This window comes from Budorcas taxicolor, chromosome 10 (assembly GCF_023091745.1).
Source record: "Budorcas taxicolor isolate Tak-1 chromosome 10, Takin1.1, whole genome shotgun sequence".
NCBI classification, from domain to species: Eukaryota; Metazoa; Chordata; class Mammalia; order Artiodactyla; family Bovidae; genus Budorcas; species Budorcas taxicolor.
This window is the reverse complement of record NC_068919.1, coordinates 45,351,165-45,422,663: the sequence shown is the minus strand read 5'-3', so window position 1 is coordinate 45,422,663 and position 71,499 is coordinate 45,351,165. Positions and strand designations below refer to the sequence as shown.

The window sequence follows — 71,499 nt, the reverse complement described above, 5'->3', positions numbered from 1 at the left end:
GATGAATCAGAGGTTACAAATGTTTGTCAAGTGACTGCTCCACTGACGGTATAACACACGGGCTGCAGACCCTGCCTCCCAAGGCCTAAAATAGCAGATATTGTGGTCAATAGGGCAGTGGAAAGCAGGGTGCCTCTCAGGGCCCATGCCAGTAATTGAGAGTCAGCTGACAGGTAGGAACACCCCAGCCCACTACAGCCCCATGTGTTTCTCCAGGCTGTGAGCAGGACCTGTCCTGGAGGCCACCCCAGAGACGGAGGCAAGCCTGGCAATCTGTTGGTCTGCAGGCTGGGGCTGCTTCCCCTGAGATTCCAGGCCTTCTGGAGCGAGGTTTCAAGTTACACCTCCCTCCCCAATTCCCCAGCCTTTGACGGGAGCTGCTTCAGGACAGGGCCGTCACCACCACCCCATTAGTGCAGGAAATATTTGCCAGAGAGCGTCACCCTCCAGGAGGAGAATGACAACTGAAGATCTACGCTTTATGTGTCCCAGGACTCTTTTAGCTTTGATGGGTTCCTTAATCCTTCCTCTCTCCCAGTCAGCTCAGACACCTGCAGGCCTTCCACACACTGCATCCTGTTTAAGTTTAGAAAGTGACCTAATAATTATACCTCCTGGCAATAGCCTTGCAAGTCCCCTGGTGTACACAGCCTGGTGTGTCTACATGGCAACGCTGAGGCAAGACAAGGAGACGGTTCCGTATAGGTAAATAATAGAATAACCACAACACTGAAAGCGAAAGTGAAAGTGAAGTCACTCAGTCGTGTCCGACTGTTTGTGACCCTGTGGACTATAGCCTACCAAGCTCCTCTGTCCATGGGATTCTCCAGGCAAGAATACTGGAGTGGGTTGCCAGAACACTGTGCTAAATATTTCATACATACCACCATAAGTAAGCCTCAGGACAACCAGGGAAGGTGGGAATGTCACTATCCCCATTTTCAGATGCATACATGGAGGCTTAGGGGTGTTGAGACACTTCCAGAGTCACCCAGCTGGGAAGTGGTGCCCCCAGGATTCAAATTCAGGAGCATCTGGCTCCAAAGCACAAGCTCTCACTACTCACGGGCCTCTCCTGCCTGCCTGCCTGTGCTCCAGCTATCACTCTGCTACAGGCAGGGACACAAGACACCTACTTGACTCCCAAGTTTTCAACCCAGCCAGGATTAACTTATTTTTAAAATTATAGGGAGTTCCCTGGTGACCCAGTGGTTAAGACTTCACCTTCCAATGCAGAGAGTACAGGTTCGATCACTGGTTGGGGAGCTCAGATCCCACATGCCTTGCAGTCAAAACACCAAAACATAAAATGGAAGCAAATACTGTAGCAAATTCAATAAATACTTTTAAATGGTTCATATTAAAAAAGAATCTTTTAAAATATTTCAATAAAATTATATAAGATGTTATTTGTAATAATTATAAATATGTATACAGTCGTCAAACAATGGTGATTCATTCTGTATTTAAAGGAGGAAGAGAGTTTCGGGAAAAACTGCACAAAGGAACCTAAAAAAATAGAACCTTCTTTCCCTATGGTTCAGTTTCTTTTCTGTCTTGAACGTGTAATCTTTAGCCATCATCCATCCCCATTGGCATCTCTTGGCTAAGACATCCATCAACTTGGCAAGACCCAGGCTAAAGGGGCTCCCTCTCTGAGTCCTTGCTTTACCAGGTCTCATTTGCAAAGTAAGTGGGTGTATTAAAGAACACGAATGTGCTTCTGTCACTAGGGATCCAGAGTTCAGCATTGGCACCACACAGCCATTAATCCTAAACATACATTCTCATGAGTAACACCACTCAGGCCCAGGAAAACACTTCACACCTCTTGTCCTGTGTTTGTCAATCAAAAAGAAACTGTGTCCACAAGTCAGGAAGCTTTGTGGCTGTGCGGCCACAAATCTTGGAGATGAACTCCCTTTGGAGCATAGGCGGGATGTGAGCAGCGGATACACTTAGGTAAGAGTCAAGGCTGCTGCTGCTGCTAAGTCACTTCAGTCGTCTCCAACTCTGTGTGACCCATAGACGGCAGCCCACCAGGCTCCCCCGTCCCTGGGATTCTCCAGGCAAGAACACTGGAGTGGGTTGCCATTTCCTTCTCCAATGCATGAAAATGAAAAGTGAAAGTGAAGTCACTCAGTTGTGTCCGACTCTGTGCGACCCCATAGATGGCAGCCCACCAGGCTCCTCCATCCATGGGATTTTCCAGACAAGAGTACTGGAGTGGGTTGCCATTGCCTTCTCCTAGAGTCAAGGCTAAGACATTATATTCTTGCTCTTAGATGTGAATGTAACAGATTCACACAGAGTGAAGTTGCCTCTCCTTGTCTCGCTGATCGTCTGTTTCTTCTTTCTCTTCATGTTCCAGTGGGTGGTCCCAGAGGCACTCAAGAATTAACACATACACAAATTTTGAATCACTATGTTATACACTTGAAACTATTATAATATAATATGTCAATTGTACCTCAGTTTTAAAAATCAATGCTGTATTCACAACAGTTACACAGGGGCTATTTTGTGATAATAAATAAATAAATAATGATAATACTTTTGTTTATTGGCAGGCCCAGCCATAACATACCAGAGGCATCAGACTAATTCTTTATATTGACCACAGACAGACATTGAAAGCTAGAATCATGTTACCTACTTATGTTTCCACCTGCACATTTTATTTCAGGCATTATAGTTTTATTTTTATATTCATAAAAACATTTTTAAACATTCAATTGCATTTTCAAGAGATTAAGTAGCAACTCCACCTTAGTTTTAAGGTAAAATTTTACCTTAATGTTGATTTTCAAAGTTGATATGAATTATCATTTATATTTTATATTTCAACAGATTATTTTGCCCATTTATTTGCATAAATATTCAGTCACATAAAACATTGGATGGGTTCACATCCCACTCCAGTCACAGTCATTTTTCTCCCCATGACTTGAGCTGGAAAACAGTGGGTTTCCAAGTGTGGAGCCCTTACCATCAGCACCTGATTCAGCAGGAAGCATGTAAAAGGCTCTCTGAATGGGGCAGGAGGGGCCTCTCTTACAAACTGTTTCAGCTGCCACTATGTATGCTGTTCACTTCCTCAGTTTGTCTTGCTTTAACCTTGGCCTTCTGACTGTCCCTTGGTACCTAACTATTCACCCAGCTTGCAGATTGCCTTGATCGTCACTGTGAGCACTGTCCTCCTGAACCAAGTCTTTGTCAACTTGGCTTTGATCATCATCATCGCCCCCTCCTTCCCAGCAAGTATCCCTCACATCCATTGGCCTAGTGTGATACAGTTCACTAGTACAAATATTGGGTTGGCCAAAAAGTAAGATGTTATGCAAAAAGCTAAATGAACTTTTTGGCCAACTCAGTATATGCAGTAAAACTGCTCTTGTGCCCTCAAGAATGCATAGAGAATGGTCTCCTTCATCACTCATTTCATATATAAACCATTTGGACAGACCACCCTGACCCTGGCCTCACTAGGCCCCCTCTCAAGTAACTCATGAATCATTAAGACTAGAAAGGAGATTGAGCAGTTCATCACACTTTTGACAACTGGGGAAACTAAGGCACATGGGGAGGAAATGACTTGCTTGTGATCACACAACAAGAACACTGGAATGACAGCCAGCTCTCCAGACTCCCAGCCCAGCATCCCTTCCCTTGCTCCACACCACCTAGTTAAGTAATTGTGCATTCCTGCAGCACCCCACCCTGTCATCTCTCCATGACATCCTAAAGAACAGTTATTGTGAACTGTGGGCCAGAAATTTGACACTGAGTGTGCCAAGGCAAAGCAAGAGAGGCTATTTCATCAGTGACAAAATGGCACTCTTCAAAATTGAGTTGCAGGGCTTCTGCTGCCCTGAGAGTCTGCATGCCTTTCTGGAGACTAAACATTTTCACAGTTCCTTTGGCCCAAGGGTTATTTTCTTGTTGGAAAAAATTGGAAAATCCTCCTTACAGATGGTGAGAAAAATAACTTCAGCTGGACTAGTCCAGAGACAAAGGTTCTTCTGAAACTGAAGGAGGATAGAGTAGCCAGGGGATGCAAATATTTACTTTATACAAATACTGAATGTTTCTTCTGGGTTTCTTTTTATCTGGTGATGTCTAAGAACTCCTAACTGGCTTATTAGAGAGACACTGGGTCGCATGGGTCATAGGAGGAGCTGGACAGTCATGAGCCTGCAGAAGAAGGACAAGGTCACTGGGGTCCCCTGTCTGGCTATGGTTTTTAGGAACACAGCCCACACACCCTGGATGGAGAATGGAATATTTCTTCGTGGGGGAACATCCGCCCACCCAGAAGAGCCCCTCCCTAGAGACAGAATTATCGAAACTCTGAGGCCCTATTTTTATGACTTTATCTTCAAAAATGTATTTCTTCCTAATGAATTAATACTTTGGGCACTGAAATTTCTCTTGTTACAATTCATTTCTTGATATCAGGCTAATTTATGTGCATTTCATTGATTTCAGAGTGGATTCTTTTTTTTTTTTTGGTTGCACTGGGTCTTTGTTACTACATGTGGGCCTTTCCTAGTTATGGCCAGTAGGGGCTTGTCTTGTTGCAGAGCACGCGCTTTAGGCACACAGACTTCAGTAGCTGTGAAGTACGGCACCCATCCCTGGGGTCGCACAGAGTTGGACACGACTGAAGCGACTTAGCAGCCGCAGCAGCAGCAGTTGTCCGTACCAGCTGTAGCACGTGAGCTTTGTTGTCCTGCGGCACGTGGAATCTTCCCAGACCAGGGACTGAACATGTGACTCCTGCATTGGCAGGCAGATTCGTATCCACTGTACCATCAGGGAAGTCCATAGTCGATTCATTTTTATCCGAATATTCTCAATTATTTAGCTAAAGAAAAATGAGTTTCTTTAAGGAAAAATCCTAAGTTAGTATCTGTGTTTAAAATATTCCACCCAGGAGACAAACCTGAAAAAAAAAATGTAACTGTTGGAAACACTGAAACTGTCAGCAACTTCAGGTGTCACGGAAGAGAGATTTCTCCTGTGAGATTAAAGAAATCAGCTGGCCATAACATCTATTCTGAGAACCCACTGAAGTTTTCACAAATGCTTACAGCTGCATTATCCTAAGTGACTGTAAATATTGCCTAACAGCAGGTTACCATCTTCTGGAATGGTTACAGTTTGTTACATGAAGTCACTGATAAATGGTTCTTACTTGCCAAAGTGTTTGGAATTGCCCTGGAAAGGCCTGTACAAGTAACGAGCCTTAAGTGTCACTAGCTTCACAATGAATCTGCCCTGTAAACCATAAAAGGCAGTTGGCTCAGATTCCCAAGGGTCATTTCACCTATACTTCAAAAAACCTACCTTAGAGGCAATGAGATGGAAATAGCCTGGTGAACTGGGGTTACAGCATGATCCTGGGGTATGACTAGACCAGAGGAGAAAGAGCATCAGATTCAAACTGTGTGACTTTGGGTGATGTCTTACATACCAGAAATAAAACGGTATTAGTAACACTGCATATTAATATCAATACTTCTATAAACATGGTTAATAATGCTAGTCTGATTCACTGCACAGAGGTGATAATCAGATTGTAAAAGATTTAGAAAAGTACTCTATAAACCACAAAGTACTTTGTGAAAGTTATATATATATATAAATACTTCACTCAATCATGCATTCCTTCAATGTTTATTGAGTACTTACTATGTGCTAGGCACTGTTCCAATATTAGAGATAAAACATTAAACAAATATTATCTTCATAATAGATAAAACTGATTTTCTTCCTGACCTCTAAGCTGAAGTGTTCTTTGGCATGGTGGTCAGTCTCCAAGATGGTCCCCAGTGACCCTCAACTCTATTATCTGTGGCCTTATGTTGCCCCCACCATATTGAAGCTGACCTATGTGACCAATTGAATATGGTAGAAGTGACATCTGCAGCTCCCAAGGTTAAGTCATAAAAGACATTGCTGCTCCATCCTTGGTCTTTTGGATTACTTGCTCTGAAGAAAGCCAGCCACCATGTGATGGGAACACTTACAAAGCTACATAGAGGTCTATGGGGAGAAATATGGTGTTCTCAGCACTCAGCACCAAATTGTATGCATTATACTGGAAATAAACCCTTCAGCACCAGATGAACCTTTAGATAATTGCAATCCGTCCGACATCTTAACTACAACCTCATGAGAAGTCCCGAGTCATAGTTGCCAACTAAACCACTTCTTAATACTTGACCCACAGAACCTGTGAGAGACATTCAGTTCAGTTCAGTCACTCAGTTGTGTCTGACTCTTTGTGACCCCATGAATTGCAGCACACCAGGCCTCCCTATCCATCACCAACTCCCAGAGTTTACCCAAACTCATGTTCATTGAGTCAGTGATGCCATCTAACCATTTCATCCTCTGTCGTTCCCTTCTCCTCCTGCCCTCAATCTTTCCCAGCATCAGGGTCTTTTCAAATGAGTCAGTTCTTCGCATCAGGTGGCCAAAGTATTGGTTTCAGCTTCAACATCAGTCCTTCCAATGAACACCCATCTCCTTTAGGATGGACTGGTTGGATCTCCTTGCAGTCCAAGGGACTCTCAAGAGTCTTCTCCAACACCACACTCCAAAAGCATCAGTTCTTCTGCACTCAGCTTTCTTTATAGTCCAACTCTCACATCCATACATGACTACTGGAAAAACCATAGCCTTGACTAGACAGACCTTTGTGGACAAAGTAATGTCTCTGCTTTTTAATATGCTGTCTAGGTTGGTTATAACTTTCCTTCCAATGAGTAAGTGTCTTTTAATTTCATGGCTGCAGTCACCATCTGCAGTGATTTTGGAGCCCCAAAAATGAAGTCAGGCACTGTTTCCCCATCTATTTGCCATGAAGCAATGGGACCACATGCCATGATCTTAGTTTTCTGAATGTTGAGCTTTAAGCCAACTTTTTCACTCTCCTCTTTCACTTTCATCAAGAGGCTCTTCTTCACTTTCTGCCGTAAGGGTGGTGTCATCTGCATATCTGAGGTTATTGCTATTTTTTCCGGCAATCTTGATTCCAGCTTGTGCTTCCTCCAGCCCAGCGTTTCTCATGATGTACTCTGCATATAAGTTAAATAAGCAGGGTGAAAATAGGTGAAACAGCCTTGACGTACTCCTTTTCCTATTTGAAACCAGTCTGGTATTCTCATCTCTTTCAGAATTTTCCACAGTTTATTGTGATCCACAAAGTCTAAGGCTTTGGCATAGTCAATAAAGCAGAAATAGATGTTTTTCTGGAACTCTCTTGCTTTTTCGATGATCCAACAGATGTTGACAATTTGATCTCTGGTTCCTCTGCCTTTTCTAAAACCAGCTTGAACATCTGGAAGTTCACGGTTCACGTATTGCTGAAGCCTGGCTTGGAGAATTTTGAGCATTACTTTACTAGCGTGTGAGATGAGTGCAATTGTGTGGTAGTTTGAGCATTCTTTGGCATTACCTTTCTTTAGGATTGGGATGGAAACTGACCTTTTCCAGTCCTGTGCCCGCTGATGAGTTTTCCAAATTTGCTGACATATTGACTGCAGCACTTTCACAGCATCATCTTTTACGATTTGAAATAGCTCAACTGGAATTCCATCACCTCCACTAGTTTTGTTCGTAGTGATACTTTCTAAGGCCCACTTGACTTCACATTCCAGGATGTCTGGCTCTAGGTGAGTGATCACACCATCGTGATTATCTGGGTCATGAAGATCCTTTTCGTATAGTTCTTCTGTGTATTCTTGCTGCCTCTTCTTTATATCTTCTGCTTCTGTTAGGTCCATACTATTTCTGTCCTTTATTGAGCCCATCTTTGCATGAAATGTTCCCTTGGTACATTTTTATACTAATGTACCATTTATGCTAATAATGAGAGACACTATTTTTCTCTTATTTTAAGCCACTAGATGTTGAGGTAATTTATTATATAGCAACAGATAACCAACAGTCTTGGCCAAATAATTGTCCCATAAGGGTAAATGAACAAGGCCACATTTGGCTTCATATCACTACAAGCTGATGTTTATTGCCTCTCATTTGTCATTTGGCTGGGCAACATTGCTCCCATAGCACCAACCATGTAAAACAGTTCAGTCAGTTCAGTTGCTCAGTCATGTCCGACTCTTTGCGACCCCATGGACTGCAGCATGCCAGGCCTCCCTGTCCATCACCAGCTCTTGAAGTTGACTCAAACTCATGTCCATTGAATTGGTGATGCCATCCTTCCATCTCACCCTCTGTCGTCCCCTTCTCCTCCTGCCTTCAATCTTTCCCAACATCAGGGTTTTACCATGTAGATGGTGCTTCATAAATAAGTGCTTGCTGGCTATTGGGTTAATGGTTTTAAAATCACTGAGCACTATAGTGACTTAGAGGGCAGGAAACAAGTCACACAAGGTTGGCCAAGACATGAGAGACCCACCAAAGCAAGTCAGGTGGTGGAGAATGTTCTCAGCAATAGGTGATCTAGAAGTCCAGAGGGATGGGCTGGCCTACAGGAGGTTTGGAGATAACCAGTGAATATTCTCCTGGCTAGCCAGGCAGATCCAGGCTAGGTCTGTATGGGAGGGAGGGAAGTATTAGGTATAATTTGGAGAGAAGGTAGGTACTGGGTCTCAAAGGCAAGACTTCAGACTAAGAGAAGGCTGTAATGTGAAGCATGAGGGGCAAGATAAAGAAACTCAGTCTCAGAAGCTTAGGGAATCAGTGGTGAATGAGTCAGAAGCCCAGATATCAAGCTCAAGCCAGCTTGAGCAAAGCTGTAGACCAGCTGCCAGACTGATTCAGCACACGCCTATAGGTCTGCAGCTCTAGGTCCTGCCATTCCCCCATCTGAGATATTGCTTGACCCAGGAGCCCAAAACAGTACAGCGTGCAGCAGAGACAGTTAAAGAGGCGCCCTGTCTGGTGAAGTAGAAAGAGGAATGGGCAGAAATCAGGTCCATCTGTGAGCTGGGAGAGGGATCCAGCTGGTATAAAGTGTTAAATCTCTTTCCTCAAAGTAGAGAGACATAAACCAAACCATGAGCTGAAATGTTGGCTGATTTCAACTTTTGAGCCTCCATAGGAACTAGTTTTTCATTATTGTTGCTGGTCGGTGGCCAAGTAGACTCGTGGTTTCTTTGTGCCTCCTTCTCCCTGGCCACTTGGGGATCAAGGGTCAACTAGATAGATGGATTCAAGCAATCTAGAGAATAGAGTCTAGGCAGCAGGATGGTTAAGAAAAGCAGACAAGCATGCAGAAGACTTCCACAGATTCTCAAGGGACTCAGGGGTGAGTGTTTAAGATCAACACTCTCCTCTGCAGAGTGAACCAGCCACCAGGTGTCAAGGGTACTCTACCCCATGACTGCCTTCACAGAATGTCCTGACTCTTCAGCCCAATCTCTCCTCCTAATCACACCCTCACCTCTCTGCTCTCTCTCCTCTGTCACCTCAACTACCTTTTGGATTTGGCACCCATTACAGCCCCCTTCAGGAAGCAACAGTTAGAACTGGACATGGAACAACAGACTGGTTCCAAATAGGAAAAGGAGTATGTCAAGGCTGTATACTGTCACCCTGCTTATTTAACTTTTATGCAGAGTACATCATGAGAAACGCTAGACTGGAAGAATCACAAGCTGGAATCAAGATTGCCGGGAGAAATATCAATAACCTCAGATATGCAGATGACAGCACCCTATGGCAGAAAGCGAAGAGCAACTAAAAAGCCTCTTGATGAAAGTGAAAGAGGAGAGTGAAAAAGCTGGCCTAAAGCTCAACATCCAGAAAACGAAGATCATGGCATCTGGTCCCATCACTTCATGGGAAATAGATGGGGAAACAGTGGAAACAGTGACAGACTTTGTTTTTTGGGGCTCCAAAATCACTACAGATGGTGATTGCAGCCATGAAATTAAAAGACACTTACTCCTTGGAAGAAAAGTTATGACTAACCTAGACAGAGTATTAAAAAGCAGAGACATTACTTTGCTAACAAAGGTCCGTCTAGTCAAGGCTGTTGTTTTACCTGTGGTCATGTATGGATATGAGAGTTAGATTGTGAAGAAAGCTGAGCGCCGAAGAATTGATGCTTTTGAACTGTGGTGTTGGAGAAGACTCTTGAGAGTCCCTTGGACTGCAAAGAGGTCCAACCAGTCCATCCTAAAGGAGATCAGTCCTGTGTGTTCATTGGAAGGACTGATGCTAAAGCTGAAACTCAGTACTTTGGCCACCTCATGCGAAGAGTTGACCCACTGGAAAAGACCCTGATGCTGGGAGGGATTGGGGGCAAGAGAAGGGGACAACAGAGGATGAGATGGCTGGATGGCATCACCAACTTGATGGACATGAGTCTGAGTGAACTCTGGGAGTTGGTGATGCGACTGAGTGACTGAACTGAACTGAACTGAATGGCCCCCTTGATTTGTTTGTTTGTTTTAATTGGGGTATAGTTGCTTTACAATGTTGTGTTAGTTTCTGCTGTACAGTGAGGTAAATCAGCTATGTGTATTCATATATTCCCTCCCTCTTGGACCCCCTCCCTGCATCCCATCCATCTAGGTCCTCACAGAGCACTGAGCTAAGCCCCCCATGCTATGCTGTAGGTTCCCACTAACTATCTGTTTTACATGTGGCAGTGCACGTACATTAATCCCAATTCTCCCAATTCATCCCACTGCCTCTTGTTTTTTTTTTTTTATCTTCCCGCCAACTATGATTCTTCATCCTCAACCTAGCAAAGCATCCTTGAGCTGCTGCCATAAGTAATGCCCTTCCCTGCTCATCCAGCAGTTGGACCTTCTTAGCCAGGCACCCATCCCACAGTTAGAGTGTTCACTGTTCTAACCTCAATGTTTTCTAGTTCCTAAGTCTGAGTTTACCTAGATTTGCCATGAGGGGGGCCTTTTATACATCCTTCCATGCCAAAATCTCAAGGGATGCTGTCTCTGCTTAACCATACCATCACAGTTTTTTTTCCCCCTCTTGTGGCCTGTTGACAATGGACAATGTCTCCCAAACAGATAACAATGGAACATCACACCATATTGTGAGTCTCCAATGAGAGGTCAAGAAACTTCACTGGCAAGAGGACTTAGCCCAACAGCTCTGGGGATAATCAAATAGAAACAAAATACAGAGTAACCAAAATAAAGTCCTCATTTCCCAAAATATCTTTGCCTTCTATAGCTTGATCCTCTAACCACAAAAAGGATAATACAATGTGAAATGACACACTCCCATCCAAATTCCTTTTTCCGCACTCTAGAGACTGCTTGCGGTTTTGTAACATCTCTTACTTTTTCAAATTTATAAAATTTTCTGGGTATTCTTTCCAAAACTAAATTCCTCCCCCCACCCAAATCACCCAGATGCTATGTAGATTTGTCCTGAGTTCTTCATGTAAACCTCTGCCCTTTCTACTCTTCATGGGAGTTTTTCTACAGCAGTTTCTCTAACAACATTCACCAGTGTCAACTGAACCAGCACAAGTCATTGTGCCTTCCTTGAGCTGTAAGAACTGTTATTACTGGAAGTGTTTCTGAACTAAATCAAATTCAGCTCTGGTTCCTCACAATCCAAATTCAGTGTAAAATCCAATTTTGGTCATTTTTTGGTAGTTCCTCTGCTTTCTCCTTGGGGCTTTCATGACCCATAAGCAAATCCTTTAGTTGTGGTCCCTCATGGTCGCTGTTGAGGTCCCTGGTCCAAGCTTGTGGAGTCCCTTTAAAGGTGAGATGCTCCACAAACATATCCATGACCTCCATGCCACACTCAGGCATGGGACAGAAACTGAAGTTGTGTAAGTATGGTGTTTGCACCTAGGTCCTTAAGTGTCCAAGCAGCCATCCCACCCTGGGTCCTGCCACCCTCAGGAATGAAGGTCTCCCATCATCTCTCCAATCCAAACCTTAAGCCCCTGACCCCTTCTCCTCTAGGACAACCAAGACTTCCTCTTAACCAGATCTTGTAAAACATCCCAGATTCTCGCTCCTGGAATCACACACACACACACAATGAAGCAGTTTGTTATCAACCCTCCACCCCATTCTCATCCTCCAGGGGAAGGTGTGCAGGGCTCAACAAAAGGCAGCTCACTGGCTGCCCTATCCAGTGAGGCTCAAGAGAGAAGTAACTCTCTCTTCTGCTGAGGAGCCCACAGCATCACAAAGATGACTCTCATTTGTCATAACTTGATCATTCATTTGCAATCACCTTTCCATGTTCTTGATTCTAAAATAATCTACACCTTTAGAGCAGAAGGTCCACGGAATAGAACTCACAGGTCAAGGGCTCAGTGAAGCTTGGTTGGCGAGTATTGAAGAATGATGTGAAACTTGCCTTGCTTCTTGCAGCTTGGGCACAGTACAGTTTGAGGGAATAAGCTAAGACTTCCAAAACTATACTAAACATTTGTCTGTTTGGTTTGTTGAAACGATTTGTTGCATGTTTGTTTGGCACTGTCAAAGATGGACATGGGCTGGGGGAAGGAGAGGTTGTGAAGAATTGAGAGAGTAGCACTGAAACATTGTTATTGTTGTTCAGTTGAGTCTGATTCTTTGTAACCCCATGGACTGCAGCACGCCAGGCTTCCCTGTCCTTCACCATCTCCCGGAGTTTGTGCAAACTCATGTCCACTGAGTTGGTGATGCCATCCAACCATCTCATCCTCTGTCATCCTCTTTTCCTCCTGCCCTCAGTCTTTTCCAGCATCGGGGTCTTTTCCAATGAGTTGGCTCTTCACATCCAATGGCCAAAGTATTGGAGCTTCAGCTTCAGCATCAGTCCTTCCAATGAATATTCAGGGTTAATTTTCTTTAGGATTGACTGGTTCGATCTCCTTGCTGTCCAAGGGACTCTCAAAAGTCTTCTCCAGCACCACAGTTTGAAAGCATCAAAACATATAGTATTGAAATATATACATTACCATATGTAAAATTAGATAGCCATTGGATATTTGCTGTGTGATTCAGGGAGCTCAAACTCAGTCCTCTGTGACAACCTAGAGGGGTGGGAGGTGGGAGGGAGGTTCATGGGGGAGGGGACATACATATACCTCTGGCTGATTCATGTTGATATAAGGTGGAAACCAACACAATATTGTAAAGCAATTATCCTCCAATTAAAATAAATTTAAATTGATAAAAAGAAATAGATGACGTGGCCCTGACTCCTGAAGACTTTTATTCTCTAGGTGAAAAGGTATTCACCCATGAGAAAAGGCCAATAATAGTATACAATAACAGTGAAAGTAATATCCCAAGACACATTGGTACATCTCACTGGATTCCTGCAGCAATCCTGAGTGATAGGTATTCTGAGCTCCCATTTTGTAGATGAGGAAACTGAGGCTCAGAGAAGAGCTGGTGTCCTCCCATAAGTTATGCGTCTGAAAGTGGAAACCTACATAGAACCAGAGGAGACCATGCTCAGCTGTAACCCCTCCCTAGCTTGGTCCCTACCCTCCCTGATCTGCAAATTTCCCAACCTACACCCACAATCTTTCCATGTCTTAAAGGGCAACTGACTCTGTAACAGTCTATAAAAGTTTTATTGTTTCTGCTTTTAGAAAGTCACGGAATCTCCCCAGCACTTTGTAAATAACATGGCGCCCCGACCCTGTCCCTAACCATAGGCCCCCAGGGAAGCCAAGGAAGCTCAGTCAGGGGATTCTGAGGACACAGGCTCTACCTACGGGTTCTCAACCCACCACCCCGTCTGTCCCAGCTTGCCAAGGTGACAGGTACCGTGGCCCAGGTGAGAGGCATCCTGGCTTTCCAATCTCATTCCACACTCTGCCCACCAGTCTCCCCAGTACATCAAAAGTTGTTCCTTGTCCAGTCGCTACTGTCCAATCCAGCTCTTGGCAACCCCGTGAACTGCAGCACTCCAGGCTTCCCGGTCCTTCACCATCTCCCGGAGTTTGCTCAGACTTGTAGCCATTGAGTCAGTGATGCCATCAAGAGACTTCCCACTGTTTCCTGGATACTCCTCTTCTCCAGGCTTTGGCTCATGTAGAGGCCTCCTGGAGTGTTCTTCCTCCAGTTTATGCTTGTCCAGCACTGCCCGCCTACTCTTAAGCGCTAGGTCTAAAAATCGCCTTCTCTTTCAATCCTTCCTCAATTTCTTCCATCTGTATATGAGCTCACCAGTCTCTGTAATGCCACAGAATTTCACCTGGATCATCGAAAGACATTCTTCTCCATATGCTTCTTGTTACTGTTGTTTGAGAATTTGCCCTGGGGGATAGGAGTGTTCTGGGTCTGTGTCCAGCCTCCACCACTTATGACTTGTGCAAAATTGGGAAACTGAGCCATAAGCAGCTCATCTACAAAATGAGGTTTCTTCAGGATGAAGTGAGATAATGAGGAGGAAAGCATTTACAAATGATAATGGTCTTTAGTTGTGTTACACTGTCTGCCTCGGTTTGCACATCGAAAAAAATGAGGAGTAATGGCGTCTCCCTCTTGGATTTGCAGCAAGGATTAAATGGATTCATGTATGTAAAGGACACTTAGCACAGATCCCTGCCTCTGGCTCTGCCCCACACACGTGATATGAGCAGAGTTGGGACCATACGTCCAGCTTTATGCTCCTTACTCTGACCATGAATTAGGCAGGACTCAGGGTGCTGCTGTGAGCCCTCCTGCATGTGGGTGACTTCTGAAATCTGGGCAGGAATTCCAATGATCTGCAATAACAATTATCCTCATAAACAGTCGGTGGTCCCTGCCTCCAGGAAATTAGTTTTGGGGGCCAGGTCTGTGCTGTGATGGGACACCCTCCTCAGGGGGAGAGACTGCAGAGCACGTGTCTATAAAACCAGAGTTGGTTCTCAGAGCCAGATGAAAGGACTGTAGCTGGATGCTGTGCCAGAGTCAGAAATGCCCCTCAAATGGCAGTTTGGGGAGCACTGGTTTACATTTATCAATTAACTCAATTGTCACAACAACCTGATGAAATGGGTGCTATTATTTACTCTCATTTTTCAGGTGAAGAAACTGAGGCAGAGAGGTTCAGTGACTTGCCTAATGTCACACAGCTAATAAATGGAAAAATCAGGTTGGGTTAATTCCAAAGTCTGTGTTTTTCAAATAGTACTTTCCAACTCCCTAAAAAATATGCAAGTAGAAGTGTGTACCCTCGATTCTCATGTGTGAAATATAAGACAAGACATGTCCTCTTTCATTCATCAATGGTTTATACTAATGACATAGCTGGTAGCAAGACAAGTACGCTTGTTTGTTTTGAGGAATAAATAGGATTCCCTGATCATTTTCCCATGTGTAACTGTTGTAGGGGGAGCAACAGACATGATGGTTCTGTTATGACACTTAATCCTCCTAAAAATTTTATGAGGTGGATATTCTACAGTTTGCAGAAGGAGAAACTGAGGCTAAGAGAAATTAAAGGGCCATCATCCCTACTCAGATTGTTACCCTGGTTGATGCCAAACACCAGAAAGGCGTTTTTATCCCCAAACAAGGCAGTCTGTCTCCTGGCATTGACTTCTAAGATGAGACCCATTCAGCTATTGGGTTGAACAAGAAGGCTCATATGTGGCCTGGCTTTGCCCTGGATCAGGTGTGCTCAGGGAGGGGGTTGCGACACTTGGGGCTTCTGTTTATCTCCGACAATTCCAGGGTTCCCAGGCCCACCAACTCAGCAAGTACCAAAAAAGAGTCACGTTGAACCCACAGTGGGTTCCCTAAGTCTGGAAAGCAAGCACCAGCATTTGTGCCCTGGAGGAGCCGACAGATGTCTGGGAAGTTGGCCTCCCCAGAGGACAGCAGGAAGTGAGTTATGGCTCCCCCACTGGACATACACCTGGGAGAAACACATCGTTTGCAGCCAGATGGCTGCTCAGACAGTGAAGTGGATGGAGAGTGAGCAGAGATAAAAACAGGCTAGCTGTTTTCTCTTAGCTGGGACGATACTAGCTGACTTTCCTATTGCTGTTAGTAACCTATAAATACAAGTTATTGTAACTGTGCTTTTTCTTTCATTTCATTTATTTTTTAGCATTTATTTTGGTTCACTGGGTCTTTAGTCCCACTGCTGCATGTGGGTTTTCTCTGGTTGTGGTGAGCGGGGGCCACTCTCTAGTTGCAGTTCGAGGCCTTCTCATTGCAGCGCCCTCTCTTGTTGTGAAGCATGGGCTCTAAGGCACGTGGGCTCAGTAGTTGTGGCACATGGGCTTAGCTACCCCGTGGCATGTGGACTTTTCCCACACCAGAGAGTGAACCCATGTCCCCTGCATTAGCAGGCGGATTCCCAGCATGGACCACCAGGGAAGCCCAGCAACTGTACTTTTTTTTAATACATCCGTGTAACATTTGTTCACTCAATAAATGTATGTTGTGGGTCTACTGTCCTTAAGTATTGGGAGAGGTGATACAGCCTAGTGGTTAAGAAGGTGAACTCTGGTGTCTGTCAGAATGGGGTTCAAGTCCTAGCCTGTTCAACCTAGTCTAGTGAGAGTCTGCTGCTATTATTACCTAGGACTCAGTGCAAGTCCTAAGCTGGGTCCTGGGGAAGAAGGAGAGTAGTACTCAAGGAGTGTTCCTGCTGGGAGAGGCATTAAGACAAGTACACAAATAGCCTGTGATTGTGAAATAAGAAACATGCAGAATATGGTAAGGAACCTAACAGATTATTCAGAGTTATAAGCCCTGTCCCTTTCAAAATTGTTCATTTGGGAGGTCTCATATTCACATATAAAGCATTGTTGCTGGTGGTTAAAGGAGTCTCCGAACATTTATTGATTTTTAATTATTATTATAAAGTTAAAACATGTTCATTTTTGAAACTTTGAAAAGTACAGAAAGTGTTTCAGAGATGTCTCATAATTCCATCATCTAAGAAATATACAGCAAACATATACCCTTTCATTTGTAATTTTTCCAGAAATATTTTTGAGCTCCACACTAGGAGCTTCTATTCCCTTAGACTTGGTAGCACATTCTTCAGAATTTACCTCATGAGGCAAATCTTTATCCTTTGAAGGTAGGTTGGCATTCTGGAACAGCCTTAAGTTGCCAGGAACCAGAAATTTGGTTAGTGACTGAACTGAAGCCATGCCGCTTTCGGTCCAAACACAGATGGTAAAGTTATGAAACTAATTTTATGAAGTGGCTTGTAAAATAGCACTAACGATCGTTCCAGTCAGTAGCTTGAAATTGGAGTTTGCCACAATAGTGGCTTAGCAATAAAAGATCTCATGGAAGGCCAGAATGCTGGGCTGGACCACTTTATTTTTTAATTGTTTTTCTTTTTTTTGTGTGTTTTTTTTGGCCATGCTGTACAGCCTGCAGGATCTTAGTTCCCTGACCAGGGATCAAAACCATGTTCCCAGCAGTGGAACCTCAGAGTCCTATCCACTGGACCTCCAGGCAATTCTCCATCTTTTAATTGATTTTTAAATTTGCGTCTGGTTTTTGGCTGCTCTTGGTTTTCGTTGCTGCGTGGGCTTTTCTCTGGAGTTGCAGCATGTGGGGATGCTCTCCAGTTGCACTGCTCTGGCTCCTCATCGCAGTGGCCTCTCCTGTTGTGGAACATGGGCTCTAGGGTGCAGCAGGCTTCCGCAGTTGCAGTTTCCCGGCCCTAGAGGAGGACTCAGTAGTTGTGGTACACAGGCTTAGTTGTTCTGCAGCATGTAAGTTCTTCCCAGACCAGGGATCAAACCTGTGTCTACTGCATTGGCCAGTAGAGTCTTTACCATTGAGCCACCAGAGTAGCCCCTTAATTGGTTTCTCATTGCTGTGTGGCGTTAGCCTGTATACATGCCAGAGTGGATTTTCCGTCCTCTAAGAGACTTGGGCTATGATAAGACTTCTAGAATTTTTTGTGATACATTCAGGAATGTATTTTAAAGCAACAGTAAGAAAAATGAGAAATTGTTAATACTTTAATTGTATAATTCATTAAAATATTCATTTATGCAAAATAAATCTTAACGATATGGCTGCACTCCTTTTTGATCACCATATCCAATCCTAGACTCCCTCCCCAGAGGAAGTGAATTCAATTATCAGATAGATGTGCAAATTTCCAAAACTGCTTATGTTTGTGTGTATACATTTGTATCATACCTATATACTGTATATATCAAACATATTTTTTACTAAATTGTACATGGTATGTGTGATTCACTGCTTGCATTTTTCACTCAACTAAATGAAAAATGATCACTTTAAAGAGGCAAACTCATTTAAATATTTAAGTTTCAGTTCACTTCTTTTTGAAATAAGTTCTTAACTTTATGACCAGGCATTTGGGAGAATTAAGAATAGCCAGAGAAATCAGCAGAGACACAGAACTTCCACTCTGGACTAGCCCTAGAATTGTTATTCAGTCGCTCAGTCATGTCTGACTCCTTGAGACCCCAAGGACTGCAGCACTCTAGGCCTCCCTGTCCTGTATCTCCCTGAGTTTGCTCAGATCCATGTCCATTGAGTCGGTGATGCCATCCAACCAGTTCATCCTCTGCCATCCCCTTCTCCTCCTACCCTCAATCTTTCCCACCACCAGGGTCTTTTCCAATGAGTCGGCGTTTCGCATCTGGTGGCCAAAGTATTGGAGCTTCAGCATCAGTCCTTCCAATGAATATTCAGGGTTCATTTCCTTTACGATTGGCTGTTTCAATTTCCTTGCTGCCCTAGAATTGACCAACTCATTACTGTATGTCTGACAGTGGCACAAAGGCATGCGGTGCATAGCATGGGCTGAGATCAAACTCCAAGATTAGAGACATCCAAACCATTCCCATTTTCTTTTATGATCCATGCTGCACTATCCTCCATATATGAACCAGGCATCTTAAGAACCTAATTCTATTTCCAGTTTGCCTCATCTTTAGGAGATAATGAATCCAGTGAGTTATATCTGCTATGAGAAAAAAATGATACCCCTGTTATCAAACCTGTCAGGCTGATCTAGAACATTAGCTAGGGTTTGTCTCTCATCTCCACATATTTTCATAGATATCAAAAGAGGATTTTGCTTCAGGGAAATGTGTGCAGACATTCTCCTGTTGCTTCCATGTGGCATGAGCAGTAGAGAGAAAGATTGAAGTTGGGAGCCAAGAATAAACTCATCAAAACGACATCGGCTGGCATCGAGGTAGAAGGATCTAGTGGTTTTCTCCAACCTTCTCCCAAGGCAGATGTCACACATACCAACCAGAATCTGTAGAAGCCCCACAGTTTGGGGAGGAACAAGAAGAGGAAGAGAGCGGGTAATGCAATGTCTCCCACAAGAAAGGCCTCCCTTGGGTGGTATTTTAGGACATTAGCTCAGGCTGCCTTGTCCTCAGTCATCTCACTGGCATTTAAGCAGCCCCTTGGGTTACAGATCATGGCAGGTGCTGGGAAGTAAAGAAGGCCATGCTAAAAATACCCAGCTTCTTCTGGAACTCAGCCGGCAGCCGGAGCTCCGTCCTCCAGTGCCAGGACTTCAGAAAAAGAACAGAGAGTTTCCTTCGCCTCATGCAGTAAGAAAGGTCTGGCTCCTTCCTCCGCTGAAGTTACTGAGGTGGAAATGGTCCTCTGGAGAAAACATACTGAAAGAAGCACTTCTACTGAGAAAGAGCAATTTCTACTAAATCATGACAACAGTCTCTCTTAAGGAGAAGCCAGGGTCCCGGTAGAAAGCACTTGGGGAGAAGGATTTTGTTAGTCAGGCAAGAAAGGGTATTTACAAAAACAAGGAAGTCTATTGCCTATTTTCAGAACCCTAGGCCACCAAACTGAATCATCTCAGCTGAAGATGAAGCTGTTGGCAGTAGTGGGCATAGGCCCAGAGATAAAATTTTAGAAACCCCAATTTCAAACTAACCTAATGCAGCGGCTCTCCTAGAACCCGGATGGTTGGGAGCCAGACCTCAGCTCGAGCAGGAGGCACCAGGGTTGTCCACATCCATGGCATTTTTGCATCAGGTTTCACAGTCTGCAGAGTAAGCGTGGAGCTCTGCTCACCACTTGGGAGGCTCCAAAGGTCACTTTCACATATGTTCCTGTTAAGGACATCAGTAGAAACTTGAGAACCAAGTACAAAAATATAAAAATGAATAGGTGGCATCCAATATGAAGGAATGTAGGAATTGCTGAGAAGCAATGATTAAAACCATGCCAAAGCCTCGACGTGGCCCCTGAAGCTGGCTCAGGTCTCTAGATGGGGAAGCCTGTAGATGCTTTCATTTCTGCCCAGGCTCTGGCTTGGGGAAGCACTCAGTGCTGTCCTGACCACATATTTTGTCTTCATTTTTCCTCAAACACACTGCCTGGATGGACTGGTAGCTCATTCTTTTGCTGACCCAAAGGTTTAAAAGAAGGAGGTATAGGTTTCTAACAGTTACCTCAAACTCTCCTTTAAAGCTACTGGGAACAAAATGATCGTACTTGTCCTTCTGTCTTCATAAAGATGTTCTTCTTGTCCCATCTTGGGCCATAAACACAAGAGTAGGCAAGAAGGTTGGTTGCCTTGGCCCAACCATACTTTCTCACCAAGTTCTCCTATCACTGGGAAATGAGGGTGCCTTTAGAAGGCTAGGCTGCAGTCCTGAGCTGGGCCATGCAGGGTGAGCCTTCAGTCCCAGCCTTGTTACTATTACCTTTTAACCATGTTCATATGGTAGCACTAGTTGTAAAGAATCTGCCTACCAATACAGGAGATATAAGAGATACGGGTTGGATCCCTGGGTCAGGAAGATCCCCTGGAGGAGAAAATGGCAACCTACTCCAGTATTCTTGCCTGGAAAATCCCATGGACAGAGGACCCTGGCCGGCTATAGTCCATGGGGTCACGAGAGAGTCGGTCAGGACTGAGTGTCTGAGCACCACCATGATATGTAGACAAGACCTCTGGTGGCCCCTTCTCCTCTCCTCTTCACCTTATAAAGTGTTGCTTTTAAATATAAAATCAAGTATTAATATAAAAACAGTTGGGAATGGTTAATGAAAAAAGTGCCATTTCTGGGAACTGGGGCATTCACATTCTTATTCCTGCACAACTACCTCCCAGGTGGGTGATGTTGAGTCATCACTACCTTTGGTTTTCTAATCTATAGAGAGGAGAATAGCGCTCATCCTGATGCTGACATAAGAAGTTGTGAGGAAGAGACAACAAGCTTTTTAGGTGCCCTCTAAATCTCACATCCATAGAGAATCTTGCTGCTTTTTCTTTCTTTTCTCTTTTGACTGGGTCTTTACTGCAGTGTGCAGGGGCCTCTCTAAGTTGCAGCACAAAGGCTTTCATGCCCCGGCTTCTCTTGTTGCTCAGCATAGGCTCAGCAGTAGCAGCACATGAGCTTCTCTAGTTGGGCTCAGTTTCCCCAAGGCACGTGGGATCTTAGTTCCCCATCCAGGGATCAAACCTGCATCCCTGCATTGGAAAGCAAATTCTTAACCACTGGACCACCAGGGATGTTCCAATATTGACATTCTTGAGACAGCTCAATTTCACGAGTCAGCATAAATCTATACATAGTTGCTGCTATTGAAAGAGAATTAAGATATAAGACAGGAAAACTCATGGTCTTTTTTTTTTTTTTTTTTGTACTGGGGGAACCATTTTGCCCATACAAACCCTCCAGATAGCAAGAGTATTCAGGGAGCTCGCCACAGAATCAGGACCAGCAGTGTGTCACTAAACAATGAAGGAAGATGTCCGCGATGTCCTAAACACCTTTCTCAGAGCTCCAAACCCTCCTCCCTAGAAACAGGGCATATTTTCCTTGGGTTCTTGAGGGTACTATCACAAACCTGCAAGAAAGAAAATGTTCTTGTGTATGAAAAGGACACGCTGTATCTTGTTCCGTGGGACATGACATGCTGGCATTCCAAAACCCAGTGCAAGAAGCCATTGTCTATCAGCTTAATTACAGATTCTTCACTTTCCCTTAATTGCGTGAGTCAGCACTGTGGACTCTGGGGGAGTCACAGCAACACAGGTAGAGAGGCATTGCTGTTAAATAGTGTGGGACTATTAGGTAATAAGGTTTTTGTTTTGTTTTTGTAAACAAACAGACCTTGATGTACATACTCAAGTGAGTGTTCCTTTTAAAGGTGTCACATTAGTAAGCTACGCTAATGTTGACTCACTTTTCTAATCAAATATTGGGAAACATAGTCTGGTAGGTATGAGGGCTCTTATGGAGGGAAGGGACAGTGTACTTAAAACGAAAGATCTCCTAGAAAACCTGTGATATGGTGACTTTCCCAGTGGTCCATTGGAAGTCACACATCCACTGGAGGGGGCATGTGTTCAGTCCCTGGTCAGGAAACTAAGATTCCACATGCTGCCTTTGGGGAGTGCCTCCCCCGTAAAAAAGTATTTTAAAAATCTGCAATATGTTCCTCACAGCTATCGGCGGCGGGGGCCAGACAGCTTTTGGGACAACAGCAATACAGTTGAAAAACATATCAAGTGACCTCCCCTGCACCTCATCCCATCCCCCCACCAAAAGAGGGTTTTACCCTGCAACATACATAGATGCTTTTCCTGGAGGAAAAGATCCATCTCTTACCCACTTCCCTTGATCCTATAAACTCTAGTTAAGTGCCATGCACACAAAACGGGCTCAGTAAATATTTGTGGGACATTTGTCCTATCCTATCAAAACACTTATATCCATTCTTCAGGCAATATAACATAGAATCTCTATTTTGAATGGAATTAAGTTTTTTGAGCCTAGTTTTCTTGTGGTTCCTTCCCAGAAACTGTTTCTCCTATTTGTATGGTTAATAGCCAAGAAAACAGTCATTCAACAAACATTTATGGAGAGATGACTGAATACCAAGCACTAGAGAAATCTTCTGGAAATTCCAAGGATGTTCTTGGTGTTCACACAGAACCTCTGGACCAAGGATCCTGTGCGGGGTTCCACACCACCATGATCTGGTCAGTTTTTTAACTTTCAAGGAACATTGACTCTCTCATGTAACCTCAGGAAGGAAAGGGTATAAATTATAAGGACCCCCGGAACTGAGATTTGATCATTGTTTCCCCATCTTTTTTTCCTAACGGTGTTTCTGTTTACCATGATATGTCAACCTCATTCTCCTTCTCTAAAACCAACTTCTCTGCTTCCTCATACCTTAAATGATACATGGCCTGTCATGATATGTTAGTCAGGAGAAGCTAGTAATGCTTCAGTAACAAACAGCCCCCAGTTCTCAATGGCCTGAAACAGCAGAAGTTTATATCTTGCTTGCGCTGCATGTCCACCAAGGGTTGGTTCTGGAGAGAGGGGAACTCTGCTTACCACAGCCACTTGCAAATCCAGACTACAAAACAGCAACAACTTTGAGAAAGAATACAGTGAGTCATACTAACTCATAGTATCTACCATAAGCTAGTTCTGTTCACATTTCCTTGGCCAAGGCAAGTCAAATGACCACACTTAATTGGGTGAGGATGTGCAATCCTACCAAGACCTGATTGGGAAGAAAGCCCAAATATCTGTAAACAGCCTTAATCACCCTCTTACAAGGGATCTCCAGCCCAAGATCATAACCCCTTTTTGTTTCAGCTGCTTCAGCTATGGATTCATATTTTCCATGCTCCTTAGTTCAAACTATAGTCAAAGAGAAGCCCAGAGGCACAGTCCATCTCTGCCTGACAGGCCTCAACACTAGGTCCCTGGCTAGTCTATGGATCTGTCCTTAAGTCACAGCCACGCAGGTGGGGAATAAAAATATACTGTATATCCCATGGCTGTCTAGCTTGCCCCTCTTTCTTTTTTTGGCTGGGGATCGAACCCATCCCCTCTACAATGAGAGTATGGAGTCTTAACCACTGGACCACCAGGGAAGTCCCCAGCCCACACCCTTGATGCTATCCAAAGACCAGGAGATCTGACCAATATACAAGAAAGTCTTGTTTAAGTGAAGATATTTTGCCTGGTCCTAACCCTTGAAGGGTAGTGGATGGTGCAGTCCCTGAAGTTGGGTTGAACCTGGTTGATTGTCAGGCTATTCATGGGGCAGAATCTCACCAGTGGTGAAATGGAAATGACTGAGGCCAGGGACCTGTTATGTTAACCCATCAGTCTAGGGATTAGTGATATGGTACCAAGGAATTTTTTAAATTGGCTTTGTGCAGCTCGCATACTGGACACCGTAGTCTTTGACTTCTAGAGGCAGGGAGGGGAAGAAAAAATGGATGGTTTAAACTTAAACAATAAGGCCTGAATATCTGAATCCCTAAATTCAAGCCCCTTCGCCATATACCCCTCCTATCTACCTTTCCAGTCTCACCTCCCAGTTCATCCCCAAGTGAACCTACTGTCCAACCACCATCAAATATTCTCTTTTCTACCCTTGGCTCATACAACACCCTCCTCTCTATCTAATTGCTATCCTTCCTCTAAAATCAGTTTGAAAACCACCACTTTTCAGAATAGTTTTTATCTGTCTGTCAGAATAGTTTTATCTATCTGTCTCTGACCTGGTCATTTCTACTTCTTTCTCCACTGTTCATGCTGAACACCTGGAAAACATGGATGTATCTTACTTACTTGGGGATCCTGGAGCCTAGTGCCTGCCTTGTATACAGCAGGTGCTCACCAGTGGTGTGTTCAAATAGATGGTCTATAACACTAGTTCATTTAAGGAAACTTTAGCATGTTTCTCTATGTTTGGCACAGTAGAGAAAATTCACAATACATGGTCCCTCCAGGAGTTTCTCTAGTTCAGTTGCCTCATTTTATAAATGAGAAAACTGAGGCCGAGAGACAAGAGATGACTTGCCCTCTGCCACCCGAGCAGCCACAATTTACTGAGTACTTTGCTATGTGCTAGACAAAACGCTTTTCATTCTTTATCTCATTTTCATCCTTGTAACAACCCTAAGAGGGAAGAATTTGAATACCTACCTTACAGAACAGAAAACTGAAGCTTAAAGAGATTATAACGTGGTTAAGGCCATCTTGCAAGGAGGTAGCCAGGCCAAGTTTGGATTCCAGGGTCTAACTCTGGGGTCCCTACGCATAAACCTTATGCTGAGCTCCAAGTTGGGAAGTCAGCTCCCTGGGGTCCACACATCTGTATACGACCCAGAGGTCTTGAACTCTGTCAGTGTTCCAGTGGCTGGGTTCACATGTGGCAATTAAAGGGTCCTGGTGAATTTCTATACCATGCAGTGCCTGTGCACACAAATCTAGTGTTCTCACCATTAGGTCAGGGTATTTTTTTTCCCCCTCCTGGGCAGTTGGGTTAGTGGAAGAAACCTGATAAAATCCTGGGAGGAACTTGATCATTCTCTGAAGGACTTACAAGATGTTTGACCTGCCTGATCTGCTCAGATACCGTCCAGGGAATATTCAGTATCCATGTAGGACAGGTTGTGAATTATTCTGTGGGGACTGTTAACAAGACCCAACAAGACCCTCACCAGCTCTGCCTCAGCCAGTATCAAGCAGGGTTTGGGAACAGCCCTTTCTTCCCTTCCCATCGAAAGTCTGAAAAGAGCAGGCTTTTCCCCATGGGGACTGGGAGGAGTAAGAGTTATAGGAGGAAACCCTCCTGCCTCTGAGCAGAGCTTACTGTACAGAGCAGGGCCTGTTCCCTCCTCAGAGTTATAGCTGTGGATACAATGACTTGGCTGGGATAACATTTATCCCTGTGTTTTGGTAACCTAGTACCTGAGTGCCTAACGTGGAAAGAGGCCAACTCGCTAAACTCAGTGCAAGGAAAATGATTAAAAGTTAGATCTGGTGGCATCATAGGGATCATCTACCCCTCATCCTCAGGTTTAAAGATGTAGCACAGAGGCCAACTGGCTTGTCAAGTTGTTAGAGCTTGTCAACTCTCTTGTCAGAGCTGCTGGTGAGAGAAACCAAAAAGCTAAGTTGCCTGACTCTAAACTCAATAGCCCTTCCCGTTAAACTCGCAAGCTCCCACCCACACACCAACAAACACACCCCACCCTTTGGGGAAGTACCACACACAGGTACACACAGAACCGAGTCCTATTTCCCTCCCGAGGTATACAACTGTCTTTCCCCTGGGGGACAGAGAACCGCGTAAGACAGATTTGCAGACGTTCTGGCCCGCACCAGCAGACATATACAGCACCCCAGGTCTCCCTCCAACTTGTCCTTTTTCTGCTCCAGTTGAGTTTCCAGAACATGAGAGCCAGCCCGGGCTGACACCCTGTAGGCAGGGCCGGCGCCGGGAGCGCATGGGCCTGGACGCCATCGCGGTGGCTGCGAGGACCCCAGGTCCTGATGCTTAGCGAGCCGCTGGGTCTGGCGGCCCAGAAAGCGACGCGCATCCTCTACCTGCCCGGCTCGCTCCTCAGGCCTCCTGTGACTTAGGACGGCTCGGCTGGGGACCCTAGGGCCGGAGCGTGAACCCCGGGAGGAGGGGGCGCAGAGGGCGGAGGGTAGTGCCCGGGCCCCCGGTCCGGGAGAGGCCCCAGTGCCCTCTCCCTGGCGTGCAGGTTTGGAAAACGGGAGGCCTCGCCCGGCGGCTGCCTCGGCTGGCTGCTCGGGTCCCCATATATAGTCATATCCACCGTCAACTGGGAGGCCGGCAGGCGGCAGCGAATGGGCGAGCAGCCCCCGCGGGAGCAGCGGGGAGGGCGCGGGGGGCGGAGGGAGGAGAAGGGGGAAAGGGGGCCGGAGAAAAAAGCTCTTCCAAAAAAGTATTGGCTGTCTTGAGGAATGCGGTCGCCCCCTTGGGAAAGTACATATCTGGGAGCAGCAGGCGGCTCGGCGCTCGCACTCCGACTCCGCCGCTTCACCGCGCGCTCGCCTCCCTGCTCCCGCCGCAGCCCCAGGGCCCCTCGCCGCCGCCACCATGGACGCCATCAAGAAGAAGATGCAGATGCTCAAGCTCGACAAGGAGAACGCCTTGGATCGAGCGGAGCAGGCGGAGGCCGATAAGAAGGCAGCGGAGGACAGGAGCAAGCAGGTCTGCGCCTCCCAACCGTGCGCCCGGGGGTCGCCCGCGCTCCGCCCGCCCTGGGGCCCGGAGCCCCGGGACCCGGCCTAGCCACCCCTTCCTGGCCCCTCACCCCGAGGACTGCGGGAGCCACCCCCACTCCAGGGCGCCTGAGAAGCGGGAGGGGAAGAGCAGGACTGGCTTATTCTAACTTTTTCTCTTACCTGGGGACGCTTATTTCCCTTCTCCGGGTGCCGGAGCCCGTCACGTCCCATCAAGTGCTAGAGGCACTTGGTTCTGAGGATCAGAAAACAATTTTGGATCTGGGGGTGGGGGAGAGGAGGAGGGTTGAAGGGAATCAAGTCCAGAAAGTGTTCGAAGTTCTTCTGGACTTTTGACCGGGGAAGATAAAACATTCAACTGGAGGAGGGAGGAAGTCAGGGAGGGGGGAACGACAGTCACGGAGTTTTTTTGGTTAAAACAAAGATGGGACAGAAGAGAGTGTATGGCGGGCGCGGAATCGGGGGCCATCCATTTATTCCGCAACGCCAAGTTGTGGCCTTGAGCCCGCTGAGACCTCGGTAGGAGTGTCGTCCCCGGGAGCGGTGGGGGGTATGAAGTAGCCTCGGGACAAGAGGAGGTTACCTAGGGACCCTTGAACCCCAACTCGGTGGCGCCCCAAAGCTGAAGGGCCCCAGCCAACCCGGTGCCCGTGTTGTGTGTGTGTGTGTCTAACACCCGGTCCGTGCCGGCCGCCCGCGCCCGCCCGCCGCCGCCCCCCAGCTCGAGGAGGACATAGCGGCCAAGGAGAAGCTGCTGCGGGTGTCGGAGGACGAGCGGGACCGGGTGCTGGAGGAGTTGCACAAGGCAGAGGACAGCCTCCTGGCCGCCGACGAAACCGCCGCCAAGGTACCCCGGGCGCGCGCGGCGCGGCGCACGAATGGCTAACTCTCTCTCTCTCTCTCTCCCTCCCTCCCTGTCTTTCCCTTTCTCTCTCCCGCTGTCCCTGTCCTTCTGGCTCTGTGCACCCACAACCCTCCCTTGCGGGATCACGCTGCCTGCCGCACCCCCCACCCCGTCCCGTCCCCGTCCCCCACGGCCAACTCCCAGCTGGAAGATGAGCTGGTGTCGCTGCAAAAGAAACTCAAGGCCACCGAAGATGAACTGGACAAATACTCCGAGGCTCTCAAAGATGCCCAGGAGAAGCTGGAGCTGGCGGAGAAAAAGGCCACCGACGTAAGTGCACGCACACACTGCCCCCCTCACCTCCTGCCCTTGGGGCCTGCTCTGGGGGTCATCACAGGGGCCGGAAAACCATGGAGGAGGGTCACCTCCTCTTAGCTGGACACGTGCGCACAGCCTGCCATGGCCCAGAGCACTGGATGCTGCCCTCAACTGCTACTGCACAGTTCATTTTTATTTCATCCATTCTTCTGTCTTTTTTCTCCTTCTTTCCTCACCCCTGGGGTTGGAAGGGGTGGGGGTGGTGAGAATCTGGGAGAACACAGCAACTGAAATTGGACTCTGGAGGTGAACCCTTCCCCGTGGTGGCAGAAAACCTCTGAGGTGTCATCACCAAGGTTTGTGGAAACAGAATGCCTAGTTTTCTCCGTTTTCTTTTTGCCATCTCTGGTGGGTGGGAAGGCCTGGTTTTCAGTGACCAATCTAGTCAGGATTCAGAGGACCTGGCCTCTGTATTGAAAGAATGACATAGTGCGTGCTACTTATTCTGAGAAGGTTAAGCTTGATGGTGGGCCTCAGAAACCCTTGAGGCCTCCTTACCAGGGAAGTCTTAATCCAGCCCTTCAGATCTGCCTGGGAAGATGATACTTGCTTGAGTCTGCACTCTGAGGGCACTAGATCCAGAAAGTAAGCTGGGAGTTATATATAGCTCAGTGCTTTATATGGTATAGTGTGCTAGCTGCCCCTGGTTCCCCTGCTCGCCCCGCCCCGACCTGCCAGCCTCCGACAGCCACCACATAGTCTCGAGGGTGATGCATACACCACAAAAGCTCTGCCAGTATTTTGTCCACTGCCCTCTGAAATCTCTTCTAGCTGAAGAGCTTGCCTCTTCTGCTGCGTAAGTCAAGACAGGCATTAGATTTCCAAAGGAATGACTTCTTTTTCACACCATTCTGGAAGCTAATTAAGCCTAGAGGCCCAATTAGGCAAAAATTCCTAGGGAAGTGAGCAACAATTTCAAGAATGTATGAGCACCAGGGAAAGCTATGCCCAGAAAGTTGAACGACGAAGTGCAACGGCAGAGTTTTTTTGTATGGGAGTAAAGTGTACATTGATGGAGGGTCTGGGTTTTGAAATCAGTAAAGGCTTTCTGTGATGTGAAAGGTGTGAAATGTAATCTCCAAGGGTGCTTTGTAAATGAGAGATCCAGACACAGGACATTTAGAATCTGACAAAAAGAAAAAGTTTCAGTGAAGAGGAAGGTCCCTGGAGAGGAGGTTCAAGGAAGCACTGATTTAGCTAAAATATTTAAGTCACAAACTACCTGGCTTTAGAAAAAGAGCCAAAAAACACATATAACTCTGCACCAGTTTTGTATAATGTAGATCAGATGTCTGCTCCGTATATGGTTAAATGGAGGATGCCTGTCTCCCCCAGATTCTCCAGCAGGACGTTTATTTAGCTTTTTCAAAAGAGCCGCTGATAGATCAAGGAGAGATATTCCTTATAAGGAAAAGAATGCAGAGAATTTGAAAATAGCCCAGTAAGACTGAAAGCAAGAGGAGAAAAAAAAGCTACTACAATTCTTAAGGGGGAAAAAATCATAATTATTGTGTAACTATGTGGTGCTATCATGTCTTTATTGAAAAATCTTGTTTAAGGGAGCTTTGGAATGAGATGAGGCAAAAGTAGCAAAGAGGATATTTAAAGCTAGTTGGAGGGGGGAGTGGGTGGAGCCAGGAGAAGGGGGAGGTTTCTGAAACTGTTTTCCCCCTCCCACTGGAAAACTGTCTCTAATATGATACACTTTTTGGGGGGGGGGGGTAGCATATTGATTATCTTCCCCTTTTAGGGTTGTTTGCAACCTGTAGGGATGTAGAAGACATTCGTGAAGAAATGCTTTATTTAGAGTGATTCCTAACTAGTAAAAATAGTCAAGACCTGAGGAGGAAGAGACAGATGTCACAAAGGGAAGGAGGAGGTAGGAGAGAGGTCAACTTCCTGAGGTTGAATCATATTACATTTGGGACTAGGGCATTGGATTGTCATTACTCACCAGTGTAAAAGATTTTTACATTTTTCTACTGCTAAAAACACTTTTCTACCAAATTTTCCACTGATTTTTTACCAAGCAATTTACAAATCCTATTCCAGAAATGGGCTCTTCCCAGCTTGAAAGGTTGTAGTTTGCACCATCAAACCTCTGATGGTTTTGTTTCTACTTTCTTGTGGTCTCTCCACCTAAGTGAGGCTGGAGGGGATCAAGGGCTCCATTTTCTTTGGCCTCAAACCCATCCCCCAGTAACTGTGATGTCTATGACATCTGCAATATGTGAGTCTTTATTCCCTGTAGGTCTTTTCTTCCTAAATCAGTGATTCTCAACCTTATCTAAACATGGATGGTTTAAAAACTTAAAATCCAGGCTGCACCCTAGGCCAATTAGAATCGCTGGGATTGAGGTGATTCCAATGTGCAGCCAAGGCTGAGAACAACTGTCCTAAACTCTTTTGTATAATGACATCAGCATGAAAGTGAACTCACCTGAAACTGACTTTCCCAGGTGTTTGAAAAGCAAGACATTAAGTCACTAGTTGGCTGCTTGGAGCATGTGCACATGTCCAGCATTTTCCAGGGCTCCTGAAGGTTCCCAGATGCCCCCTCTCCCACCCTCAAAGTTGGAGACCTACCGTCTGTACCCTTAGGGAAGCAGTTGTGACCACCCTCCTGACTAGACAAACTTGTGGAAACAAAGCAAGAGGCTCCACCTACAGGATGCGAGGGCCCATGCTGGGACTTGTGAGTCTCAACAGAGACTGTGATAATGTCCTTAGCAAATGAATCAAGAAAGCAAGTTCAGTTGTTAGGGCTTTCGAGGAGAAGGGGATTGTCAACTGTGTTTTCTTTCTGTTCATTATTCCCACACTTAAACACATTGGAACTGATTTGAAGGGCCTTCTGTGAGAAAGGTGAGGAAAGAAAGCCGTGAGACTTAGAAGACATTTAAAAGCATAGCCCAAGGGGAGTATGGACCGAGACTCTTTCCCAGAGATTGTGTCCACTTTGGTTTTCATCCAGCTGCAGCCGGACGCTCTCCTAGGGTTCTGTTGGCTTCCTTGGTGTGCTTTTTTTTTACTTCTCGAAGGCTACATACTGTATTGTTGCATTTATATAACATTCTACCAATTATAAAATTATAGAGAAGAAAAATAGGAGACACCAGGGCTTATATAAGGGATGAGGCAGGGGATAAGTGAACATGACTTCAAAAAGGCAATTTGAGGGATCCTTGGGGTAAAGGAAATGCTCAGTATCTTGTCTGTATTTATTGTTGTTCTGTAGTCACTAAGTTAGTGTCTGACTCTTGGCAGCCTCATGGACTGTAGCCTGCCAGGCTCCTCCGTCCATGGGATTTCTCAGGCAAAAAATACTGGAAGACGGTGCCATTTCCTTCTCCAGAGGATCTTCCTGATCCAGGGGTCGAACCCACCTGCGTTGGCAGTCACATTCTTTTACCTTGGTGTGCTTTTAAAAGGCTTCTCAGTCCAGCCCAGAATTGTTCAGATTCCAGATTACAACCTTCCTACAATCAGAGAAGGTTGTAACTAGAGGGGACCCTTGAGACAATTGTTTTTATGGAAAAGAAAGTAAGTTCCCGAGAGGCTGGCAGGTCTGAGGTCCCACAGATGGTTATGGGCCATAGCCTGACCCTTAAGAAAATGCTTGTGTTTTGTTTTTTTTTTTTAAAGAAAACTTTTTTATATTGGAATATAGCTGATTGACAATATTGTGTGATAGTTTCAGATGAACAGGGAAGGGACTCAGCCAAATATATATGTATCTATCCTCCCCCAAACTCCTCTCCCCTCCAGGCTGCCCCATAAGATTGAGTGGAGCTTCCTGTGCTGTCTGGTTATCCTCTCCTTGTTGGTTATCCATTTTAAATAGAGCAGAGTGTACATGTCCATCCCAATCTCCATAACCACCCCTTCCCCTCAACCATAAGTTGATTCTCTAAGTCTGTCTTTCTGTTTTATAAGTTCACTTAAAGAGTTTCATACCGTATTTCTCCTCTAAGACAATGCCTGTTATTAACTAAAGCTATCATTGAGTTACCTACTTACCTTGTATTGTAAAAGCGCTTTGTATTATTTCATAATCCTCATGTACTACTTGGAGACGGCAAATGGCAACCCACTCCAGTACTATTGCCTGGAGAAGCCCATGGGCGGAGGACCCTGGTGGGCTGCAGTCCATGGGGTCGCCAAGAGTCGGACACAACTGAGCGACTTCACTTTCACTTTTCACTTTCATACATTGGAGAAGGAAATGGCAACCCACTCCAGTACTATTGCCTGGAGAATCCTAGGGACGGAGGAGCCTGGTGGGCTGCCGTCTATGGGGTCGCAGAGTTGGACACGACTGAAGCGACTTAGCAGCAGCAGCACGTACTACTGTTAACCGCGCTTTTACAGATGAAGTCACGTTGTTTTCCAAGTCACACAGCCAGGACAGAACCAAAAGCCAGATTGTAACCTAGCAAGACAGCATTTAGGAGGTTTAACCTCTGCAGTATGTTAGTGGTTCTCACGTCATGAGTTTGGAGGGGAGGAGAGTTGTTGGGTTAGGATCTGGATTTACAGTCCCTTTGGGGACACATTCAAGCCCCAAACCCCTCGCTCGGCTTCGCTCCCTCTTGGGCAGGGGAAATCTGGCAGTCCGGACCGGAGCGCTCCCGCCGCCAGTAGGCGGCACCGTCGCCCCTTGCAGCCAAATCCGTTACTCCGGGTTCTCCGCGGCGCCAGGGCGGGGCGCTGGGAGTCGAAGTAACATCCTAGGCGCCGTGGGGCCCCCTCTCCTGCCCACCTGGTGCCCCCGCAACGCGCGCCGCGCCCTTCAGCCAGGCAGCCGCGAGCATGCGCGGTGCCTCCCGCGGTTGGCGAATTCCCGGGGTCCGCGGCGCGCGACCCGCCCCGCCCGCTGGGTCCGCCCCCGGCGCTCGCGCACCCGCTTGCGGTTCGCCTGAGCTTCCCCGGAGGCCGAGACTTCCGGGCTGAGCCCGGGCCGCAGAGGGCGCCGCCGTCGCGCGCTGCGGCCTGGGCGGGGCGGGCGGTCGGCCGGAGTGCGGCAGCGGCAGCGGCAGCAGGAGCGCAGCAGCCCGCCTCTCCCACCGCAGCCCGCCCGCTTGCCGGCCCGCCGCCGCCCGGCGCGATGGCGGGGAGCAGCTCGCTGGAGGCGGTGCGGAGGAAGATTCGGAGCCTGCAGGAGCAGGCGGACGCCGCGGAGGAGCGCGCGGGCAGCCTGCAGCGCGAACTGGACTACGAGAGGAAGCTGAGGGAGACCGTAAGGGACCCACCCATCACCCACCACCAGAGGCGCCTTCTCCCCGATCGGCCCCCCGGCGCCCCGCAGGGCCTCCCGGAGCCCACCTTCTCTACCCCTCCCCCCGCCTCGGGAGGCACCTGGCGCACCTGGGCCCGCAGGTGTCGTCTGGGGAGGGGTCTTGCCCCTTCACCTCGGCCCTTTTTATCTCGCTGGTCTATAGTCAAAAGAACCGAGGGGAAAGCAGGAGTGGTGTTGAGAAGGTTCTGGAAGCACCACTTTCCCAGAAGGGGCTCTGTGTGGGGTGTTTGCGTTCGACCCGGCGTCTCGGGTCCCCCGAGGCAAAGGGATGTGCCCTTTGCCCTCCTGGCATTATTTACCCAGAAGGTGGGGACAAAAGAGGTCCCTCCTTTTGGAAATCTGTCCTTTTGGGAAGGACGCTAACAGATCACGTCCGAGGCATTGCCAGGGTTTGAGGCCCGGGGATGCTCAACTCGCCCATCTCTGTCTAGCCTTGGTTTCTTGAAAGCCTATTTCTCTGGGGGTGGGTGAGACACTGACAGCGCGTGTTTTGACTTAGTATGCGGCCCTTTGCCCTTCCCTTTCTTAACCAGCCCTCCTCCCAAGTTCTCCTGTACAGATAGATGTTCCTTTGTTACCGAGTCTTGAAAAAGTTGGCTAAATGGCTACGATTATTGGGTGTTTTCTCCCGTCGGCTTCCCCCTCCCCCACTTTGAGTGTAATACCTGGCTTCCTTCCGTTTTCCTAAGGCAAACGTATCCAGCAAACAGGAACAGGATTTCAGAGGTAGTTTAGGCGTTTGCTGTTTGGTCTTTGAGTGTGTGTGTTTTATATCAGGATACTCAAACACCTTGAGAATTTTAGGACAAGCGCTCATACACTGTTGTGCTTGTGATTGTCTGGGTGGGTGGGCGGGCGGCCGTGGGCACGCGCGTGCGCGCAGCCTGTGCGCGCTCAGTCGTGTCCAACTCTTTGCGACCCCATGGACTGTAGCCTGCAGTACTTAATAGAGGCCTTTAGAGAGGAAGTGTATGTAATGAGATGAGAAGTGTATGTAATGGTGTTATGGTTGGCTGTAGAAGCTATGGGACCTGTGTTGCATAAAATGCCTAGAAGCAAATGGATCCTCTTAAGAGGAAAGCCTAACTAGATGCAGTTTCAGATAAAATGGGGAGGAACCAGGAAATCAATAGGCAAGAAATCATTTTCTGTAGAGGACAAGACAGCAAAGGTCCCATGGCTGTTTCTGCATTTGGCCAGGCAATGAATGAATTCCAACTTCTTTTCTGACTCGCTGTTGTCCTTGAACCATTAAAACCAATAGAACAGGATGATGGATAAGAACTTTTGACCCTGGCTGCGAATCGTCGAACTTCTCAGCCCCTCAGTTCCCGGACTGTACAATGTTTATAATGGTAGTACCTGCCTGTTGTGAGGATGAAAAGAGTATGTGTAAAGAAGTTGCCATGGTGCTTAGCACACTAGTGCCTTGTGTCAGTTAGTATTAGAATGGCTTTGCACTCTGCACCGCTCATTATTCCTTTGCTTTCAGTTCTCCAGCTATCAAAGGGCTTTAAAAATGGGATGCTCATTTCACTACATCTTAAAACACCCCGTTTCAATGCTTCTAATCAATCATTCTTATTTCAACTTGAACAGAGAGAGGACATAGGCAGGCTGGAAGGAATGTTTGATGGGTCAAAGCGGTGTTAGTGGTGGAAGTTGGTACAGCTCCCCTCCCCCTGCTAAGAAAGGGTATATGTGGTCTTGTACAGGAGAGCCTCTTATGGACTCCTGTCCTGGTGATTGATGTTAAACACAGAAGATAAATTTTATGAAGGGCACCTTGTGACTGTTACACTCACCTTCTCTTTTGGGCTTAGTTTTTATAACAGTACTCTTCCTGGGCCAGTTGGCTAAAGGTAGTGCTTTCATTCTTTTCAAAGCTTTATGTTAAAAAGTAGTTTAAATAACTTCAATTTTTTAAGTGATTTTTGAAAATAGTCTGTCCAGAAGATGGGACAGATGGACACAGAGCTTTTTATGACAGCAGCTTAAGGACTGGGTCAGACCACGGAAGAGAGAATTTCAGATTGAGAGGTGTTCCTAACTTACAAAACTGAAACTTGAAGATAGCTAATTTAAGGTGGTTTCTTGGTAGTTGTCAGACATAGCTGTGAGTTAAGCTAGCAGTCACAGTTTTTCTTGGCAGCAGAGATAAAAGTTTAGTGACAAAGTCATGAGCCACTGCAAAAAAATATTTGGAGAGTTAGCTCTACATTCTCAAAGGTTCAGACAGCCTGTAGTTAGTTAATTGGCCCAGCACTTACCTTGGAAAAAGCAGTCATCTCTCTTTTTCTACTAGTTTGTTTTTCCCAAGGTGTGTGGGGCCTTCAAAATGTTGGAATGCAACTACTTTGCTTGATGTAATGGTTGACTCTAGGTCTTGTGACCCACTGGGGTTTTGTTTGTCTTTTGTCCTTATCAAAGGAAAAGAGGGAGCAAGAAGCCAGTCCTCCTTTCTCCTTTCTGGATGGTACCCAGCAAACAAAGGGACTTACAGTTGCAACCTGTAGGTTCTTAATTGGTAACTTTATTAAATCATAGAAAAAACCAACTTACAAAAATCCCAGCCCTTTCCCTCTTTAGAATTGGTAAATATTTCTGGGACCAGGATTCTAAAAGTGTATTTTGTGTTCACATTGGCACCCCCAGGGTGGCAATAACAGGAGTGTACTCTCTGGCTTTCTGCTTTCATATATAGATGAGGCTATGGCACTACAGTGCCCTGTTCACATCTCTTCTCGCTCATTGTACAAATATGCCTCATGAATTATAGGCTTTGGTGCGGATAGAGAGGTTGTTTTTATCTCTTATCCATGGGAGTGCCCCTTAATGTCATCCGTGTTTTTTTTTCCCCTTTCCTTACCATATAAGGGCAGAAGTTTAGCTTGGCTGTAGTGGCTTGGTCTTACACAGTAAAGGGTGAAACCTTCTCTGGAAAACTACAGTTTGCATGAAATAAAAAGACCTGACCTGTGATCATCCCATACTGCACTCCAGTTCAGGAGGACTTGGAAAATATATTCCAGAGGATTTGTTCTTAGAATATACTATTATTCTCCTACCATTATTTCTTCTTAACAGTGTTAACGAGACTACTTGTTTTTAAAGTAAAAACCATTGCTATTTTTAAATTGTCTCTAGGTATATTGACTGTAACATCTGGATTTTGTGAAAATCTAGGCCCTGTAAAAGTTTTCTTTCAGATCTGACTCGGAGAAATACTGTTGCTGTATTGTGTGGGCGTGCCTTTGATGGCTTTGTAGCATCTTGTAGAGGTGCATAGGAATGGTGCACACCTGCCCTTATTTTCGGTATAGGTAGCTGGTACCTTGTGGAAGAGGGCTTGCCAGGTAGCTCAGTGGTGAAGACCGCACCTGCCAACACGGGAGACAGAAGAGGCTTGGGTTTGATCTCTGGATCAAGAAGATCCCCCGGAGCAGGAAAATGGCAACCCACTCCAGTATTCTTTCTTGGAGAATGCCATGGACGGAGGAGCCTGGCATGCTGTAACCCATGGGGTCGCAAAGAATCAGACATGACTGAGCAGCTGGGCACACACCTTGTGGAAGGGGATGGGGCAAGGCACATACAGCTCTAAGGCACCTCACAAGTGCAGGGCACCTGGTGGTTGCTCAACAATAGTTCTCCAGGAAGACAGTTGGTAGCCTTTACTAATACAGCAGTCTCTTTTCTGAGTAGCTCATAGCATGTTGAGACACAATAGCATTTTTGAAATAAAAGAAACTAACATCCTAAACAAAGATTTTGCCAGCAGTGTCAACACATGGGCTGTTGCTAGAAGGTAACCTAGGACACTGAGGGTGATTTTCATGCCTGGAAATAATTTGCGTCTGGGGTTGTGATCCTTCCCAAATGCCTTGTTGTGTATATCTGCTTTTTAAATAACAAATGGTCCAGTGGCTGTGATGTTTGTACTGAGGCAATAGCCAATGAAGTCTTAAGTAGACTTCCCAGGTATTGTGATGAAAACAACCTTAGAAAATACCTGAAGAAGCCTCAGAACTCAGAGAATACATACCAGAAATAAAAGCTAGTGAAGGTGAGAGATGTGAGCCTTTTGAACACATCATAATCCAAAAAAATAAAAAAGAGTGCCCTTAATTGATGAAATTGAATGTATCTTCAGTTCTAGGGAGCCAAACTTAATTGTGATCAGACCAGTATTGTAAGGCCTGAGAAGCCTGTAAGAGTCCAGGTTTTTCCCTGGGGAAGCTTTTGTGGGGATACATACTTCCCAGATACTGCTTTCAAATCCAGGCTGTAACCTACAAGCACCTTTGCCCATCTTGCTGTGAAACCTCCCAGGGCAGCAGCCGTTGGCTTCTGGAGTTGAGAGCGAATGCTCTGTGTCCTTGTGTGAGCTGTTCCCCCCTGGTATTACTTGATGATGTTTTTGATTTTATACCACGCCTTTTTTCAAAAAGCATTGAGAGGACTTGCTCAGCAGATGATAATGAGTACAGTTCTCCTAGTCCTGGTTAGGTTTTGTCCTGAAGGCCTTTCTTTAAGTCAGGGGCTTGAATTGGGGGTGACTGTAGAGAACCTGCTGTGCTGATGTCAGAAGGTGGAAAGACCCCATAGGTGAGAACCAACAATTCTAGGGCTTCCCTGAGGCTCCAGGAGGCCTTGAAAAGTGAGGCAGGCGAGCCTGTACAGGAGGAGCAGGGAACTGGGATACTCGTCCTGTCTCCCACCGATGGCTGTGTAACCCAAGCATGCTTTAATCCTCTGGGTCAGAGGTCCCTCCTTCCTATTTTCTCGACAAAGAGCTCCATGAGTGGTTCCTGTAGACTTTGCCGGCATCTTTGGGTGGGTGGTCGGTGGTTGCTTTTTTATAGTGCAGATTCCCACCTTCCTCTCTTGGCCTCTTGGATCAGAATCTCTAGGGATGGGGCCTGGAAATGTGTACTTTTAATGTGTGTCTTCAGGTGAACTCAGCCAGCCAGTTGTGGTAATTAGGGACCCTTCGAGCTAAACATCTGAGACCCCGTTTTTGTGGACCGCTCACAGGTCTGCTCTCTGTGTTGACCCAATCCTGGCTCCTGGAACTGGTCTCCATTCCTGGCCGTTGTTTGGGTACCCTCTATGGGGCATGTTGACTGGTTTTCCTATAGGACACAATCCCTAATGTAGATTCTACAAAATGCTCCAGGGGAAAAGAAGTTCCATTTATAAAACCGCATCCAGAGCTAAAGAAAGAGCAGAGTGGAGGCCAGAAAGGCAAAGACTTGGATCAATGGGGGTTCCTCTCAGGGAGGGAGATCTTTTGCACAGAGGCAGGAATGAACATGGGGTGCTGTCTCCGACGCCCCAGGTACATGGGAGCCTGGGGACCCAGAGTGGCCTGTCACCTGAAAGGTCCTTTCCCCGGAGCATAAACAGTCTCCTTTTTGTGAGTACAAAGCCCTTGAGGTCAGGGCCCAGATTGAAAACAGAGCTGGAAACTTCTAGTGTGGTGGCTACAGAAATTGTTTTGAAAATCTTGTTGACGTTTCTCTGGCCACAGCACCTATAACAAGCATATTTAATAAAGAGGGAAAAAATACTTTTGAGTACATGACCTAGACACTACTGATTTTTTTTCTTCGTGGTATTTTAGGGGGAGGGTTTGTTTTACTCTTCATTTTAGTTTTCAGCTTTCAGAGTTGCTTGCTTGTCCTCCCACCCCAGTTCATAAAAGGAATAGAATTTTCCTTCTATCTCAGGTCAACATGGCAAGCAGGCCAGCCATTTCAGCATCAAGCAGGTGGAGCTGGAGGGTATTCGAAAATGGTATGCAAGGCTACTGGGTTCAATAAACTGGGCTTAATGCCAGATGATACAATATATGAGAATGACGATGTAAAAGAAGCCATAAGAAGGCTTCCTGAGAACCTTTATAATGACAGAGGGTTTTGCATTAAGAGAGCGCTGGACCTGAGCATGAGACAGCAGATCCTGCCTAAAGAGCAGTGGACAAAATATGAGGCAGATAAATTCTACCTTGAACCATATCTAAAAGAGGTTATTCAGGAAAGAAAAGAGAGAGTAAAATGGGCAAAGAAATAACTTAGTAGTCTAAATCTGTGGATACAGCTGTTCTCAAGCATTTTTATGAAGTTGGTTAAACCTGAAATGTACAATGTAGAACTATTTGGGCTGTAAATGTATTGCTTTAAATAAATATTATAATTATTGTTGGTGGGGGGAGGAATAGAATTTTCCTGGAACTGGAAAATACAGAAATCTGACCTGACCCAAAGATACGCCCTTAATGTATACCTTCTTCCAGTTTTTTTTTTTTTTTTTTAAATACAGGGCTAAAAACTTTTATAAGTTCCTGTACTTAAGAAATGTGTTATCCATATTACCCTCATCCCTCCCCCGCCCCAGCCCCCCCAAAAAAACCAACGTTCACTGGCCATTGAGACCTGGTGGGGCCCATTACACTCTGTGCATCTATAATGACTGACTTTGTGGGTAGATACAGTTGTAAAATGACCTTGGATTTATTTCACATTTCCCCCTACTCCCTGCCTCCATCAGCCAGTTGTTACTACGTAGTTAATTTTTGACAAGATAAAAGTGTATTTGAATGTTTTTATAGAGTCCTTCACCGTGGTTGGAGATGCCCTAATCACCTCTCTTTCCCAGAGAGAACTTGGCTTTTAAAATTTTACAAATCTAGATGAGCAGAGAGCAGAGTGTTCTCATGTTCCTTTAGTTCAAGGCTGTGATCGAAGACTCTCACTACTTGTGCATTTCAAGCCCACGTACCATGGGTCCAGAACTCAGAAAGCTGCTTTTGTTTAAGTTGTTTTTGCTTATTTTATTCAGTAGCCATTTTCTGAGCCCATACTCCATATAGAGAATCATGATTCTTTGCGCATAAGAAGGAATGTGAGTAAGGAAGACGGCACTGTGGGTAGAGAGCTAGCATCGTGCCTAAGTGCAGCTCGTAATTTTTAGAAAACTCCCAAGTGTCCTGAAAACCCTATCATTCCAGCATAAGCACACATTCACAGTAGATGAGGAAATGCTACCAGATTAGCAAATTCCATCTTTCACTTTCATGCGTAATATTTAAACAGCCACCAAAACAAGTGTATGTAATGGACCCAGCCAGTCTTGCAAGTGTCCTGAGGCTCATAGTAACAAATGCTTATAACTGTAGGTAAACATCACATCCCCAAAAAAGGAGCATATTTCAGAGATAGATACCAAGTAAAAACAGTATCTGTACTGCTTTTCTTCTAAGGAGCTTGAAACTCTTCTTGTAGCAACCCTGACTTGTGAGAAATGCCTGTAGGCTTAGGTCACAGACGCTTGGGAAATTTGTCTTGGCGCTATTCCAGTGTGACCTGTTATCCTCAAGAGTTGCTGAAGGGCACAGGGGCTTACTGGGTTTTGTTGTGTCTCTGTATGGTTTTATATTTTAGAACCACTGAACTTAAAAATCTTATAGTTCCTAAAATATTTAATAAAGCCCCTTTGAGAATGTGATCAGAAGAAAGGAAAATTGAGACTCCTGAGTCAGAGTTCTCGCCGAGCTCCTCTCATCTTGTGTGACGGAGCTTGGGTCAGTCCTATTGCCTCTATCCACACCTCAGCCCCAACTGTGTGAGGTGGCTGGGATGAAGCTCCCCTCTGACAGTCAGGTAAGCCAGCATGTTGAAATCTGTGGTAGAAAGGAACCAAATGAGAAAGTGTTGCTGACGGTCCCTCTGTCCCACAAGGATGATGTATGTGGATTTGCATATACCCCAAGGTGGACACCCACTGGATAAATCAATGGGTGACCATATCCAACAACTCCAGAGTTGACCACGGCTTGTAGCAGACTTTAGGGTAGCTCACCACAAAGCCAGGCTTCCTTGTTGAACCCATGTTTCAGTCCAGCCCCTCTTGAAGGCACTACCCTCACATCCTCTCCAACGCTAAAACACCTGTCATTCTCTCTGCCCAGGCTGAAGCCGACGTAGCTTCTCTAAACAGACGCATCCAGCTGGTTGAGGAAGAGTTGGATCGTGCCCAGGAGCGTCTGGCAACAGCTCTGCAGAAGCTGGAGGAGGCCGAGAAGGCAGCAGATGAGAGTGAGAGGTGAGGCCTCCTCGTCCAGCCCACCTGTTAGCACAACCTTTCCTCCTGATGGAACCAGAGGGCTCTCTGATCTTGGGTGTCTGAGGATTTCACAGTACCTTGGTGCCATTTCCTCACTTGATCCAGGTGTAACTACTGGTTTTATTTGTTAACACTAGTGGAACACTTTTGTTTTAAATCTCGAGGTTGCAAAGAAGAAAAAGACTCTGTTCCTGCCCTCCTAGAGCCCACTACCCAGCGAGGGAGATGGATGTATAAACGGGAGGTTCTAGGGATGTGATTTGGTTCCTTCATTCCTGCTGACCATGGAGCAATTCTGCATTTTGTTTAAAAGATAACTCTATGTTAAAATACACCAAGAAGGCTTAGGCTGAGGTAAATAAATTATGGGCTGTCAGTTGTCAAATAGCCCAACAAATGAGTGAAAGAGAAAGCACAGATAAAACAGAAATATAATCCACAAAAGTAAGTTGTGTTGGACTTAGTAAAGCTGGTAAGACATGTGTGCACAAGTAAATACAGTCAGATCTTTCATGTCCTCTGAGCCCACTCCCCCTGTAACCTGGCTCTCCCTGACTTATGACCCCAAGATCCAGCCGTGCAGTGGTAAAGGAAGACCAGGGCCATATCAGCCATCATATTATTTCAGCAGGCATCTCTCTCACGCTCAGCTGCTCGAGTTAATGTACTCCTGTTGCTTGGAATCACTCCAAGAAAGACTCCATAAGACTGGAGAGAGTTCTGTCCTTAGAGAGATGAGGAAGCAGGGTAGTCTCAGACACTGGCAGTGCGTATCTGTGCTATGACCTGGCAGGTACATGCAGTTGATCATTTTGTCCCTTTCTCCATTTTTGAGGTATATTTCTGCTCCCTGCCACCATGGGAAAAGGGTGATTTCAGACGTTAGGATTAAAAAAGCTTGTTAGCTGAAGTTTTCCAGCTCATTATTCACCGTTGTGTGTTGTCTCTTTTCTAACTAAGAGTTTTGGAGTTTTTAAAGATGACTCACCATCTCTTACGGTATACACATAACCAATGGTTTTGTGGCTGGCTTCTTCCTTAAATACACTTGTTAGTGAACCTGAAAGGCAATTTGGCAACATTAAACTTTTATAGTAAAAAAATATTTTAGAAATCACTACTCCAGTCCCCTGATTTTACAAATGAGAAAACTAGGGTTCAGAGACAGGTGTGGCCTGCCTGAACTCTTAAAAAGAATATATGGCCGAGCCAGGATTCCAGTCTCCTGAGATATATTGTAGTCTTTACTTTTTAAAAATAGATTTAATGGGTTTAATAAGTTTGCCTTTTAGTTCCTATTTGCAGCACCCAATATTCTTTGAAATACCAGACCAACCCAGCAGTGGCCAGCAGTAAAGTTCAGACCTTCAGAGTTGAAAAATTCAGGTTCTCTGAGCATTCCATCTTGCAATGGCAATGTAGTCTTTATTTTTTAATTGATTATCTTACTTAGATTTTGATAAATGAATCCCATTTTAACATAACTTTATATAAATGCAGCATATCATACATCAGTTAACAGTTTCCATAACTTACGCCAGGCTGAAGGATCCACACATCCACATCAACACAGAAGATGGTGTTGGTCTTGGCTCTCAACCCCTCCACTGTAAAAGCATCATTATAGGCAAAACTCCGTTTCTTCTCCAAAGTCATCCCACATGAAACTGCCATTTTTATGGGTCCTATCGGAGAAGGCAGTGGTACCCTACTCCAGTACTCTTGCCTGGAAAATCTCATGAGCCTGGTGGGCTGCAGTCCATGGGGTCGCAAAGAGTTGGAGATGACTGAGTGACTTCACTTTCACTTTTCAATTTCATGCATTGGAGAAGGAAATGGCAACCCACTCCAGTGTTCTTGCCTGGAGTATCCCAGGGACGGAGGAGCCTGGTGGGCTGCCGTCTATGGGGTCACACAGAGTCGGACACAACTGAAGCAACTCAGCAGCAGCATGGTCTGATAACCAGCAGTTTCATTTGGTTCAATCTAATAGTTACATTTGTGGCTCAAGGGGTAAGAACAGCTACTTTCTTTGTGGGAAGAAAGTACACAAAGGTAAATTTGCTTTTGTTCTAACCTTGGTCCATTTCCAGGCTGAGGCTTCCCACTGGACAAGGGAAGAAGTCCCATTATTTATACAGCAAGTAAAGCATGTTGGTTTTTCTGATTCCACCCCTTCCAGATTAAAAAAAAAAAAAAGGACCATGCCATGGTGCCTTTCATTTAACATGAGCTGCCTGGACAGTGTCAGCAGTACCAAAAGTGTAAGCTTTCCTTCACAATAAACAGAGAGAGGGAAGTGGATGTCTTTTCCTGCCTTCGGCTCTGGAAAGTCTCACTTCGTGGCTTGGAAGGTGAAAGTAGCTATGTTTCAGTCTGTCAGTCACGCTGAACCTCACAAACCATGGCTGTGCAATGGGAGTTCATGGAAGGCACCTCTGAATCTTGGCTTTTCCTGCCAATCTTCCTTTTCAGAGGCATGAAAGTCATTGAGAGCCGAGCCCAAAAGGATGAGGAGAAAATGGAGATTCAGGAGATCCAGCTGAAAGAGGCCAAGCACATTGCTGAGGATGCCGACCGCAAGTATGAAGAGGTCAGATCCTGGAGCTCAAGGCCTCATGGGTCTCCAGCCATGGCCCAGAAGCAGGGACTGGGGGAGCAATGAAACCATCTGCTTTCTTAGCAGAAATGGGTGTTTTTGAGAAGGAGATTTCCTTTGTCCCCAGAAGATGGTTCTTAATTTTGATCCTACTAGGCAGTCATTCGCACTGGGAAAGACCAGGGCTTCTGTTGTCCCCCGCCCTCAAAGGCTAGGACAAAAGATCTTTGGCCAGACAGCAGGGAAGGTTGGGTCTCTTATGTTTTGTGAAAGGAGCCTCTCATTCTGTCACCATGCAAGCAGTTATCCCTAGTGAGATCCACCTGGTGCAACCCAGTTTAGGCAGGGCAGAGACGCAGACCACACATTTGCTCCCTGGATTCAGGGGAGCACCTCTCAGTCTGTCCTCTCTCCTCACGATTCATAGGTGAATCACCTCCTGGTCGTGTCCCCATGAAAGCACCCTTCTGTGTTAAGAGCCCACATGACTCTTTAAGGTTTTAGTTTTCCCTTTAGCTCTCCTGAAACACCACTGACTCTTCATCATCATCATCCTCTCCAGGTTACACTATGCTCACTAATTTTGAAATGCTTCATAGGATCCCTTCTTCCTGGTCCTTTCTTCCTTTGACCCCATTAATCATCTTAGCAACTTCTCATGTTAGCTTTTCTTGCTATTTCTGTTTGCATTTTTAACCTCCTCCACCAAAAGGAAGTGGAGGTACAGAGCTCTAAACTGATGAAGTTCTTTTAGGATTATTTTCAGTCTTGCCTTGCAGCTCCCACCTTTTCGACATAAAAGGCATTGTGTCTCATCATCCTGCTATTTCAGAGACGGTGAATTTCATCTCTCCCCCTCCTTCCACAGTTGGTCTGGCTGCTGTATAATTGTACAGGCTTCACTTGGGTCAGACTTCAAATGTGCCTGCCTACTCATAAGTGACCATTCTGGATCTTTGTGAGCAGATGGCCTCCTCTCCATGGGCATTCCTGGTGGAGAGTTGCTTCCCCTCTAGTCCACGAGAGAGAGGATCATCTTGTTTGTAGGCAAGAACTCCCAGGGGCTAAGTCTAGCCCCTGACACACACACACCATACTCAGAGCTTGGAAGCCCCATGGTGTGTGTGTTCTGTGTTTGTCCTGCTGCAGGTGGCCCGTAAGCTGGTCATCATTGAGAGTGACCTGGAGCGTGCAGAGGAGCGGGCTGAGCTTTCAGAAGGGTAAGCGGGCCTGGCGCCAGGAGGCCCTGTGTGGGGTGCTGCGGAGCAGTGACTAAACAGCATGACCTTCTGGCAGCTGCACCTTTACCCGTTTCAGCTCCGGGCTCCTCCTGTGCTCATTCGACATGGATGAGCCGCGAGTTTGGAACGTGGAGGACTTGTGTGGGGTGTCTGTGTTATGAATGCGGGTATCACTGCATGCCTTACCTGCCCACTGATTTTGAGAATGGCCTTGTGCATTTCCTGTGTCCACTAACAGCCAAGTTCGACAGCTGGAAGAACAATTAAGAATAATGGATCAGACCTTGAAAGCATTAATGGCTGCAGAGGATAAGGTACTGATGGCTCATGTATGGGTTTTAGGTTTAACTGCAACCCAGGCGTCTTTCAGCTTCCAGTGCCTACTGGTCCGTTTTTATAACGACTGCACCTTCACTGCACCCTCTGCTTCCTTATATCTTGCTTTAAGTGCTTTCTTTGGGTCCTTTATACTCTTTTGTTTTTCCTTCATAAATGCTCTTTGGCGCAGCCAAAAAAGAAGCCAAATCATCACACTTTGAAGTTGTCGAATTTTGTCTCCCCACCTCTCTGCGCTGGAAGGAACGTCTGGCGCAGTGTCCATGGTGAAATTGGACATCTCAGCCCCTGATGGTTTGGCTTCTTTAAGGCAGCCCTTTGTTCTCTAGGACTCGGTTTTCATTTTTTTCCCGTCCCTCTCCTTTTTCTCTTCCTCCTTCCTCTGGCCTGTCTCCCACCCTTTCTACCTCTGATCGAAAACATTAGCAAATGTGCCGAGCTTGAAGAAGAGTTGAAAACTGTGACGAACAACTTGAAATCACTGGAGGCTCAGGCTGAGAAGGTAGGCCAGGAGCACCGTGTGGGGGAGAGGCATCGTTTAAGAGCTACTCAAGAGACACCCCCTTTTCCCTTCTGAGGCCCTGCCAGGCAGAGGAATAGTCCATTAGACACTTTAGCCAGAGGCCTCATTTTGAGGCGATTTCCTGATGGTTATTGATACCAGATTCTTTTTTTTTTTTTCAGTGGAAAATCCATTTTGTGTTGAGTATGTGAGTCATCCATAACAATTTAATTTAAACAAAGTGCCAAATGGATAAGTGATCTTGTTCTTATCCCATGTAAAACAATAGGCAGGAAAACGGAGACTGCATTGTGGCGTGCCATTTGATCCCAGAGGCTCCATTACCTCCTGAGAGATGCTCAACATCTGTTGGCTGGGCTGGCACTTTCTTTGTATTAGAAGACACGAGTGTAGGGTGAGCTGTGGCCTGACATCTGGAACGTTCTTTCTGATTACAGTACTCGCAGAAGGAAGACAAATACGAGGAAGAGATCAAGGTCCTTTCTGACAAGCTGAAGGAGGTAATATTAGGGGTGATTTGAACAAAGCCAACTGGATTGAGTTTGTCTCTGTGGAGCTGAGTGATTTTTCATTTTAATGTTACAATGATCCAGAAATATTCCAGGGTGGGCTTGGAGAGCCAGCAGTGGTAGCCAGCCACCTCTCACCGTGGTGATTCACTGGTGTGTGGTTTCAAACCACTTTGTGGGTGCCAGGCTTGACTTTCATTTTCTGATTTCCCTATCTTTGTAGCTATTGGCCACCTGAAACTTCCCAATTTTGATTGAAATAAATTGAATTATTGCAGGCTGAGACTCGGGCTGAGTTTGCAGAGAGGTCAGTAACTAAATTGGAGAAAAGCATTGATGACTTGGAAGGTAAGATCTTAAGTCTTGTTTCTAACTTAGTCCGTATGGCTGAATACTGACGTGGCAAAGTGACTTTCCAGTCATGGCATGCTCCTTGACACACTCCTTTGCTCTTGCACATTTTTCTGGTCTGCCCTTTGGAGTTCTGTGGCTCTTAAGCTCTCTGCTCGCCAGATGACCGCTAGCCACCGGATGGGGCCCGTCTTCTTTTTGTAACAGCAGAAGTGTGGCTGGTTTATTTTTTACTGTGAGTGAGGCGGTTGTAGGTGAGAATGACTGGTGTGTTTTCTGTCTTAAGGGATACCTTCTTATTGTCAGAATGGTAAGGATTTGGTTTTTAGGCACAACTTAATCTTTCCCCAAGTGTTAATTCAATGTAAGGACTTGAGTTTATTTTTCTAAGTTACTAATCATCTTGGCATATGCTCTGTGCCCTGAAAGGGGGCTGGAGGGTAACAGGGCATTATTGCACTTGGACATTATACGTAAGTATTTCTTTGCTAAGATATTTAGGTTTTATTTTGGTAACACCCTCTCTGTCTCTCAGAAATTCCAAATGTTGAGCTCCGAGGCTGTGAAAAAAGAAAGAAAACATATGTAAAATATGTACATCAAAGGTGGAGGGGGCTAGAGGAGGAATTGGGGGTTGGTTCAGATGATACCCAAGCTGGTGGAAAAGAGAAAATGACACGTGGTGGCAAAACAGTCTGCAAAGTGCAGCAAGGTGTGAGACCCTCATCACAGGAAAACTGCTGTATAGACTTGGCATAGTGACACTGTAAGAAGCGTGGCTCTCCTCTTTCTCCAAGCCTCCTGGACCAGTGAAGGAAGCTTGAGTGGGAAGGCCACAAGGGATATTATGGATAGCACCAAGAAACCCATTTCCCACTGGTCAGGAAGTCAGTGGTTTGAAGGTGGAGCCAGATAAGGATTACAGACTGTAGTCACAAATTGTTCCTCCAAAACAATGCCCGTGGCTATTTTTTCCACTGTTTATAGTTGCAGGTGGCTGACTACTCCAGTGTAGTTAAATTACAGCTCTATAAAAGAAAAGCTGTCCTGTTGCTCCTCCCCCAACCGGGAGATAGCCTTCCGTGGTTTTGTTTAGGGTTTTAACATGGTTTACTGGTATACCTACCGTATTTGTTACGATTTTCATATTGAGTTTCTTGTTTTATTTTCTAATGGGTTTTGTTCTTTCTGTTTTTGTTTCAATTTTATTAAAAAACAAAACAAAACAAAACGCACGTCTCCTGCATTGGCCACCTGCTGCGGCATCACTTCCTTCATGCATTGCCCTTTTCTTGCTGCTGTGTCGGGATGGTGTCCCTGCCACCCTCATTCACCTTCCATCTCTTGATCACTCTCCGTGTCCTTGCACCTCTGCCTTCCACTTCCTGGTCATAGACGAGCTGTACGCTCAGAAACTGAAGTACAAAGCCATCAGCGAGGAGCTGGACCACGCTCTCAACGACATGACTTCCATGTAAATGTTCAGCCACCCTGCCTGCTCACATCCATGCCCTCATGCTAATATGATCAGTTCGCCACCACTCCCTCTTGTATCTCCAGAATCTCCACCTTTACACCTTTCTGCCCACTCTCTTTGCACAATCTAGGATAGTCATTGTTTGTTTGGGTTTTTTTCACATTCTACTAGTATACAGCCCAAGTAGATTGTCTGTGCAAACCGTCCTCCTTTCAGAATCCATTCATTTCACATTGTCTCAGCTAGATCGTTTCCACCACGCAGTGAACTGGCGTATAAGTGACTTGGGCACTATACTTGTAGGAACGTAAACTGGGCTTAAGTAAAATCAATAGGCCATGCAGTGTGCAAGAATTGCCCAAGAAATAGCAAAAGTCAGTCTCCTGTGATTAAATTAAATATAATGTGAACATTTTTTCTAAAAAAATACAAATTTAAGGAACCCTACAACCTCAGATGACTGAGGCTCTGAGAGGAGGGAAATTGATCCAGAACAGCATAAAGGATGTTGCTGTAAAACATTACATCTTTCTTTTAAGAATTTTAGACAAAAATGAACCTTCTGCTGAGTAGCCAAGCCCTTTAATTTTCTGTTTATGTAAAAAGAATTAACATGCAAACACTACAACCTGTGTCATAGAAATGGGACAGAAAGCATAGATTGTGTGCTCTTAAGCACATCATGTATTCTTTAGGAGGGGTTTCAGTTTCTGTTTATATAAAAAGTAATATACAAATACCACAACCCGTGTCAAAGAAATGGGACAGAAAGCACAGATTGTGTGATGAATTTGAGGGTTAATGGCCCGGCTTTTACTACTGCTGGGCAGTAAGAGTGGAGTAAATAGTCTTAATCTCACGAGAACCTGGAGCATACACAACTAACTTTCATATTGCTAACCAAGCCTAAACATTGAACCGGTTCTGCCCCCACTAAATTCTAACTTGGAGTGTTTCACAGAGGCTTCCTTTTAATCTCACAAGATGGCACTGAATTCCACATAAGCTGGAAATTTCGCTTTCCAGGCCCACCTGTCATTCCTTTACCCATGCAGAAAAATGGTAGCCTGAAGAATGTTGGCATGTGCCTGCTGCCTTACACATTATAGAATCATCATGCTACCCCCGGAGACTTGACTGTTACCATGGAGACTGGAGAAAATTGCATCCTCTCTCCGCTCGTTTATAAATGAGGGGGTCAATCAGATCATCTGTCTCTGATTGCTAAAATGTGGTGCTTCTATGAGGAAAGCTTGCAGCGTCACGGTTGGTTATGTACTCTGAAAGGTGGGCTAAGCTTAAAATCTGTTCTGAGTTCCGTTCACTGGTCTTCTTACAATGGCCCCTCCCGCAGAAGAGGCTGGGGCTGGCTGCGGGCCCAGGCCCCGGTGGGCAAGGGTTCACATCCTGCCGCAGGTGTGCCTGGCAGCAGGATTTGCATGTCTGCTCCTCACCTGTGTTTCGAGCGCTGCTCTCATCTGTTCATTTAGCTTCCCTGTTTTCTGTTGTGCCACTTTTTTTTTTTTTCTGTTTCTCCCACCTTTTCTTTTCATGCAGATAAGTTTCTTTGCTTCACTTCTCCCAAGACCCCTTCATCGAGCTGGATGTCCCACCTCTCTGAGCTCTGCAGTTTGTCTGTTCTCCAGCTGACCCTGATTCTTTCTTTTCACATCCTGCCGTAGGGCCAGGTACACACTGTGCTTCCTGTTGTACAGAAGCTCCTCATTTCAGTGTAAAATAAACACTATGTAAGCTGTTTCTGTTTGCTATTCTTTTTACTTCTTATTTATTGATATTTTAGTTTAAACGCTGAATAAAACCACAAATCTGCTTCACACACAGGAGGGTTAATTTTTGGCTGCTGCTTTGCTCTTTTTTTCCCCTATTCTGAACATCATTCATTAATATCAACAGTCTCTAAAGCAGTAGTTCCTTGTGGAACTTTTTCAAAATACACATGCCTGCGTCCTTCTCTGGGGTTTTGGTTTGCAAAGGTTAGGGTTAGGTCCAGGCAGCAGTGTTTTTTAGGGATTGGGATTGTACTGGTGTATGAAACAGGTTGAGAACCTCCACACAGGAGATGTTGCTTGTTTAAGCCAGAAGGTCTGCCTTGAGCGGGCCCTTCGTGTGCAGATGTTGAGTTTGGTATGTGGTGAGCCTGCTGTGTTGGTATTTAGATGGTCCTGCTTGAGAGTGGGTAGCTAACTAAGGAAAGGCTGCCAACCCACACTGCTAGAATATCTGAAAAGATGAAAAGGATGTGGATACAAAAACAATGTAAGTTGAGATCATTATTGATCATCATTTTACAGCACAAAGAAAAGTATATTCATTCCTCAGCCACCTTCATTTTGATCATGAAATGACATTCTTAGATTTTAGGAACATATGAGTATGTTCAAGTCAAGATTTATTTTTTTGCTTTTAAGCACATCATGTATTCTTAGGAGGGGTTATACTTATATAATCTTGTGATAACTTTTTTTAATTTGTGAATATTTTTAAAGCATAGCTATTAAAGTTGGGGTTTTTTTTACCCCCTAAAAATAGTAGAAATTGTTCAGTTATAGTTTATTTTATCAGTTATATTTATAAATTAAAGAACAGCATTTAAGTGATTTTTTTTTTTAACACATCACAAAATTAGAACTTTAAAATGATATGGAGTTTTCTCTCTTAATGCCCAACACTTCTCATCCTCAACAATCTGGCTATATTTCTCCTGTGTTTTAAATGTGGGTGATTGTTATCTATGTATAGTTTTTCTGAGCCTAAGTACTTATATATCCCTATGTTCAAATAAATTTCAGGAAACTGAAAATGTCAGTCACTCTACAAAGACTTCAGAATAGAGTAAAGTACTCCTTTTAAGAGGGGTGTGAATTTAGTAGTGGTATAATAGACTTTTAAAAATTTATAATCTAAACAGTCTCTCTCCCTTGAGAGTGTCAGGACTTCTGTAATTTCTTTTCTTTTCCTAAGGCTGCTTAGGCCTGCTTTTGACTGATTTCTGCTTTGTTCTTTTAAAATTCAGAGTAATAAAAGTGGGCCCTTCTCTGAGTAACCCTGCTTCCTGCCATAGAAATAACAAGTCTGAAAGTTGTGCTGAGCAGATGTTTAGTTAATTCTGGAGGCACATCAGTTTTTTGGGAACCATTCCAGAGACTCTCACACTTTCTCTAGGTATGTTCTACAGGGGAAAATGGGAAACTGATGGACTGCAAAGGCAAATCTGGAATAGCCCAAGGACTTCCGTGGCAGTCAGTGCAGGGCGTCCAGGTTCAGTCCTTGGTCGGGAAATTAATATCACACATGCCACAGGGTTTAGCCAAATTAAAAAAAAAAAATCTGGAACAGCCCAAGAAGGTATGGGCACACAAGAGGATGACTAGCTAGTTGATTTTATCAGGCAATTGTTGGGGCCCAGGCTTCTAGCTCAGAGGATCATGCCATCATAGAGGCAGCTGCTGCAATAGCCTTGGTTGGACCAAACCCCAGAAGCGTTGCTTGGCAGTTGATATCCCAGATATTGGGGAGGCAGAACAGGAGGGAAAAATATTTTCAAACATATAATCCTCCCAGGCCCCGCAAGCATACCAGTTCTATGGTAGCCAGAGTAGAGCAGGTCCAAATGAGGCCGTAAGGATACTGTCATTTAAACTGCATTCACATCGACCCTCTGGGTTCTCTGGGGTTTCTGCAGAGTTCTTTCATCCCAGCTTGACTGTACGTTGGTTCAGGAAGCTAAGACATCTACACGCTCATGGTGATGTCTCCCACGTGAGAGTGTGAATGTGCTGCTGCTAGTGGGGTTTAAATTTCGCAGCCCCCAAACATGCAGGACATCATGAAAGGTAGGGAGGATGTGGTCAGGAGATGAACTGGAAATGTTCTCAGTGAGCTGGCCATCTTGTGGGAAGATAGATGAGTGAAGCAGGTCTGACCTAACAGATGGTGTACATTTAGAGCCCATGAGGAATAGGGACAGTAATTCTGATTGGGAGCTGCCTGGATAAGATGACATTTGACTGGAGTTTTGCATATTTAGAACATTTGGATCAGCAAAGAAGACAAGGCGGAGATATTCCAAGCTAAAAAACACAATGAATATAAGGTATTCCTCATCTCCTACCATATGTGAAAGTGAAAGTGTTCGCCGGCTAGTTGTGTCTGACTCTTTGTGACCACGGACTCTAGCCTTCCCAGCTCCTCTGTCCATGGAATTCTCCAGGCAAGAACACTGCAGTGGGTTGCTATTTCCTACTCCAGGGGATCTTCCTTACCCAGGGATCAAACCCAGGTCTGCACTGCAGGCAGATTCTTCATACATGAGAGAACATTAAAATGAGGACTAATTGATTTCCCAGCAAACCTGGGAACTAGAAACTGAACATTTTTATTCTCCCCAGGTGTAGGATTGTCAGCTCTTCAGGATCATTGAGTTAGAGTTTGTGGGTTTAGGTTGTCACTGGCATGCAAGACAGTTCTGTAACCTCCAGCTTTCCATGATAAGGGCCAGGTTCTTGTCCTTGTTTGGGCATCCCCTGGTATCCCCATCAGATAAAAGGCTGACTAGCAGCTGCCTTCCTTGCCAAGTGAGAAGATTACATGCCCTTGTGCAAGATGTACTTCACAGCAGTCTCCATGTGGATGTTTGGGATTTGATACATGTCCATTTAGCACCAGAGAATGCCATCCTTTCTAGGAAGTCAGCAGTTAAATCAGTTTTGGGTGGAGTAAGTGCTTATTCTTTTGCTGTTTGTGTAGAGTAACATACCTTATATCTAAGCTGGATGAGAGTTTATACTGTATAACACAGTGACTGGGGTAGAGACATGGAGCTTATTAGTTCTGCATTTCCAAAACTGTTAATGCAGTGGCAGTGGCCCCTCTAGGGGCCACCTGAAAGGAAAGCCAGGCCTAGGAGTGGAGATGAAAGGGTTCCAGGGAAGGATGAGCAGAAATGGTAGGTCAAGGTTTTGCAGGAAGCTCTCTTCAGTCACTGAGCCCTACAAGGAGTGGATGGCGTACTAGGCTCTCCTCCAGCCCTACCCCAGTTCCTGAGGCTGTTGCCAGAAGCTTCATTGGGCCCAGTTCACATGGTGGTTTTAGTGAGATGCATAAGGAACATGCCCCCTCTCTCCTCCTTGGATCCCGCCGAGGAAGAGGATCCTTTTCCCCGTCTTGTTTCCCTTTCCTCCTGCCAAGAGAGGAGTCCTGGCTCTTCCTTGGTCAGCCAGGCCTTCCCTGGGCACAGGACAGCTTCTCATGGGGTGAGGGGAACCTGCTCAGCAAGTGACCCAGCACCTGAGGTATCTCTGTGTTCTGTTCACTCCTTCTCACCAACTCCAGCTAACCTCTCTTCCTTCTGCCTCTTCTCTTCTGCTAACCTGCTTGCTGACCTGTACAGATCAACTCTACCAGCAACTTGAGCAAAACCGCCGCCTAACTAACCAACTAAAGCTGGCCCTGAATGAGGATTAAACTTAAGAAGGGAAGAACCTGGGCTGAATTCTAGGAATGCAGCCCGTGTCAAGAAGTATAAGACTGTCATACCTTCAGATAGTAGGGTTGAAAATGATTGCTTTCTGCAGAATTCTGCAGAACTGAACATGAATCAGTTGAAAGGTTGGCCTTGCCTGCATTTTGCTCTTATATCTGGAATAATTAAGTTCTCTTTAATCCCCAAACCGCTTTTATGGTAAAATTACATCTGTGTCTATGGATCAGTGTTTATAATCAGTTCTGCACTCGTCTTTGCAGAGTGGACTGATGCATAATGAGAACCAAAAAAATGTTTTCTATTTCCTACAGAGAACTGAGTCTTGCTTAAAATTAGAAAGTCAAAGCAGAGGGGTGTGTATCAGCATATATATATATATATATATTATATATATAGGATGTGATATATATATAATATATATTCCTATTATGTATTCATATTTCTAACTTCTAAGTATCTGGAATAGTGTTTGAAATATGATTAAATGTACCTATGCTTGGGCAAAATAGCTTTTGAAAACAGGAGTTCATGTCAGAAGTCCCCGATTGTCTGAAAGGTATGCTTTTATTTAGTCTTAACAGTGTTGTTGGAATCTGGTGAGAATGTCATGCTAATAATAAATAGAACACTGTGAGAATAATAAGAGAATGTCCTACTGGAGTGTGCATGAAAGATGTTGGTTATTATTTTTTTTTTAACGAGCAACAGAAATAAATCCTTGAAACGTTGTCAGAAGGCCTAGTTATGTCATCTTTGTTTTCTCTGAGATTGTGTTACAACACAGCTCTCGGGCCTTAGCTGCCTGTAACTCAGAAATGTCTGCTGCTGTTATAACTTGAGTGCTGCAAGCACCTCTCCCAGTTCCCACAGCACATGAGCAGTGAACATCCACCAGCCCCACCTGCATTTTGCTCCCCGTGGATTGCTGGTGGAGATTCACCTGGCCGCTCTGTGAGAGCCTGCTGTGCCTGCAGTTTCTTCAGGTCCAAGACAGCTTCCCCTTCATAGGTCCCTGTCTGGAAATGAGTCATGTCTTATGAGCATGCCTGGTCCTAATCATCTCATCCTGTGTTTGTGATTGATGTTTGCCTGCCTAAGTGTACAAACCACCGCTGTGTCCAAAGCTCAGCTATTCATGACTTAATTTTCTAATCCCACCACAGAGAAAGTGGCTCATGCCAAAGAAGAAAACCTTAGTATGCACCAGATGCTGGATCAGACTTTACTGGAGTTAAACAACATGTGAAAACCTCCTTAGCTGCGACCACATTCTTTCATGTTGTTTTTATTTTTTCGTTTCGTTTTGTTTTCAAACACCATGCTTACCATGAAACCCCTTAATGCATTTTTTATTTACTTTTACCACTGTCACAGAAACATCCACGAGATTGCCAGCTAGATCGGGGGCGGGGAAGACACACACACACACACACACACACACACACACACACACACACAGGCAAGCCCGTGTTCAAGGTGACAATGATTTAAATGTGCCATTTCCCAAGTTGACATTGCCACACCGTAGAGAGTTTAGTGACACAGTATGCTTAGTCAGTCCAGGAATCCTTGAGGAAGCAGAAAGATTTCCACTCAAACTGCCAATGACCAGGAAGGGTAACGTTGGAAACACAATCGGGTGTGGATTGGTGCTACTTTAAACAAAAGGTCCCACTGTGGTCTCTCCTTAAATATTGTATGATTTACAAGTCTGTCCAACACTAATTTATTTTGTCATGAGTTTTACAATGAGGTGAGACTGTGGATCCTGTCTGCCAGAATTCACTAAAGCCGAAGCTTTGTAAGCCACCGTGCTCTTCTAATTGGCACATTTGCAGCTTGTTACAACTTGTGGGATAGCATGCAATGTGGATTTCCAGCATGTTCAAGTGAAAGATGTGGGCACCACATACAATTGTGAAGAAAACACATTGTCTTAAGAGTTATAACTGTATGAAACCTTGTTCAATGATATGGAATAAATGCACATTGTAGGACATTTTCTAAACAGGGTGGTCCTGTCGTTTGTTTTCACTTTGTTAGCTTCAGATCGTGTGATTGAGCTACCTTCCCTCACACATGTTTCTTAAAGCTTAGTAATATCTCAGTGTCTGGGAGGGAATGGGTTTCTTGTGTCATCCTCCCAGAAGCACTCAAAGCAGGATCCCTTTAGTCTATTAAAGTTACAGCAAGCAGCAAAGGGGCTTCCCCAGTAGCTCAGTAGTAAAGAATCTACCTGCCAATTCAGGAGACATGGTTTTGATCCTTGGGTTAGAAAGATTCCCTGGAGGAGGAAATGGCAGCCTGGAAAATTCCACTGACAGAGGAGCCTGGCAGGCTACAGTCCATAGGCTCACGAAGAGTCAGACGCAACTGAACGACTAAGCTAAAACAAGTCGCAGAGGACCGTTCCCAAGTCCCAGCCTTTCTCCAGATTATGGGTTATATCTGCACATACATACATGTAGGCCTTTTGCTGTGGTTCTACCAGTTTGGAGAGTTTTCCTCAACTCTTAGCTAAGTCTTTAGTAGTGGCAATCATACACATCAAAAAATTGCGAGTTAATGCACCAAATGTGTTGTCCCCCAGCAGTGTGGTTCTATTTAAAAGTAGAAGTGATTCTATTTTTAAAAACTCCCCTGGTGGTTCAGTGGCTAAGACTCTGCGCTTCCAATGCAGGGGCCCTGGGTTTGATCCCTGGTTGGAGAACTAAGATCTCACATGCCATAACTAAGACTTGGCACAGCCAAAAAAATGAATATAACTTTTTTTTTAAGTAGAAGTAAAGGATCTTGGTGATTTTCTGCTTTCTAACTCATGTTTGAGTTCTGAATTCCAGTACATCTTTTTATTGGACTTGGAAATTGAAAACATCACTGGCCAGTCTTGAAGATGTTAAGCAAAGAAAAACAGATTACACTGTTAATTGGCTAAACTTGTACTACAGGAGAAAAAAGAGGACATTCTCATATAAAGCAAACACAGTAAAATGAAAACATTCATTTGGATGCACAGATGTTTTCACCGAAAAGGATCCAGTATCTCTTGCTGTTCTTCCACACTCTTCTCGGATATTCTCTGCAGAGACCCAAAGAGAAGCCTGGCATCTGAGTTACAGTTCCCACCTCTAAAAAGTTGTCCTTTTAGTGGATAAAAAAGATGTGGTGTATATATACAATGGAAATTTACTCAGCCATTAAAAAGAACGAAATAAGGCCATTTGCAGCAACATGGACAGACCCAGAGAGTGTCATACTGGGTGAAGTCAGTCAGAGAAGGAGAAATATCATATGACATCCCTTATATGTGGAATCTAAAAAGAAATGATGCAAATGAACTTTTTTATAAAACAGAGACTCTCAGACTTAGAAAACTGAACTCGTGATTGCCAGGTAAAGGAATAGATAGGACTTTGGGAAGGTCATGTACACACTGTTATATTTAAAATAATAACAAATACCTATTGTATAGCACATGGAACTCTGCTCAAACCTTATGTGCCAGCCTGGATGGGAGGGGGGTTTGGGGAGAATGGATACATGTATATGTATGGCTGAGTCCATTCACTGTTCACCTGAAACTGTCACATTGTTAATCAGCTATATACCTCAGTACAAAATGTTTTTGATATTTAAATAAAAAGCTGTCCTTTTGCTCAAAGCAAATATGAACTCTGCGTCTCAGCCTTCTCGCATCTTTACCAGCCCTGGGCACTCCCCTGCCCACCCCCAGCTAGACAGAGATACCCCTGCCTCCACTCAAAAGCTTTCCTATGCCAGCGTCTTTTCACCTGGGGAGCCAGATCTGACTTCACGTTTCCTAGCTGCCTAGCCTGTCAGGTCCCTAAATTGGATTATTCATCTATGTAATGGGTACCTAGCACACAGGTTACTATCGTGGGACTGGAATGTGTGAGCCAGGTGATGCGTATGCGTCACAGTACCTCAGGCGGACTCAATGACCACTCCTGCTGCTGCCCCTTGTCCCCAGAGACCACCACAGAGGACTGGCAGGTGCTGATACAACACTGACTGCCCGACGTGGCGATGGTAGCTATGAGGACTCTTAGGTACCCTGGGCCACAACCTGTCGTGAGCGCCTTACAGCTGTTCTTTCAGCTTCACCTCAGCCCCGTTCATTTCACTTACACAACAGGCTCAGGGGGGCCGAGCGAACCTGCTCTCGGGTCCAGAGCTCACAAGTAGTGTGGTCAGAAGTCAAATTCAGGCCTGTGCAACTCCAAAGCCCTGTTTGGGCTCTTCTTCCACTTGTTTCAGACGTTTTGCAGCAGAAGAAAAGCAGCTCCCGGACATGGATAGAACCAGATAAGGAGGCAGGTACAGTTGTGGGGGGATGAGGCCAGAGGCTGAGTCAGCCTGCAGCTGCCCTGACCCCTGTGGGTGGTTTAGGGCCCAACTTCCTCCCGGGTTCCAGGGACCAGATGAAATCAGTGGATTACTGTGGCCTCATGCCAGTTCATAGAATTGTTATTAACTGATGATTCTGATACGTAGAAAAGGAAGAACGCCCTGTCCCCATGGGGCACACATCTTAGGTCAGACCCAGCGTGATCTTCTCTGAACGTGCTGCTCTGTGAGGTCAGGGGAGAGCAGTGAGAGGTCTTCCGAGTGCCAACACCAAGGCTGGACGCTGATACAGTCACCATTTAGAAAATCATGTAGTGCAGACAAAGAATTCAAGGTTCGTACTCTGAATTCCATTGTCAAGACTTAGCAGGCCCAGATTTCAGAATGCATAGCCAGACATGTTGCCTTTTTCAGTCTAAAACAATGTGGAACTTCAGAGAAAGGTTACAAGGTAAGCATATAAGCATCTTCCAAAAATTGTGATGGGAATTCTATGATGTCTTATTAAGGAAAAAAGAAAAGCACTTTGTGGGTATATTTGGAAACTTTTGAGGCTGGCATTGAAGAAAACAGTACTTACTGCTCTTAGAGATATCATTAGCAGAAACAAAATCTAACTTTTGTGTATGTTATGTATCCTCCAGAGTTTAAAACCTTGGGCCTGATTTTTTTTTTTTTCCCCCAAGAAAAATTCTTTTTCACTTCAAAAAACTTCTTGAATTTATCTTAACCATTTTTTTTTAACCTTTTCAACACTATTTGTAAATGTGATTAAAAAAGAAAATGCCCTCAGATGTACATACCAAAAAAAAATCCTCTGAATTCTCCAATCAAAACAAAATGCTGAGGTGTTCAGGGAGCCTTCATTTCAAAAATTGGAGATGGGTTTGGAAAAGAAATTGCTAGGAATGGCAGGCGATGCAAGAAGTGTTCCTTCCATTTTATACACGTTTTGACATTGAGGGTTTTCAGGGCTCCATTCCTCTGACAGATGTCATAAATTTTGTGTCAAATGATGAATGAAGATATGTTGAGGGCTCACTAATGTGATTGCAACTTTTGCCAAATTCTTGACGAATAGGCATCGACCTAAAAGATAAGACTGGTTCCTGCTGCCTGTGAGCTTGCCTTCTGTCTGTTACCGAGGCCATGGAGAACAAAGAGGGGAGTCAAGGCCTTATCAGGGCCTGCCAAGGCTAATGCCATAACTGAAATGCTGATGCGGAGCCGGAAGGAGGCTTATCATCCTCAAGGCTAGAGAGCTCGGTGGCTTGCTCAAGGTCACCATCTGCTTGAGTTCAGCCCCAGTTCCCCTCCAGGCTAGGCAGCACAGGGTGGGGCTTGGAAACCAGAGAGACCTGCTTCAGGTCCACCACTTACTGAGCGCCCCCTGGTTAATCTTAACCATTTGTGCAGCAGTTTCTCCAACCTTAAAGATGGTTTGCCTATGCACTTCCTCACAAGACCAAGAACTAAATGAGGTGATGTGTGTGGACTCCCCACCCCTGCCCTGCCTCTGCCTCCAGTTCTTCTGGTCCTTGACCTAAGCCTTTTCTTCCCCTTGCATTGGGTCCTTGGGGAAACTGAAATAACTTTTTCCTTTTGAAATGAAAATCCGGAGCACCAATCTCCAGTAGACTGTTCATGGTTTGCAGTGGTACTTCCACATAAAAGGCATTCACAATATGGTTGTTGATTGACCCAGACACAAATGCTCAGGTAACAATTTCAGCATAATCACCTGTGCATAGAAGGTGAAGAATGTTTCAGAGTAGCAAGAGTCATATCATTTTTAAGCAAAATACTGGCTCTTGAAAATTTATGTTACTCCATTTCTTGAACTGCATTTGGATGTGTTGCTGAGTGAAAGGGAACAGAACGTCAGATCCTGATGGTTGGCCTTGCAGCAAATGTAAGTGAAGACAGATCAGCCCTCGTTCATTCTTAAGGGACTGCAGTAGATCCCCTTCTCCAGAGGAAAGCTAGTGACGAGAAAGGTGAAAAGCCCTTCTGTATGTGGCCCAGGAACACACAGAACACTGTTCTATCTCCCAAGGGGCCAACTGGACATGCTGGGCCAGAAGCACAAAGGAGTGGGCTCCCCTGGATGGATGCTGCATAGGGATGGAGGTAAGAGGGGAGTACAGTTGATGATAGTGAGTCCTGACCTGCTATCAACTCAGAGTTTGAAATGCTGCCTTTCCAGTGGAACTCATTGCTTGGACTCATAAATGGAAAATTAAATTCCCCAGTAGATGCAGTGGGATCCAATAGCCCTCTCTGTGGCCTTCTGATGAACCAGGTTTTGATGGGCTGGCCACATCCTGCTTTAGGACTTCTACCCACCAACCCTGTCCCAAGCCCACTTCCTCTGAAAAGCACGTTTCACAGTAAAAGTTTGCCAGTTAAGTCTTTGAGTCATGCTGTGGTCACAGACATTATCCAAAGTGAGCACCATTGCCATCCCAAAAGGGTTTGGCATTGTTGCTGAAAGTCCAGCAATCAGCATATTAGAAGTGTGACCCAGCACCCAGGCAGTAAGAGTTTTTCATTTTCATTTTTAAGGTAAGTGCTAGCTTCGTGGAGATGGCTGCTTATCTGTATCTTAGGACCCAGCTGGAAAGTGATTCATCAGTGGCTTACTTGAGCTTAATGACCACCATTTCCATCATGTGACTTCCTGCTCTGTTCTCATGAAGTACTCTCTTTTTCCAGGATACTCCAGGTCTGTCTGCCTTAGCACCTTCCCAAGAAATTAAAAAGGAATGTGGCAGGTAATTTGTCTAGAAATAGAGATGTAATCAATGTAAAGAAAATGTGACTCAGTGAAGTGTCTCTGGTCTCAAATCCTGGCAGAACTGTTCACATCTCTTCCATCCCTGATCCTCTGCTTGAAAACTCCTATCTGGACCTTCTCCTGTTTCTGGCTTGTGTTCTTTTCCCCTCCAGCTGTAGTTTTTCATTATAATCTCATTCTGCTCACTCTCAAACATAGAAAGGGTTTCTATATTGTCTTCTAGTGACTAGAGAGTATGTGGAGATTAAAATTGTAAGTAGGGATTTTCCTGGTAGTCCAGTGGTTAAGACTGCCTACCAGTGCAGGGTGCATGGGTTGGATCCCTAGTCAGGGAGCCAAGATCCCACATGTCTCGTGGCCAAAAAACCAAAACATTAAACAGAAGCAATGTTGTAACAAATTGATTTTAAAAAAATTTTTAATGGTCCAAATCAAAAAGAAACATCCAAAAATACATCAGTAATTTGGCTTACAGGACTAAGAATTTCCATTTCCGCTTAAAAAGCACTCCTGTTATTTTAGGGACTGTCGGTTGGAGGAAAAAGTATAGAATTTTTGGCCGCCAAGTCTATAATCTACGGGAGGCAATGCAGACATGTTAAGAAATAATAATAATAGGATATGATTGGCAAAATGAGAGTAAATTACACAGAAGTGCATGGAAAACAGGCAGTGCTCCCCCTTCCTGGAAGATTTTTAAGCACCTAAAACCAATGGGAAAGGCTTTTCTGGGCTTGCTGTATAATTTTCTTGAGTATTTCAGCCACAGTCATGCGCGACTCACCCTTACCTCTCAAACCTTGAAACAAGAGCTCTGTTACTTTAGATCTGCTTTGATCTTACTGTTTACTCTCACCACCAAGTTTTTTGCTCATTATTGCAGGTTTCTTTCATCGAACTTAATTTACAACTTTTCCCCTCTTACCCTGCCCTCATTTCTTGTTTTATGACATTGACTTTCCAAAAAACAAAAAAATTGGGATCTTACTATACTTTTGCTTTTCTCTTAGAGCATCTCCCAATCTTCAGAGCAAAGAGAAGCATATACCTAAATAAACATAGGCTCTTCGAGATTACAAAATCAGCTTTCTACTCCACAAGGGAGGTCTGCAGGGAGCCACCCTTTGCTTCCCAGGAAAGCAGATGGATGAGCATCGCCACGAACTCATTTAGTCCGTGGGAAGACTTCCCCCGTGCTTTTCCCGAGGCCCTTAGTGAAGAGTCACCTGACCTGCTGGGGTTGCCAGACTTCAACTTTCTTAATGGGATAGGAGCCCTGGGGATCTCTAGGTAATCTTTCTTCCAGCCTTCCATGAAAGACAGAAAGTAATGTACATGGGCTTTCACTACTATGTTGTTTTTTTTTTTTTTTAATTTTTGGATGTTACTTCCTGACCAGGGATCACATCCTCATCCCATTCATTAGAAGCACAGAGTCTTAACCCCTAGGCCACCAGGGAAGTCCCTGTACTGCTGTATCCATAGGAATTGCTTGGTAGTGGCAGCTCCCTTTCACTTTACTAGTTTGGATTCTGACCCAAGAAAGATCAAGTATTACTGATTAACATGGAATAATGAAATTTGGATGAAAAAGACTAACCAGGAGAATTAACTCCAGCTTGTATAACAGCAATAAATAGGTGTTACATATTTAAAGGAATATGTAAATTTCATGTAGCGATTTAGAAATTCAAATGAAAACCTATTTGCCATATTTGGATATAGAACTGCAAGGTAAATAAGCCAAATGTACATCTAAAGTACAAGGCACCATATAATTGCAAACATTTCTCAGTTTATTTGTCACAAAAGATTATAAAAATAGAAAATCTATAAAAAAGGTCACTAGAAGTCTCACCATCACTTTAAAAAATTATTTTCCATGTGTTTTGCCTGTGTGTATGCAGAAGACTTTCTATTTAAAACTTTGCATAAGCACCTTCCTATTTTGCTAACCTAGTCTTCAGTGTATCATTATATGAAATGGTCAGTATGCCACAGTTTGTTATTCTCCTATTTTTGAACATTTGGATTCTTACTGATTTTTTTGTTCTTAGAACTGATATGAAATCCTTTGTAATTTGTATATTTTCTGACTCATAGGAAATGAAAACATACACTTTGGGGGAAAAAAACTATTTATTTTAAGTGCAGGCATTCCCTAAATATAGTGTTAAACTGTTTAACTATCAGTATAAAGTGATTCCTGCTCCAGCCTGGACTGGACAATCCATTTGATTTCCAGCCTTTGGGTTCTTAAAACAAGACAGTTTCTCCAAGCTGGTTGAAATAGAGGGCTTTAAGAAATCCAGTTCCATGTTATCTCTGTTTCAGCCCCACCTCCTCCCACCAACATAAACACACAAACTTGAACTTTAACAGGTGCTTTCATGGCAGCCACTCTTTCCTGTAACCCACATTTAGACCCAAAGTTGATAAAAGTGAATAATGGGTGTTTGCCAACAAAGATGTCCATCTAGTCAAAGTTATGGGTTTTCCAGTGGTCATGTATGGATGTGAGAGTTGGACCATAAAGAAAGCTGAGTGCCGAGGAATTGATGCTTTTGAACTGTGATGTTGGAGAAGACTCGAGAGAGTACCTTGGACTGCAAGGAGATCCAGCCAGTCCATCCTAAAGGAAATCAGTCCTGAGTATTCATTGGAAGGACTGATGCTGAAGCTGAAACTCCAATACTTCGACCACCTGATGCAAAGAACTGACTCAATGGAAAAGACCTTGAAGCTGGGACAGATTGAAGGCAGGAGGAGAAGGGGCCGACAGAGGATGAGATGGTTGGATGGCATCACCGACTCAATGGACATGAGTTTGAGTAAGCTCTAGGAGTTGGTGATGGACAGGGAAGCCTGGCGTGCTGCAGTCCATGGGGTCGCAAAGAGACACAACTGAGCGACTGAACTGAACTGTTGTGTAGTCTCCGAGGCACTGCTCAGGGTCACTCTTGCCTCCGTTTTTGGTAAGATCCTTAACTACTGGTAGTGAATGGTGATAGAGGGATGAAGCAGCAATAGAAGAAACTCAAACTGCACTATGACGGACGCGGTCTAGGATAAAGGACAAAATCCCAGGCTTTGCCCGTTCTTGTTTAAGGACATTTTCCAAACAGGTTTGTTTTACATTTTGTGTTGTGTCCCCGTGTGGTGAACAGATGAGAGGTATTTATTGTAAGTTTTTTGCCCTGAGATTGACAGCCTGGAGAGTTTCCTGAAACACGGACTGAAATTGCCATTTCAGAACAAACCCGAATGAATGTATGCCTCAGAACATATGCCTCAGGGTCTGTTCCAGGGATGTTGCTGGGCTCCGCCCCTTCGCCTCCTCTCTCCCTCTTTGTGTGACAAAAATAAAAACATAACAACTACAAAAACAAAAAAAGCCAGACTTTGAAGTAAGACCAGATTTTTGAAGTCACTCTGCCACTTACTGGTTGTGTGACTTTGAGAAAGCTATTTAATGTCTCTGTTGGCACGATGAGGGCGATAGTAATAGTACCTGCATCCAGGGCATGATGGAGATACTACATGTAAAGTTTCAGTACAGATCTGACACAGCAAGCTCTCAGAGAGGGATAGCTTCATTTTTGTGTGTTGTTATTTAAACACACCTGAGTCTTGTGTCTGCCATCAGCCATTACTGCCACCCTCCCTGGCTTCAAGGAAAAGGCTGCCTCTTGTCTCATCCATACTCACCTAGGAGGCTGCTGTATGGTGCCGCCCTTGTTCCTTCAAGACTGGTGTTCCATCAGGATGCTTCAGAGCCAGATAGCCCACTTGGATTTTCCCCCTGAAATCACAAGGAGATAAGGTTTCATTGCCCTGCAGAACTAAAATCCAGGGAATTTCCCAGTGGTCCAGTGGTTAACACTGCGCTTTCACTACTAACGATGGCAGTTCAATCCCTGGTTGGGGAACTAAGATCCTGCAAGCTGCACATTGTGGCCAAAAAGCCCCTAAAATCCAAAACTGATGAATAATAAGGACAGCCCCTCTCCAGTGGGGGAGGCAGGACTTAAGTAGACCCTGCAAGATGGAAAGGCCAACCATCACCAGCCCTCTGGGAGCCACCTCCCCCTTGCCATCCAGAAGACAGCATGCAGGTCCTGTGTCTCCACCAGGGCACGATGGGGGCTTCTCAGTGACACTATGCAAACCCAGCTCACCCGGCTATTGATCCTCTTCCCACACACCAGAAGGTGACCTAGGGTAACTTTTTATTCAGACAGTAACCAAGTCCTCTCCCTCCTGGTGGAGTCCTTGGCATCTGAGGTCCTGCTTCATGGTTTCCTCTGTTGAGATACGGCTCCTGCCTCTGTATCTCTAGCCTGGAAACAAGGGGTCGGGAGGAGGAAGCAGGCTCTTCTCAGAGCTCGCCCTGGAGGTACAGAGGCAGGAGCTGTGGCTTTTATCACGGAGGGTGGGGCAGGGTGCAGGGACCCAGCCAGCACCAGGAGCAAAAGCCAAGCACCTGCTCTGTGTGTTTGGGTCTGGTTGGCCAGGGTATCTGACACCAGGGGACATCTTTCCTTTCACACTCTATTGTCCCCTGGCTTCCATTACATTCTTGACTCAGAGCCCAGGAATGGGGAAAACAGGCACTCCAGAAATTCTTAGAGCAGTAACTCATTCTAAAGTTCACAGCCTCCCCGCCTCCCTAACCACACCTTGCACTGCTGGTCTCCAGGTAGAAGCTGTCACCACCACTTCCACATAGCTGGGCCAGGTCCCCTCGACCTCAGAACTGGTATTAAGGTGGGTCTTACAGGGGCGTGTACTGAGTGTATCAGCAAAAGCAGGGGATCCAAAAGAATTAGAAAACATGATAGAATTTAGGTTGTCATAGTTCTCCATAAAAGCATTGATTAAATCACCACTGAAAAAAATCTAAATATCCTTATTTCCACTTATATTTTTTATTTTCACTTGAAGTATAGTTGATTTACAATGTTGTGATAGTTTCAGGTGTACAGCAAAGTGATTCAGTTATACATGCATTTTTTTTTCGAGATTCTTTTCCTTTATAGGTTATTATACTGAGTATAGGACTTTCCTGGCAGTCTAATGGTTAAGACTTTGCACATCCAATACAGGGGGCCTCGGTTCAATACCTGATTGGGGAACTAAGATCCTACATGCCACGTGCCCCCCAAAAAATGTTTAATTTTTAAAAATATTGAATATAGTTCCCTGTGGTATACAGTAGGTCCTTGTTAGTCCTCTCATTTTAATTTACAAACGTGTGGAATCTTAAGCTGACTGCATATCTCACGGATGACATGGCCTGCCGCCACGAAGAGTTGGGCCTGTCTGCAAGCTTCTCACTGTACACTTGCCTTTGACTCTCCTGAGCACCCCAACCCACCACCCCCAAACGCATGTTCACATACACACACACCCAGAGCCGTCATCACCCCCACTGCTACTCTCACATGGGGCAAAGGCTGGCCGCAGTAATGTGTTAGGTTTCATGTGTACTTGTGAGTCAGCAACACATAGAACCTGGGTTCACTGTCTGTTTCTTCCCAGGTAGACACTGGATGATTTGAGGCAAGTTCTTTTGGCCTCTCTGATTTTGTTTCATCCTCTGTCTAAGCCTGTCCTTTATGATAGCATTAAAGAATAAAAAATGTATGTCCAGAGTCTGGTGTGTAGTAGGCTATCAGTAAGTATTAGAGTTGTTGACACCTCTTCTCTACTCTCCTGGCCCATTCTAAAAGGAAGAAAGACCAGAGGTCTGTCTCTAAAAAAAAACCACCACTGTCTCATATTAGCTCAAGAATACTCTGGGCTGGAAGAAGCACAAGCTGGAATCAAGATTGCCGGGAGAAATATCAATAACCTCAGATATGCAGATGACACCACCCTTATGGCAGAAAGTGAGGAGGAACTTAAAAGCCTCTTGATGAAAGTGAAAGTGGAGAGTGAAAAAGTTGGCTTAAAGCTCAACATTCAGAAAACGAAGATCATGGCATCTGGTCCCATCACTTCATGGCAAATAGATGGGGAAATGGTGGAAACAGTGTCAGACTTTATTTTTCTGGGCTCCAAAATCACTGCAGATGGTGATTGCAGCCATGAAATTAAAAGACGCTTAATCCTTGGAAGAAAAGTTATGACCAACCTAGATAGCATATTGAAAAGCAGAGACATTACTTTGCTGACTAAGGTCCGTCTAGTCAAGGCTATGGTTTTTCCTGTGGTCATGTATGGATGTGAGAGTTGAACTGTGAAGAAGGCTGAACGCCAAAGAATTGATGCTTTTGAAGTGAGGTGTTGGAGAAGACTCTTGAGAGTCCCTTGGACTGCAAGGAGATCAAACCAGTCCATCCTAAAGGAGATCAGCCCTGGGATTTCTTTGGAGGGAATGATGCTAAAGCTGAAACTCCAGTACTTTGGCCACCTCATGTGAAGAGTTGACTCATTGGAAAAGACTCTGACGCTGGGAGGGGTTGGGGGCAGGAGGAGAAGGGGCGACAGAGGATGAGATGGATGGATGGCATCACGGACTCCATGGACGTGAGTTTGAGTGAACTCCGGGAGTTGGTGATGGAGAGGGAGGCCTGGCGTGCTGTGATTCATGGGGTCACAAAGAGTCAGACACGACTGAGCCACTCAACTGAACTGAAGTGAACTGAGAGGGGTACCTTTACACTTTGAAGTAGCCTCTTGATTTGCCCACCTCCAATTTAAAAAGGTGCTCCTCTGGAAAGAGCCTTGTTCAAAGGGTGGTGCTGGCATCATTTTATGAAATTAATACCTTTTTTAAAAATTTTATTTTAGAATCAACCATTAACAAAGCACCAGGTGAGTATGTCTGAGGACTCCTCAGGGAGGGAGGCCCAAATGGGAAGGGCAGGGCCAGCCCTGAGCCTCCTTGAGTTTCAGCAAGTGGTGCATTTTTTTCTTTTTTTTTTTTTTTTTTTGGTTGTATGGTAAATTTATGTTTATTTAGTAAGCTTCCAAAATATTTTACAAAATGACTGTATCTTTTGCTATTTTCACCAACAGTGTGGGAGGGTTCCAGCTTCTCCACAAAAAAAATCATTTCTTTTCTTTTTTGTTCCTGTTAGGTATTTTTCCCTAGGGAAAATCAAAAGCCAATAGAAAAGATGATAGAACTCTTCATAAGGCTAAAAGAGATCCTCAATCAGATGGCTTCGGGCACACGACCGCTGCTAGACAAAATGAGATCCCTGAAACAAATGCATCTGCCCAGAAGTTTTCCACTAACACAGGTAGAAAACTCACCCAGTTATGTTCTTGCTGGAAAATTCCTTATAACATTTTATATAACTCATAAAAGGGTGCTTGTATAAAACTCCACAAAGAGTTGCTAGAGCATACAGTTATCAAAAATGTCCTGGGTTTTTGTTACATTTAGTTTTCTAAGGGTACAGTCAAGTCAATGGTGAAATGCAGACATTATACAATGTTTCATTGTCTTTGGTAAAACTATTCTCATTATTTTGTCTCCTCACAGTATTAACTCTGGTATCAGGGTCTACTATCACTAGGATGTCCAAAAACAGTGAGGCTGGATCTGTAAGAGGCAAGTATCCCTGAACAACATTGAGAACCCCTTGGCCCCCTGGCCCCCACTTCTTGTTTTCTTTTTTTGACCCTACAGCATGTGGGACCTTAGTTCCCTGACCAGGTATCAAACCCATGCCCCCTACAGTGGAACAAGTGGTGCATTTTCAGCAAAGCTGCTTTGCGAGGCCCTCTGTTGTGAACCTCAAGGGCTGCAGCAAGGGCCATGCCATGGTGGGAGGAGTGGGGGACCTTGTTAAAATGCAGATTCTGACTATGGTCTGGGACAGGCCTGAGGGTCTGCATTTCTCACCAGCACCAGGCGATGCTGGTCCACGGACCACACTTGGAGTAGCAGGCTGTGAGGTGTGACTTGGACTGGAATGTCAGCATTACGCAGGGAGACTATAGACGGTGGAAAGAAACAGAAACGAACTCATTCAGCCCAGGAGTCACAGTCCAGAAGGGAGCGTGTGATGCCCACACCAGCCTAGTCTCTGGGGAATTTAGGCCATGGGAGAGTTCCGCAGGACTGGATACAGTGAGAAAGATGTAATTCCTCACCAGGGAGTTGGGGTGTCTGAGGTAACCCAAACCCAAAAATGCCAACTCCAGCCCTCCCAGGCTCACAGCAGGCTCTGCCAGTACAGCCAGGTGGAGCACTAGGGTGCAAAATTCAAGCAGGTGCCCACTCTCCAGGTCATGCAAGCACACACACATGAAGACTTCCTTGGCTTTTGCATCCTGGAGCTCTCGCTTACCTCTCCCTAGTCCAGCCCTGCTAGGGCAGAGACCAGTCACTCTGTGGTTTCCCTCTTTGGTGTTCCAGATGGGACTGCCAGCTTGACACTTTTGTGCATTAAGAAAAGCAGATAACCAAATGAAAACGAGGAAGACCCAACCCAGGACCTGGAATGTAGTAATTCTTCTTCAGTTCACTCGCTGAAAGAGAATGTCTGACTCTTTGTGACCCCATGGACTGCAGCACTGCAGGCTTCCCTGTCCCATCACCAATTCCTGGAGCTTGCCCAGACTCATGAAGTCAGTGATGCCATTCATCCATCTCATCCTCTGTCATCCCCTTCTCCTGCCTTCAATCTTTCCCACATCAGGGTCTTTTCTTTGAGTCAGTTCTTCGCATCAGGTGGCCAAAGTATTGGAGCTTCTGCTTCAGCATGTCTTTCCAATGAATATTCAGGACTGAATTCCTTTAGGATTTATGGGTTGGACCTTCTTGCTGTCCAAGGGACTCTCAAGAGTCTTCTTCAACACCACAGTTCAAAAGCATCAATTCTTTGGTGCTCAAATTTCTTTATGGTCCAATTCTCACATCCATACATGACTACTGGAAAAGCCATAGCTTTGACTAGATGACAACATAATGTCTCTGCTTTTTAATACTCTGTCTAGGTTTGTCATAGCTTTTCTTCAAGGAGCAAGCATCTTTTAATTTTTGGCCTAAGTCACCATCTGCAGTGATTTTGGAGTCCAAAAAAATAAAGTCTGTCACTGTTTCCATTGTTTTCCCATCTGTTTCCCATGAAGTGATGGGACCAGATGCCATGATCTTTGTTTTTTTAATATTGAGTTTTAAGCCAACTTTTTGCTCTGTTCTTTCACCTCCATCAAGAGGCTCTTTAGTTCCCCTTCACTTTCTGCCATAAGGGTGGTGTCATCTGCATATCTGAGATTATTGATATTTCTCCCTGCAATCTTGGTTCCAGTTTGTGCTTCATGTAGCCCAGTGTTTCTCATGATGTACTCTGCATATAAGTTAAATAAGCAGGGTGACAATATACAGCCTTGATGTACTCCTTTCCCAATTTTGAACCAGTCTGTTGTTCCATGTCTGGTTCTAACTGTTGCTTCTTGACCTGCATACAGATTTCTCAGGAGGCAGGTAAGGTTGTCTGGTATTCCCATCTATTTAAGGATTTTCCACAGTTTGTTGTGATCCACACAGTCAAGGGCTTTAGCATAGTCAATGAAGGAGAAATAGGTGTTTTTCTGGAATTATCTTGCTTTTTCTATGATCTGATGGATGTTGGCAATTTGATCTCTGGTTCTTCTGCCTTTACTAAATCCAGCTTGAACATACGGAATTTTTCAGTTCATGTACTGTTGAAGCCTAGCTTGGAGGATCTTGAGCATTACTTTGCTAGCATGTGAATTGAGTGTAATTGTGCAGCAGTTTGAACATTTTTGGCATTGCCTTTCTTTGGGATTGGAACTAACCTTTTCCAGTCCTGTGGCCACTGCTGAGTTTTCCAAATTTGCTGGCATATAGAGTGAAGCACTTTCACAGCATCATATTTTAGGGTTTGAAATAGCTCAGCTGGAATTCCACCTCCACTAGCTTTGTTCATAGTGATGCTTCCGAAGGCCCACTTGACTTCGGGGCCAGAATGTCTGGCTCTAGGTGAGTGATCACACCCTTGTGTTATCTGGGTCATTAATATCTTTTTTGTACAGTTCTGTGTGTTCTTGCCGCCTCTTAATATCTTCTGCTTCTGTTAGGTCCATATGGTTTCTGTCCTATACTATGCTCATCTTTGCATGAAATGTTCCCTTAGTGTCTCTAATTTTCTTGAAGAGATCTCTAGTCTTTCCCTTCTATTGTTTTCCTCTATTTCTTTGCATTGATTACTTGTGAAGTTGCTCAGT

General features: G+C 45.1%; 1 protein-coding gene across 3 annotated transcripts; it reads left to right on the top strand.

Annotated features, from left to right (window-relative positions):
- The first annotated feature begins 26,673 nt into the window (after positions 1-26,673).
- On the top strand, positions 26,674-50,380 carry TPM1 (tropomyosin 1). Of its 3 annotated transcripts, none has more exons than XM_052646822.1 (10): positions 26,674-26,906; positions 27,660-27,785; positions 27,987-28,112; positions 41,432-41,565; positions 44,062-44,179; positions 45,335-45,405; positions 45,665-45,740; positions 46,723-46,785; positions 47,073-47,142; positions 48,541-48,623. In XM_052646822.1, the coding sequence occupies exons 1-10, from the start codon at positions 26,793-26,795 to the stop codon at positions 48,621-48,623; spliced, it is 981 nt and encodes a 326-aa protein (XP_052502782.1). In that variant the 5' UTR covers positions 26,674-26,792. The 3 variants fall into 3 exon arrangements, with proteins under 3 accessions (XP_052502782.1, XP_052502785.1, XP_052502784.1); XM_052646824.1 differs by lacking the exons at positions 27,660-27,785; positions 45,665-45,740 and adding exons at positions 46,189-46,264; positions 50,180-50,380 and having other exon boundaries at positions 26,703-26,906; positions 48,541-48,619; XM_052646825.1 differs by lacking the exons at positions 27,660-27,785; positions 45,665-45,740 and adding an exon at positions 46,189-46,264 and having other exon boundaries at positions 26,701-26,906.
- Positions 50,381-71,499: the final 21,119 nt, after the last annotated feature.

Excerpts from the sequence above, each read along its gene's own strand:
- TPM1 (XM_052646822.1), top strand. The coding sequence starts at position 26,793 with ATGGACGCCATCAAGAAGAAGATGCAGATGCTCAAGCTCGACAAGGAG. Across the intron at positions 41,566-44,061 it reads GCAGCAGATGAGAGTGAGAG|AGGCATGAAAGTCATTGAGA; the intron begins GTGAGGCCTCCT and ends CTTCCTTTTCAG. Across the intron at positions 45,741-46,722 it reads TAATGGCTGCAGAGGATAAG|TACTCGCAGAAGGAAGACAA; the intron begins GTACTGATGGCT and ends TTCTGATTACAG.